This window comes from Uloborus diversus, chromosome 10, assembly GCF_026930045.1.
Source record: "Uloborus diversus isolate 005 chromosome 10, Udiv.v.3.1, whole genome shotgun sequence".
NCBI classification, from domain to species: domain Eukaryota; kingdom Metazoa; phylum Arthropoda; class Arachnida; order Araneae; family Uloboridae; genus Uloborus; species Uloborus diversus.
The window spans coordinates 70,810,729-70,882,817 of NC_072740.1; the positions used below are offsets into that span (position 1 = coordinate 70,810,729).

At 33.5% G+C, this 72,089-nt stretch overlaps 1 protein-coding gene across 1 annotated transcript; it reads right to left on the bottom strand.

Moving 5' to 3' along the window:
• Window positions 1-12,389: 12,389 nt before the first annotated feature.
• LOC129231044 (cadherin-related tumor suppressor-like) lies at window positions 12,390-54,859 on the bottom strand (the record flags this gene model as incomplete). The annotated part of the gene is made up of 16 exons (XM_054865291.1): window positions 12,390-15,248; window positions 17,218-17,491; window positions 18,604-18,800; window positions 20,213-20,526; window positions 20,611-20,714; window positions 21,029-21,363; window positions 28,459-29,113; window positions 29,246-31,119; window positions 32,733-32,972; window positions 33,735-35,423; window positions 36,910-37,166; window positions 37,474-37,654; window positions 46,981-48,078; window positions 48,195-48,396; window positions 48,996-49,229; window positions 54,545-54,859. Coding segments are annotated over 16 exons (9,624 nt in total), but the record flags the coding sequence as incomplete, so codon positions are not given.
• Window positions 54,860-72,089: the final 17,230 nt, after the last annotated feature.

Genomic DNA, 72,089 nt, shown 5'->3' on the forward strand with positions numbered 1-72,089 from the left:
AAACTGATTACGGCAATGATATTACAAATGCAAAATTAAAAATCACCTTTTATTGCAATAATTATTCAAATATATGTCATTATTTGTTATAAATTCTGAATTTTATTTCAAAGAAGTTTTGCTATAAATCGTTTTCCAATAAAATGTATTAGGAAATTAACTGTTCTTAGACAATTATTGTATGTTTATCAGTGCACAGTTGTTGTTCCATTTCAAATTTCAGTTTAGTTCTATATTATGTTCAGATTTTGTTGTTTGTATAACTTTAATAGTAGTGTTTTTGATATTTTTTATTTATTGACATCATTATTTGGAAAGCTGGTATCTTTAGTTCCTGGAAGAGGCGACATCTAGTGCTGGAATAAGTAGCTAGAAGCAATAGAATGAACAACCGACATCACTTTTTTCGGTTCTTTTATTTTATCAAATGGTATTTCAGTTTTTACTGAGTATTTTTCCTATTTAAAAATATGTAAGACAGTGCCTAAGAGGGGATTTCTTGGCTTCATTGAATTTTTTAGGAAGGGGGTAATATTGAAGGTGTTTTGATGTCATATTAGGGGCGTCACACTCATGGGGCTCCCCGAACTAATATTTTTGGGTGGGGGAGGGATTCTCCATTTACCGCATGAAATTCAAACTTTACCGAATGATAAATACGAACATGAACACATATCATACACATTTGACACTTAAGGAGGAGAAACATCAGGCATTAATAAAAAAAATAATTTTAAATTTTTTTTAAAGGAAAAAGAAAACCAATGTGTTGAAACACTATTCCAAATTTGCCGAATAAGGAAATTTTTGAGAGATCACAGTGACCTCTCATCGGAACGCCCCTGATCACGTTTTTGGGGAGTGCTCCACAGCATTTGAGGGGAATCTCCAGGTCTATTATTTCGAAATTTTTCGGGGAGGGGGTTAAGGGGTGTAAAATATAATCAGTGCAATTTTAATCGGGAAAAAAATAAAAACCATGACCACTTATATATCAAAATATTAAATTTTCAAACAGGAGGGGGGGGGGCAGTTTACCCCCCTTGCCACCTAAATGACGGGACTGGAAAAGGCATCATCTTTCTTGGAGGGCACCATTGGGTGAGAAGTATGATCTTTTTAGCAGACAATAAAACTATTTTCAGGGTAAACTTAAAAACTCTACAGTTCGTCTAAATGCAGATGAAAAATTTAAAAAATTATATTAAAATTTTCTTTAAATTAGAAAATCGAAAACCAAAATATTCGTTTCTTAAATTATCTTGTTTTAAATTTAACAAAACTGGTAATTATGCTTGAAATCGTTTTCCAATTTTTTACGCAAAATATTATTTTATGTTTTTTGAAGCAAGTTATTCTGTGTAAATAATGTTATTTTTGTAGGTAAATATTTTTCACAAAATTGACCCAAACATAGGGTAAGGTCACCAGTAACAGACAAAGGTCCTGTAACAGATAGTCATAAGTTTGGATTTAAATAATAAGCCTTTTAGACGGGTAAAACTGGGTCAACTGGTGGTGGTGGTGTTTCATGTTAATTTTGAATTTAATAAGGCTTTAGTTTTAAAAATAAAGAAATTTTGCACATTTTGAAGAGAAAAAGGGAATTTTGTCTATTGCTCATCCTTCCCTCATTATGTATCCTGTCAGTTAATGGGTATCATCAGATCTGTCGGTGTCCGTTACTCTGTTACTGGGGGGGGGGGGGACTTTTTTTTTTTTGAAATTGAGCAAATGAATATAGAATTAACTAATTCATAGGATCCAGAAGCAGCCAAACCTCAAATGAGATGTAGTTGCATTAGAGAAAAATAGTTTAAAAATTCTACATACATTAAAAGGCTCAGAAGTTTACCTGAGAGCGATGTCTTAGGAATGTCTGTGACTGGTGCCGTTATCCTATGTTTAAAAAAATGTATCGTATGTTTTGATAAAGAAAATTTTGACAAGTTTACTTAGCCCGAAAAACATCGTACTTAAGCAAAGAAAATGTTATTTTCGCTTCTAAAGCACTTTAATCTGTTGAGAATTTAACTGCCAAATTGCCAAGTGAAATTGGATTTCTGAGCTGTATTGTACAGATCTAAAGTTTGTTTAGCTATAGCAGTTTTGACTTCAATATTTAGTATCTAAATATATAAAGGCGACTGTGTTTCTTTGTTTCTTTCTTTGTACCCGATGGCTAGAAGACCCCGTAGCACCTGCAGCCCTGAAATTTGGCGCAACCTTCGAACGTACCCCGCGGATCTGCCTGGTAGCCAAAATACTAAATTCGAATTAGTTTTTTCATAATGAACTAATCAAGCTAAATTTCGCCTAATTAGAGGGTAAAAATACCCCCCCCCCCGCTAACAATTATATATCGTTGGAAAGGGCTTTCCTTTCCAAACAAGATGATGTTTGTTCGATTTTTTTTTCAATTAATTAGAACAAGAGATATAAGCGATTCTAATTGAGCCAATTTTCAAGGCTTTTTTTTTTTTTTTTTTTGAGAAAAAGCTACAACACTAGGTCCATTTTCCAGACAATTTTGAGCATAACACTTGACCCATTTTACAGACAATTTTCAATTACTTTTTTTTAAACATTTTGAGGAAAGTTGTCACTATTTCTTATGAATATTTTACTGTTATTACTTTATTTTAAATTGCATATATTAGTGGACCCTATTCCCCTGACGTCACTGCGGGTATAAAATGTCACTGCAGTGCATCGTGTGAACTGCAGCAAACGAAAAACGGTACTACAGCGTATTATAACACTTGCTTAAAATCTTCTTTCTACTTAAAAAAGAGAGCTTTTGGAAGTTTTTGACTAAGAAATGATGTAAAGTAATGATGAACAATTCATTTAATACGAAATACTCTCTTTATATCCGTATTTTCATGGTTTAAAAGTCTCTTTGGTTCCTTATTAGAAACGTGGTGAAAATGCAAATTATCTTTTAACGTTTCCTTTTTCTCTGCATTTTTCATGCAGTCATAAGTCTGTGTAAGTCCTAAACACGTTCATAATGCGTATGAAGGGCAGTAACCCTTAAATGAAACGAATTTTTTAGCACTAATAACGCTGCGTAGTTGGTCAAAATACCCGGAGACCCGACAGCTGCAGTCCCCCCCCCCCCCCCCCGTGTTTGTTTTTAAAAAGTTTCTACGTGTGAGTGTGTGTTTTTGTTGTTTTTTTTATAAAATTTGAAATGTGCCCCCCCCCCCCCCCACACACACACACTAGAAGAATTTAAAATGACGGGCCTGCCCTCATCCTACCACAACTGTGCCGCTGTGTCGACTGTCGACCAGTTGGTCTAGCATTCTGTAGGTCGGTATTTTTTCAGTTTTGAAACAGTAAAACTTTAAGGAACAATTCATTTAACAATGCTTTTTAATTTCATCAAAAACCCATCTATTTAAACCAGCAAAGAACTTTTTTTAATAAATTGTTTTTTTTAGTATTTTTTGGTTCACAACATGTGAATCTTCACCTCTGTGGCATGTCACACACCTTGTGTGAATGTTTATGTTGCTCAATACGTTGTTTAATTAAAAGTTTTATACTTATTTATTTATTATTTCTTTCACAAGTGTCTCAAATACTAATTGTTTAAGTATATTTATTTTTTTAATATTGTATTTTATTTCGTTTTTGTAGGATACGGAGTCATGTCACACACATTCTCACCTCCGTTACCTAAACACAAAATGCCATTCCTCATTAACAAGTGGCAGTAAAGGCATCAAATTTTAGCTTCCATAATACATGAAGCCCCCTTGTTTATTTTCAGTCATAAATAAATTGTAAGATTTTTGTCGAAAAACAAGAAGATAGATTTTGTTTTAAAAACTAAGCGTGGTTATTGTGACTTCTCACCTCCGTGAACTTAATTTTCAGGGATGTAAATTAAAGTAAAAAAAGAAGTGAACATGTTTTCATTTGCTTAACATGTACAGATTGTAGCAACGAAGAAAAAAAATATTTCCTTGAAAAATGTAAAAAAAAAAAACTGTATTAATGGAAAATTCCTTAACTCCGTGACAGTCCTTATCAATGTCATTATTTATGAGGTAAAAATAAATGATGGAGGGGAAATACATCAATCTCAGGCATTCTACTAATATTATAAATTGCCAGTATATTCTCAGATTTACTAAATGCTATTTTTAACACACATTTAAACCAAAAGGACAATTACTAGTTAAGCCGCATTTTAATTAAGAGAGCTTAGTATTAGATTCCCATTAATCATTAAAATGCCTCATTGTTTGCGCAGTTGACAAAATTACTACTTTGACATTAAAGTGGCCTCGATTTTTAAACATTAAAAGTTTTTTTCTTTTTTTTTATTTCTGACAACAAGGCTTTTTTAATTCTTTCATTTATGAGTAAAATAATTGGAACTTAGCTGGGCCATTGTTTATGGTTACTTCTAGTAGGTAACACTTTCATGTAAGAATTTAAAAAAAAAAAGAAAAAAAAAGGTTTCGGAAGTGAAAAACAATTGCATTCAAAAGTTACATTTTCTGGAGAATGACTTATATACAAACATAAAAAAAATTATTATTGTTTAAAAAAGGGGGGAAGGGCGAGCTTCAGTTAAATTTTAAAAGTAGATAACGCAATCCATCCTTTACTACACTCTACTGTCAGAAAACTAAATAACTTGAAGCAAATTTATCGAATTGACTTGATTAAAATAGTAACGTTTGCAAGTAATTTCTTTAATTCCATATCATTGGTTTCAGAAAATGACGGTCATGAAGGGGGCGGTCGCCCCCACCGCCCCCCCTAGTAAATCCGCCACTGAGTTGAAGGGACCGTTGCCAAACTGTGAATAGGATCCAATGATTTTCTTTCTAATTTGAAAGTCGCTTGGCGAATTTGGCAATGAAAAATGGAGTTGAGGAACTATTTTACATTTAAAAGCTACTGTAAATGCAATTTTGATGTATTTTTTATTTATTTCGCAGAATATTTTGAATTGCTAAGGATTGTATTTAGGATTTCAAAGGGTGTTTACGCATTTCATTTAAAGAACATGATTATTGATTATTTGACATCAGAATGGGCGTGGGGGGGGGGGGATTTTTTTTTACATTCTAGAGGGGTTTTTTCTCTTTTTTCAAACGATAGCATTTCTACAGATAAATTATTTTTCATACGGGTACTGGATTTCCTTTTTGTTTTTGATATACCGTGTTTTTAATTGCGTCGCTTTTCTGCTGGAGAATTTTCATTTAAACGTTTTCGTTAGAAAGATTGGATCGCTTATTGGCCGGAGTTCGCTTTGCTTGCTAATTGGGTGGGTTACTGTAGTGCAGTCGCTTGGCGATAAACAATAGTGTTGCGGGGTTATTTACGTTTGATAGCTCCTGTTAATGTGATTTTATACTTTTTTTGTTTGTTTGGCGAAACATTTACTAGTGCTAAAGACAAAACATCCGCTTCACTCGCAAAAATCCTGGGTTCCGGTAGCAAGGACGTAGCCAAGGGGGGGGTCATGGGGTCCGGACCCCCCCCCCCTTCCCAAAAGACTACTGTCTGCTTTTTGTCAGTTGTTGCACCTCACGTCAACAAAAATTTTTCAAAAGAGAAAAATCTTATGAAACCCGGTATTTTCTCCTTAAATATTCCCATTTATCGGAAATTTTCCGCTTCCGAGTCGATTCAGAACACGAGAACCTCGTGAAACTGCAATTCCCTCCTGCCGCCTGTCTTTTGCTGTGTCGCGTACTCCGTCCGAAAATGACCAATTTCCGTTTTTTCTTTCAACTCAGCTGGGTTGTGACCTTGAAATTCGGCCCCTTTCCCTTGATCCACCTGATTGCCATTTTCGCCGTACCCCAGTCTCATTGGCGTGGTTTTCTTTTTTTTTTTTTTTTCCCCGTTTGGTCTTGATTTCCTAGACACTTGCTGCACGAAGGACAGCTAGAGTTGGGTGCATCCCTGGTGAATCAGTAATTGAAATTCCTATTATTTTCTGTTTTAACACACAATATTTTTCTACCACACACTTACACACTTATAGGAAACATATCGAGAACAAATTTGTAATCTGAAGAAAAATTAAGTTTATATAAACTAGGTAAGTTGTAGTTCCTTTTTAAAGTTTTCTTAACAATACAAGCAATTTTATATGTTAATGTGTTTTCCCATTTAAAAATTAAGTTCAGACAGCAACGATAAAGAAATTCTGCACATTTCGTGTGTTTGAGGATGAGAAAAAATGAACATTAATTATTAATTAATTTATTTTTGCTCTTTATAATTTTGGGATGATTTATTTTAGATTCATTTTATATTTTAATTAATAATCTTATTTAAACTTTTAGTTTGCTTTTAACAGTAATAGATTACTTATGTCCCCAGAAGCTTACAACTTTTAAACTGTAATACTGAAAAAAAGTTCGTTTTTTTTTTTTTTTTTTTTTTTTTTTTTTTTTTTTTTTTGAACATTTGTGTCTTATTTTTAGCTCAAGATAACATTGAGAAACTTCTCTCTCCTTTCTGAGAAACAAACTAGATTTTTTTTACGGATGTTTTTCCACCCAATATTTAAACATGACCATGAAACATATTAAATGCCCAAAAAGAATTTGTGTTTGAAGGTAAAATAAGTGAATAAATAAAATTTGAAGTTGATGCAACGAAATTACTTTTCGCTGTATCAAAATTTTATAAAGCGAAGAATTAAAATTGAAAATTAATCGAATATTTTACTGTGATCAGTTTATGAAATTGCAAGTTCGGCCATATTAACACATGTAATTTAAAAGTAATTATTTGAAGTTCGTACTTTTAAATCTTACTGAATTGTGAGTGTATGGTCTCAAGAGAAGAGCTGTTAGTCAATTTTAACTGAAGAAATAAATCTTTCTTCGATGTTGTTCCATTTTTCTAGTAAAGCATATTTGTATTTGCATCATTGGAATAAATTTTCTGATTGTTATTTACCACCTTTCATCTGAGGAATTAATAAGCATCTATGCATCTATCATTAGTAAATTGCAAAGGTAGCATTAAACGTATCAAAAACGGACATGTGCATTTAACTATAAATTACCAGGTGAAAATTTCTGCTATTTACTGCGAACGTTACAAGCAAATAATTTAAAAAAAGGTGAATGCGAGGTAAATTTTCTTCTGTTTTTCACTTCTATATTAGTTTTTTTTTTTTTTTTTAACTCTTAATTTCTTTAAGTTAAAATTATTTGCTATTTCTTGCACTAGGATATATTTTACTAACATCACATAAGAGAACGAGAAAAAAAGTCAATACCTACGCTAAAAAATATGATGTGCTTTCGAGAATACAGGATGATTACAAAATTGCTCCTAGAATGGAAGTTATACCAATTTGAAAATGAAAGAATCAGAAGCGTTATTATTGTTATATTAATTTTGGAAGATTGATTCAAATCATCACTGGATTTTTAACCACAATTATTCTTAGAGTTTTTATAGAAGATTGTCTTTAGACTTTGGAACATCGGTTGAATGAGGAGCAAAAAATTTGCAAACTGAGGCTATAAGAAACCTATAAGTTTTGTTTCCAAAAATTGGCTAGCTTTATGCATACTTATTGTTGAAAATGTATCTAATTTGATGCTGCTGTATTATTGCCAACGGGACGAAGACTACCTTAATTTCAAAATTTGACGTTTGACTCCAAATTTTGAAATTTTCGAGTCTGACACTTGCTTACTGCTAATAAAGACAGTAAAGGAACCAGGTTATAATCAAATATCGTCACCATAATTCGTAACAGAGCATATTGCCATTTTCCCTGTAGTTGTTTACAATTATTTTTTTAATTTGAAACAGTTGTTTTGTATCAGCAGAATAAACAGAACTCGTGTTTGGTGGTGAGATAGGTGGGTGCAATGCCTCCTCTTGATCTTTTAAATGAAGCATCAAATGAAAACATCAGAGGAAAATAGCCAATGATGTTCAAATCATTCATGACCTTATAAAAAAACATTTATAAAAAGCAATCATTTACATTTTTTCCAAATGTTGTTAAAATAAAAATACAGGGTGAATATAATTAAAGTTTAACTTTCGAAACGCTGTAAAAATAAAACCACTGGTCAGAATGACCTCAAATTTCAACGGAATATTATCGAAGAAGGGGGAAAACGTATGACAAAAGAAAAATAAATAGTTAAAATTTTTAGCAATAGATGGCGCTGCAAGTGTCAGAATATGTAAATCAAAACACCTGTCATGCTCCCGACTCATTGAAGTTGTTATAAAAACGCCAAATACACGTTTTTTTAATCATTCCGCATCTGAGACGTTCACCATCTCAATGAAAGACCTGGCCGTCCCGATCACCTGATCTTAACCCGTGTGACTTCTGGATATGGGGCTATCTGAAAGCTGTTGTGCTCAGTGCTCCGATTGCAAACTTTGCTGAGCTGAAGGCATGCATTGCGCAACACATTCTAAACGTGACCACGGAAAAACTTCAATCAGTTGTAGAACATGCTGTTTCTCGATTTCAAATTGTTACAGAAAACGGGGTACATTATATTGAATATCTTTTGCACCAGTCTCACGAAAATTAAAGACCGATTTCATTTTAACTGATGCTTTTTATGTGGTTTTTGGCCTCAGGACAATTAAAAACCGATTTTTCCCATCCGATGTGATTTGACCTGTCCGTGTTGGATGGGCTTACTTAACTAACAGTATCACACCAATAGCCTTTTGCACGCTGAGTAGTACGGTGTTTTCAGGGCCTGATTACTGAATAGGCCAACTAGGCCTTGGCCTAGGGCCCCCCGCTCTTTAGGGGCCCCCAAATGGCTGCTTTATCTAACGAAAAAAATGGTAATGTTTGATTACAAGGGCCCCTGAAAAAAGGGTTTTGCCTAGGGCCCCTCGACGTCTTAATCGGGCCCTGGGTGTTTTAACGTATAGTTTACACATTAGGTAATATTTTATGATTTATTTGTCATTTGTGTAGTCAACCACTATTAAATTATGATGCTTACAGCGCCATCTATTGCTAAAAATTCCAACTATTTATTTTTCTTCTGTCATCAAGTTTCCCCCTTCTTCGATAACATTCCGTTGAAGTTTGACGTCATTCTGACCAGTGGTTTTATTTTTACAGCGTTTTGAAAGTGGAACTTTAATTATAATCACCCTGTACATAGATGCTTAGTTTCATTCATTATACTTTCCATTACTCGCCAGGTGAAAGATTTCTCAGGTATTTATTTGGCTTGACAAAATTAAACCCCTCGTGCAGTTTCGCATCGCAGAGAGCTCAAGTGTCTCCATCTGGTGAAAACTTGGCGTCCAAGTTTCCTGTGTCATTCACATCCGCGGCTTAATGGTAGCATATGAAAGACGAGATGCCATATCAGTGGTTCGCACTAGGTCCGAAAAGGCTAAAGCCTCTAACGAAGCCCCATCAGAAAGAAAAAAATACCATAGGAAAAAAAAATACCATAACGGATCCTAAGATAGCTTATTTTACCAATTCGTTGCAAAAAAAAAAAATAAATAAATAAAAATAAAAATGAAAAATAAAAAAAATAAATAAATAAATAAAAAATAAACGGTTATACGCCTTAAAAAAAAAATGATTGCAGCAAAGGAAGTCTCCGTCTCTCAAAGAGTTAGTTTGTTCAAGCTTTTAAATGATGGTTAGAAGTGATAATTAGAAAACGGATAAAATTAGAAATTTCATTCAATTTCGTATTATCAAGAGAATGTTATAAATGTAAATAAATAAAGAACAAGTTCAAGTATTTTAAATGAAACCTTGCTAATATTTTCGTCGAGAGGGTGGTTAAATTTTGCCAGAAATCTTGTTCAAATTGAACAGGGTGGCAGAATTACGTTATATAGCATTCATACAGTTATACATTCGACTCGATAGATATAGATTTCTTTACTTTTTCAAATAAAATGACTTGTACATATTTTGTTGAAATATATTACAAAGCTTTAATATTTTATTAAATTATCACCTGCATTTTCCAAGTAAATCCTAGAACAGTTTTCGTTTTACGATTTTATTGTGAACTTTTTATTAATAGGAATTTTATCACTCATTTTCAAAGAATCGGAACAGAGGAAGCTTATGTGATGGAATTTTTCTATCCATGTTTGGAAACTTAGTATGGGATAACTTTTAGTTTAATGTTAATTTTATAAACTGACAATAATTTCTTTGCCACTCAATATAAAATTTTTGTTAACTAATTCTAATTGCTCTATCAATTTCAATTATTTAATTAATTTCAGTTAATTATATTTTCATAATTAGTTTTAATTGGATTTATTTTTTAACGTAAATATGAGCTACTAATTCTGCTTTAGCATGCCTCCTCTTTTGAAGTTCGTGCAACCTTGGACGTCCCCCTTAACAAAGTTCTAGCTGCGTGCCTGCTGGTAGCGTGGTCGCTTGAGGCGTTAGGCGCTAAGCTAATTTTCAGTCTAGGATTATTTAAAGCAACTGTAAATGTAGTCCAATGTTTTGGCGAATTGTTTTGAAATTCAAGGAAGTTTTGATTTGTTTTTAACCGAATGAAATATACAACCTTTTCTTCTTTTTTTTTCTGACGATGATTTTCGAATGTCACATGGGATTTATTTTTTTTTTCGTTAGACGGATGGGATAGCTAATTAATCGGAGTTTGCTTCGCGTGCTAACAACTGGGTTACGATAGCCTGGTTGCTGGCGGAGTTTGGCAATAAACAATAGAGTTGCGGAATTATTATACATTTGAAAGATGCTATTTGATGCCTTTTTTATTTGGCGAAACATTTTAAATTGCAGAAAAAAATCGCTTCACTCGCTAAAGAGTTTTAAAACAACTGTAAATCTAATTTAATGTTTCGGCGAATAGTTTTAAATTCCAAAGAAACTTTAACAGTTTTTTTTTTAAAGGTGTGTACGCATTTTAGTTCAAAAAAAAATTATCATTTCACATCGGGGGGGGGGGGGGGGGGGGCATCATTTTTTTTTTTAATCAACGGACTTCCTTTAAATATTTAGCACGGGCATCGCTGCGCGGGTACTGCTAGTCAAGTGGATTAGAAGTTCATTTCCTGGTCGCAGAAAACAGATAATCCTTCTCTTGGAGTTTAATTGTAAATTTCTATAAAATGTAGTGAAAAAGCAACTTTGAAAATTTGATCCCTAAATTCGGAAACCAGAGTAAAAGATATCTTATACTCGAAAGGAAAAGAGTTAAACCTTCATACCGAAAGTAACGACTTTAATTTGTAAATAATTGAGTACTTTGCTTTCTTATGTAGTTTATTTGTTTCATTATATCGTTGATTCAGAGCAACCGTAGGGCATCTAATCCCAGAAACAACAGTAAGATAACCTACTGTTGTTTTGATGTGACGGTATTTTATGCATAAAATATTTCTTAATGTAAACATTGTTGTGGTTTTGAATATTTTTTTTTTCATTTATTCAGTTGTACTTATTTCTTTGCAAGACTTACAACCACTACTCTTTTTGAAAAGACTAATAAGAGCGTTAAAAGCAACTTGCTGACAAATGAAAAGACGGCTAAATTTTACTACCAGTCTTTTTCTACATGCAGCCTTCAAAAATTGAGACAGAAACTGAAAACTCAGATTGTCGGTGGTATTTCATATATGGTTAAAAAAAAAAAAATTTTAATTGCTTTTTTGAAGGGTACAAAAAAAAAAGGAAAGAAAGAGAACAGTGAAACAAATTGTTCTTTCTTTGTGGGTGTACTTTTCGTGACTGGAAACATGAGAAAATCCATGAAAAAATTAGCTGGCTTCCCGGCGTTATTAAGTTAGACAATTCGAAAATTCAGTCTGACTCAAAAAAAAAAAACGTTCTTTCGAATGATATGTAATATTAATAAATAAAAGTTTTTTTAAAATCTTTATTGAAAGATAACAAAAATATATTCTTCTAAAAAAAGTCTTATAATTTTCCCAATAAATAAATTTGTAAGAATTTAGCTTTCAATCATTCCAAAATGATTTTCTCCCAACGAATTGGGAGCATGTAACACACATAAATTTAAACTAAATTATTTTTTCATTCAATAAAAAAATATGAGAATATTAAATTTTACTTAAATTAATATTTTGTTGAAGAATTACAGTGGTGCCCCCCCCTTCCCGAAAGGGCAAGAGTGCATCCCCCCTAAACATCGCAAAACATCCCCAAAAGCAAGAGCCCCCCTCCACAAAAAAAGAGAAACTCCCCTCAACCCCCCCCCCAAATTTTAATGGCCCAGCCTGCGCCACGACCCCCCCCCCCCCAAGTGGGCACCCTGAGAATTATATGTAATAAAATGTGGTGCTTGGAATTTGTGTAAACAAGCAGCTTAAAAACAGTCATGAGAAATATTGTAACATTTTATTCATACAAATTTACAGCAAAAAATGCTGGGAATGTAAACACAGATGGCACATTTAACATTGTAAAACAATGTACAGACAAATGTTGTTTCTGAATGTGGCATCATTAATAAGTGATAAAAATTCATGCATTACAGGCCTGCATTTTGAATCACAATATTGTGGTTTATGAGGGGAAAAAAGTTGCGAACACACACATGCGATGACTTAGAGTTTTCAGGAACAACAGATTTACCACTGACGTAAATTATATAAGACTATGTGATAGTAGATCACTATACCATTATATCACACCTGAAAATACGAGTTAAGTAAAAAAAAGAGGGAAACTGCAATCTGGCAGAAACTTGAGAGAGTTAAATAAATAGTAATATATGACTGTGTGATTTCTTTTTTTAGAAAGCAGTCAGCAAAAGACAGCTTAAATAAGGGAAACTAGTTCCAGCTCACTTGCATTAGCTATTACCAAAGAAGTATAAAATAAATATTAAAACAAAGGCTACTTTCCAAATTTTTCTTGAGAAATGCCAAGCAGTTTTCCTCTTTTTACAATCAAGGGGAAAGGCTAAGTGAAATGGCACCTTTGAAATAGTTTTGTTTGCAGATTTAAGTTTCACAAATGCTGTACAGTTTGTTTATACAATTTAGTACAACAGATAACAATGATGTAAAGCAGAACTGACACGTACTGACTAGCTTGTAAACATGAGGTATCAAAACTACTTTAGAAAACAAACAGAAATGTACATAGAAAAATGCAAAAGCATTTCAAAACTTAATTTTTATCTCAAAATAGAGAAATTTAGCGTTTCGAAATTGTTTGATTGTTTATTTTTCGTCTTCGTTAGTTCAGAAAGAAGTTACACAACAACTCGAAACATGTGCACAGCTTCATACTATTTTGTTAAATTTTAGAGTGTAGATGGAAAATTGAAAATATGAGAATGGAGATACAGTTTTATGGAAAAAAGTTGAATATAAATACAAAAACATTTTATACAATTATATACAAGTGATAAAACTTTACAAGGAAAATGTACAAATTTAGTGATTTTTTAAGTAAATTATAGAGTTTTAAAAATTTGGCGAACATCATTACTTTTAAAACACTATTGCTTCTCCTTTAAAATAATTTCTATTGAACAGCTCTGAGTACAGACTTGGAAAGAGCGAAAGAAATTTTCTTCTGAACAAAATGACTTAAGATTAAACAATTTTAATTTAAACATAATCTTCATCGGTTTGGGAATGTCCTGGACCAGATGAGTTAACATTATCAGGAAGCTGTTCAATATCTTTAAACACTCCTACTAAATTTTCAAAATTTGGTCCCCAATTTAATAGACAGTCCCAACCTAACATAGAGTTATTTGTTGGCTTATATGGCGGTGGATTTGATGATTCGTCGTCAGATGCAACGAGTGTGCTAAATGAACCCCGAAAAGAGTCAAAGCCATCGTAGTTTTTGGCATAGTCTTCATCGTTTTCATTATCTTCTTCAGCAAGCTTAGAAAATATCATATTTCTTGGACCAAACTCTCTGTGTACTTTATCGTAGTTGTCATATTCAAATTCAGAGCATGTGAATGAATCATTCCCACTCTCATCAGTTGAGGAATCTTGAGCCTCTAAGAGTTCAGTGTTAGATTCTAATAATTCTGCTAGTTTGTGCTTCTCAGCATTATCTTCGCTTGATGATGAAACCGCATCTAAAGTACTTACAAGGCTCAGATTTCTAGGTCTGGAATTTAGCCTCTTGATTTCTTCTGTTGTGAGACCTAATGTGATGCTATTGTCTCTAGATTTAAGCTTGCTCACATTTTGTGGTCCTGACTGCATGCTGCTAGTACTATGGCTGAGATTACTGACAGGACTATTTAAACTGCGATCAGAATTAGTCATAGGATCTTGAAACTGTTTTGCTCCAACTCCTTTGGCACCAAGCAACGCTTTTTGAAGTGGTTTTCCACTGATGTCATGCAACGTTAAAATTCTTGGTGCTTGATTTGAAAGCTCACTAGATGGAGGTGTCAGCCGTGCTAAAGGTGTGTTCTTCATTTGAATAGAAGAAGGGCCATTTTCACGAGAAAGAGGTTCATGCAAAATGTTTCTCGGACTTTCTCTATTTGATTCAAAGTTATGAGGACTATGTCTGTGATTATGGTGCTTATGATAACTAGGAACATTTGTATTTTGAGTTTTATATGGTTTATTATAATTCTTGTAATTACCATCACGAAATTCCTTGTAATGCATAATTACGTCAATGTCAGACGGGGCAATACTACTAGCGTTTTCAAAGTCGTAAAGTTCTGGTGGGTCAGGTTTGTCCCCTCCAATCATGTAGTTGTCACACTTATCTTCATTATGCGGCACATGTGGTGGTGGATCTTCCATTTTGTCGATTTTGTGTATTTCACGTTCGATTATATCAGGGCGAGATGGGCACTCAGTGAGTTCACGGTCTTTCTTCTTGGCTGGCAAAACTCCAAGGTCTTCTGGTAGTGTTCTTACAACATCGTTACCTGCTGTCTCGGCATATACAGAGCAATCATGTGTTCTGTGTGGGTCAGTTGAATTTGTGAGAAAAACATTTCCATTTTCCTTCACCGAGTGTGATGTGCATTTATCTCGTTTTAATTTTCGCCTTCTGAAGAGTAAAAAACTGATCAATATAACAACCAATAAAATAACGAAGAAGACGATGACCAAAATGACACCAATACTCAGAGGATCTGTTGCAGCATTATCTATTCCAATTGCTTCACTTTGACATGTATGAGCATTTCCATGTTGATACAATTTAAAATAACTGCTAGAATTTTCTTGCTGAATTTCATTATTGATGGCAATGCGCTTTACACAACCAGCAATATCTGCAATGAAAAAAAAATAATGTAGCTACAACAAAACACAAGCAAAACAACACTGATTTGATACAAACGAAAAATATTAACCACGGCTGAAAAATAGTTATCATGTAATTAAGTGTAGGAAAATGTTTATTGTTTACACACATGTAAGGCTATACAAATTGTACACAATCTCATAAATAATATGTATCTTAGTTCACGTTTCCATTAGCAGGACAAGTTGCCTAATACCTAGGGCTTACTCATTTTTTCATAGTTTTCCTTTCAGTTAACAGTTTATGCAATAATATTACAATGCAGTCAATTAAATGTTCAAATAGTAGAGCAATATGGGACAAAGTGAAATAGTTAAGATTACCTCGTACCTCCAAATAAAGGTGAAAAATTATCCCTAATCTTTTACTATTTAAACATTTTTTTAATTAGTAAAAATTTTTTCTTCAAATGAATAAACAAATGAAACAAATTATTTAATAAGTAAATGAATTAGAGAAGGTAAAATAAAATAAGTGAATTAAATAGTGAATGTTAAAGAAAGTAAATGAACGGCATAAATAAGTACATGTAAATGAATTAATGCATGAATATGAAAATGATTTTATAAGTGAATGAATTAATAAATGAAATAAATTATTTCACTTTATTTCATTCCCTTTGCCCCCACATGCACTAAACAAATTGAACTCAACAATTAAAATGCAAGCATGCTTAATATTAAATAAATACCACACTGAAAAACAGTAAGGCTCAATAATTGAGATGTTAATAATATAACTTTATCTTTTCATAATAAAACAAAATATTTTTGTTTACCCAAAACTATAACAATATGAGTAACAAATTTTGAAAATGACATGTATTATCATATACCTAGATCTTTAGAGGTAATTAATTTTGATTAGAATCGACTACATGTTTAGTAACATAAAAATATTGCCAGATTAGTGGCACTACAAACTGAAATATGTTACCACTTTACTTTACTTCACATTACCATACTGCTTGCTTATAAAAGCATTCAACATGGCTTATTTCAAGCCACTTATAATTTAGACTTTTTTTATATATATAAGGATTCCATCCTATTTATTTTTGATACGTTTGTCAAACTTTCGCAAAACACTTTAAAATTTACTTTGTTGTGAAAAATAATACATCAGGTATAGAACAATATTTTTACAATGAAGTTAGAGAACATTTGCTTCATTACATTTTGATTCCTAGCCGAAATTTTTACTTGAAAATTTTAACGCTATTTACACAATGCAAGATATTTAAGAGTAAAGCCTACTAAAAAGTTTTGAATAATTTTAATGAACATGCATTAGCATTAAAAAAATATTTTTGAAAAAAATTTTTTAATTATTTACGCAAGCATTGAATATATTCCTTATTTCTTATTCTATTAAATGCAACTAGAATTATAATTCTGAATAATTCTGACCAAATGCAACAAATTACGAATTAATATTGCAAATCCCTAAACATTCAAACTTCTAAATCATAGAATTTTAAAGTTAATTTATGTGATTTCAATTGGGCTCTTTCTTGTTTGACCTATTCATTATTAATGGGGATGAGTAAAAATTTATCCAAACACATGAAAATTTAGACAAATTTCATGCCTCCTTGAATGTTGAGCAGTTTTGCCCGGAAGCCAGTCACCATGCCCGCGTAGAAAATATATCAGTCTAATCATTATTCTTAAACAGTAGTTTTCAATCTTACACTGAGTTGTTTTTTGACCTGTTAATTATTAATGATGAAAAAGCCAGTTACTATGCCAGCGAAGGAAGTACATCAGCATAATCATTACTCTTAAACAGTGGTTTTCAATCTTTAAATTAAAGAAATTTATGGACTAATTAGTGAATGAAAATTGTGTTATGCCTTTCAGATGGAGAACTACACATTATAATAGAACAACAGAATACTAAAAATAATTAAGAAAAAATTTGTAGGGATAATTTACCATGCAGTTGTCCTTCTCCAGCCAGAAGCTCCCATTGTCCTCCAATCATAATTGAAGCAATATATGGATCCAAGAAATCGTGTAGTTTTTGCTTTGAATTGATTGGCTGCCATGCATTATCCAAGCTGATGTTGAGCTCTGGATATTTTCCCTGATGATACATGAGAATCACTTTATGCCATTCTCCATCGTTGATTTTTGGTAATTCCAACTCTTCCATCACTGGTTCGAAGGCTTTGACTTTGGAATAAAACACTAATTTTCCTTTGATGAGCTAAAATGAGTTTGAACACATTAAGTAAAGTAAATAAAGAAAAGGTTTTGGTTAAATAAAAACTGATTGGTATTGAAAATTGATTTTAAAAATTGCGCTAACATTGACAATATTTGTATGACATGCTGAAGAATCCTTGCACGCTTTATTAAATTGTTTTATGTTCAGTTTGACCCGTGGAGAAAAGGTGGGGCGGGGAGATGGGATGCTTACAGAATGGCTTATTGAAATTAATAAGACATTGGTTTAGAAAGTGGGAGGATGCTTGAGTAAAAATAAAATGTTGAGGGGATGCTGTACCCCTCCCCTACTCCTCTCCTTTATTACTCCACCGGTTGTTTTCAAATGAGAGAAAGTTTACGAATGGGGGGGGGACGATTTTTGTGCATTTAAAAGAATATATTTTAGAAACTAAGAAATATGATAATTTCGCATAAGATGTCTAAAGATTTATTGTCTTCAGTTGATAGACTAATGAAACATGACGAAAAGAGTAAGGCCCTTGAGCCTTAACTTGGGTAAAGTGAAGAAGTTTTTAAACCCGAAAATTTAATATTAGTCTCTATAAAAATTGAAAAATAAATTCTGTTTCAACTAGTATTCATTATTGAGTAATGAATTAAAAAAATGCAGAGATGTATGACCTCATTTTCGTTCTTTTAGTTTTTAAATGACTGTGTAATGCTACTATCCTACTTTTCATGAAGCAAAAGTAATACAAAAAATATTCATAACAAACTTGTACCTGTACAAGTAGAACAGAAAGTTTGGTTTTTAAGCAGTTTTTTACAGAGATGAAAGCAAAATGCCTAAAACCTTACAACTTTTAGATAGCTCTGAAGCCACAAACAGTCTATGCATGTCACAATCTATGTTCATCAGATTGCAAATCTATGATGGGCTCTTGTTTAATCTTTTCTCCATTTTCAATATTTATACATATATTGTGTGTGTTCAATTGACATAAAGTCTATATCAAGATTATGATAATGGCTCTAAGCTTTCACAAGTTGCTCTAAAAATTGCTGATTTTTATGAAAGAGTAAGTATGTCATAAAGAAGATGTTGCCGTTTTGTAATTTATACTAAAAGTTTTCTTGCATAACATTTACCTGTAAAATAGTCCTTTCGTCATCATTTCCCGAGTAAACAATTATTCCGTTCAGGGATGTTGTCCTCAGATAGAATGAAAGACTTTTCTTTTCAGGAGCACTTTCTTTCACATCAAGCAGCAGTTGAATTCTTCTATGTTTCTCTTCTGGAATCAATTCAATATATGTCCCGATTCCAATGCTATATGGTCTCTCAGCTATGAGAGAAAATAAAATTTATACTGAAACAAATATTTTTTTTTTTTCAAAATTCAACAAGGTAAAAGAAATGACATGGCAAATCATTATCAACGATGTTCTATTTTAATTTGATTCCTCCAATTTTCACAATGTAATTTTATTTTAATTAAAAACATCTATGCCTCTTATCATAGCAATTAATACAAACTCAATTAATACAAAGCAATTAATACAACGTAAAAATAACCCACTACTTGCCGTTTGGTGTTATCATTTTAAAAACAATAGTGAGAATTGATAGAGGAAGTAAACAATGAGGGTTGCTGATTGGCGCCAACATATGTCACTATTATGAATTACTCATTGGATTGGCAATTCTTCTCATTTTTTCATTAACAACATTCATTTTTCTTTCTCAGCATTTCGCTTATGGCTTTGACGCTGTTTCGCCCTCCCATCGCGGATCAGACAATGATATAGATAAGTGTCACGTTGCTTTGTTTACTTTCACTATCAGTTCTTGCAGAATTCACTACAGTTTTTCATTAAGATTTTCTTATTAATAAAGGGAATCAGGGTTCGCGCTAGGGTGCGGGATCGCGCGTTTCCTGCGCCACTCAATAAAAATCACTTTGTGGGCTGTACCCGCTGATCATAGTGGACACATGTTAAAAAGATAGCAAAATTTCTCAACTTGGACATTTCTATTTTTCACATTTCTTTTAAGAAGGTAGCCAATATAAATGGAATGGCTTACGAAACTTTTCAACTGCCATCTTATTATCAATGAACAAGAATCTAGGAATTTAGCCACAATGAAACAGGAATAAAATATTGAGAATAGTTTCATTCTTTGGGTTTACTGAAAGCTCAAACACCTCTTGGAATTTTGTTTATTTGCTGCTAAGAGTGGCATCAAACAAAAATGTGTTTTTTAAACCATTTTTGAGTTGAAGTTGCACCAAAATGCTTGCGTCAAGTGCCATTTTCAGGGTTTTTTTTTTTCTCTCTCTCTCTCCTTTGAAGGCATTAATACTTTTTTTTATATAATAAATAAATAGAGCATTTAATTAGCACACCATTTAGTAAATGATTGAAATATCATCAAGATTCTTTTCTAAATCAATGTTAATGTATTTTTAAAATAATTAGTCTATATCTCTAAAATAATAAGATGCACATTTGCTTTAGCAAACAAATTTGGCATTAACTTTGGATGTTATGCTCATTATGTAAGTTTTTTGCTGCATGATATGCAAATACTTTGTTCTAATAAATATTTATCTAAAATGTTCAAGCAATAAAAAAAAACTACTCCCACTTCAATTTTCAAAATCCCATGTAAAATTTCGGTCAGAGTGGGAAATCCCACCTTACTGTTTTTTTTTAGAGTGAACCCTGAAGAAAGTTACAATTTTTTTTAACTCACCTTCAGCGCAGGATGTAGCTGCCACTCCAAAGTCACACTGACAGGATATAGTAAACCAGTTGTCGATACAAGATGCTCTTTCTCCACACGTAGATGTTGCACAAGCACCTTCTTTCCGATTGCAAGTGGGACTAATGTGAGCCGACTTAATTGGTGTGGCCATATCAATATGTCTACCATTTACAGACAGACCTCTTAGACATCCAACAAAATCATGAGAGGAATGAGATGACACTTGACCAGGTCTTTCCAGTAAAGGATCTATTGTTGCTAATCCACCAATGTACAGAAAATTCCCGTTGAAATTGAGAGTCCTAAAGATAAAAGCTTAGTTAGTGATAATTCTGTTTATTATTCGTTTTTCTTACATATTCATGAAATTTTTAATGTTTCCTTACCCAGTGTGACCAGTAGCAGACATTGAACAACTTGAGTTTCCTAACAGACAATCTTCGCACATGTCTCCATTCTCATTGCATATTACAACAGATATTGACGCAACCTGGAAAAACAATCGGTATTGAATTAACTTCTTGTAAAACGCTAATGCAATCAACACAATTTTGAGTTTTTCATTTTTAAAGATAGTACATACTTGAGGCGTATTTATGCATACTGAAAAAAAAAATGTAGAAAGCATTGCAAATAATTTAAATAATGCAAGTACTGCAACAGTACACTTGCATTTGTAATGCTTGAAATGTCCAGAAACAACATTACATATGTTTTGAAAAAAATCAAACATAAATAGTGATTTCAAATAATTGAAAAAATATTTATATTTATTTTACAACCATTAGCAGAAAAAAAAATCACCTTTCCATTACGTATAACAGTTATCTTGTGCCATCTTCCATCTGATACGATAATTTTTGGAGAAATTCTGGTAATCGCTGTCCTGGATCCTCCAAAAGATAATGTAGGTGTAGAATTCACTATTTCAAGGGCCAAGAAATCTGATCGCCCACCAGTGTGAAATCCAAAGTTGTAAACCAAAAGGGCATTAGGGTTATTCGTTGAGAAAACAATTGATATGTCATTAGTTGTTGGTTGAAGAGGGGGGAAAGCCATGTATGAATGCGGTAAAAATCCATAAGAAGACTTCTCACAGTGCCGTCCAAAGTATGAAGAAGTGCATAAACAATGATATCCTGTAAAAAAGTTAAGACAATATATATTTTCAATTTTAAAACACATATGGTAAGATTTTATAAAAGATTAATTTTTAAAACTGAGGACTCGATTTGAAAAAACTGATAAAAAATTTTCTTTCTTTTCCTGTGAAACCGTTGCTACAAAGTTCAAAAACAGTCCCCCTTTCTATCTCTAATTCCCCTATTGTGAGGGAAAAAAGCAAGAGAGTCAGTTCTTGGGCAATGCAAAATAGTCCTAAGCTAAAGAACACACCAGACGCAAATTGCAAAAGAAAACTTAATTTAGGAGTAACTGCAATGTTTGGAAATGTATTCTGCACTCATTTACATAGACTGCAAAATAACTTTACACTACAACAATACTTTTCTTTAAATGTTCCACTAAGCTAATTTTTTTTCGTATGAACGAATCTAGGTAAAAAAACAGATTAAATACCAATGGAAAGTATTTGGTATTTGATTCTTGTTAGATATATAAGCAAGAGATATTTCAAGAGCTCAATGATACACTCAAAGATATTCTCAAAAGATGGAGAGGTAAGATGTACTGAAGGTCTGAACTTGGAATAATATCTACTCCCTGTGACATAACATGTATGAAAAATCATACTGCCTAATGCTCATGAATCAGATAGCCTCGTTTTTCAAATTTTTATGGGGGGGGGGGGGGGCACAAAGAGAGCATACTCAAATCAAATTTTATCAAAAAACTACACCCACGTATATGTAAAAACATTAATATCCAAAAGCAAATGGGCACCCTCCTGACCCCCTAAGTGAGACCTAGAGCAATATAAATTTGACTTCATCAGAAGCAGACTCATATGGATTCACCGATAGAGGGCGTAGGAGTGTTGCTGGGGAGAGTTTTTGCTGCTCCTGAGATAAGTGATTTTTTACTATAATTGTTTATTTTACTGCTTTAATTTCAGTATTTTTATTGTATTTTATCATATAATTAAGTATATTTGTGCTCTTAAGTCTTATTTTTGATTTACTTGCTTTCTTTAAGTGTTTTTATATTCTTTGTAGCTAAGCCTAAAATGTGCTGATTTCTTGTTAAGCCTGAGTGCTCTGTTAAGTGTGTAACTTGTCTATTTTAATTTACTGCTTGTCTTAGGATTTAGTAATTTTTGTACCTTTTACTTCCAATGCTTTCTAATTCTAATAATTTGCATTAATTCTTCAATTTTGCATTTTGTATTGACTTTTTAAGTGTATCATTTTGAGCTAGAATGGGGGTTATATGCATAATGAAGGAGGTTAAAAGTGGTAAAGGGGACAAGTGGATTTCTTGTGATTTATGTCAGATGTTCTGCTTGTTTAAGGGGAAGGATGAGTTTGAGAAGGATTTCTTTTGCACTAAGTGTGTTGAACTCTCAGAAATCAGAATTAGGATGCTTACTTTGGAGGGTGAGTTAGCATTAGGCTGTAGGATTGCAGATGGGGTAAACACTCCAGAGGAAAAAGGGGGGAGTTAGTAAAAAGGAGGTGGGCATTAGCTGTATGTTAGATAATGGGAATATTCCAGAGGTAAAGGGGAAAGTTATTGCTGAGGCAACAGACTGGGAAACAAAGGGTTTAATTTTGGGAGATTCAATGGTGCGTGAGGTGGGAAACTCAATAGGCAGAGTTAGACGTAAGGTGGCTAGATTTGTTTGTCAGGGGCTTGGGTGAGAGATGTAAATAGGGTTGCTGAAAAGAAGGGGGTATTTAATAAAGAGGATGTAGTTACTTTGTGGGTGGGAACTAACGATGTAGGCCATAGTAACAACGATTAATTTACAAAGGAATGGGATTCCCTGTTGGACAAAGCAACCAACTGTTCCGCAAATGTCCAAGTGGTTGGTTTGCTTCCCAGATATGGAGTGCATAGGAGTTGGTTAAACCAACAGGCTAGGTGTATGAACCTGATATTCAATGAAATTTGCGTAAAGCGTAGTATCAGGTTTATTGATGCGTGGAGTAAATGTAAACATGATTGGATTGCTGGGGATGGCCTGCATCTGAGCTCTACAGGGGTCAAAATGGTTAGTGGTTTGGTTTTAGAGGATTCAGAATCAAAAAACTAAGTTGCAATGGGGGGCATGGTTTAAGGAGCAGAATTGGAAAGGGTACTAACTATTGGGATTTTAGTAGAAATGGAAATAGGGTGGCTAATAAGAGAAAAGATTTTAACAGTTGGGATTCAAATAATCGCGCAGCATCAAATGAGAGAGAGAGAAAGTAAGATGGACTTAAGGTTTTTTATACAAATGCTCGTAGTATTAGGAACAAGATGGAAGAATTGAAAAGCATAATAATAGACGAGAGGTTGGATATTATTGGAGTTACCGAGACATGGGCTACCGAAAATGATGATGATTTATTATCTATTGCTGGGTATAATTTGTTTAGGCAAGATAGAGCAGGTAAAAGAGGTGGTGGAATTTTATATTACGTCAGAGACACTTTAACTTGCAATGAATTGGTAATTAATGATAAGCCTAATGAGATTGATATGATTTGGCTGGAGTTGATGAGCAATAAGGGCAAAAAACTACATTTAGGGAACATTTATAGGCCATCCAACTTAAGCCAGGGTCAAGATGAACAGATGTTTAGTATTATCAGTGACATTTCAAGGGGTCAGTCATCATAATGGGAGATTTTAATTTTCCAGGAATTGATTGGAATAATTTTTGCCATAGTAATAGCAGAGAAGAGGAATTTTTGAAAGTAATTGGTGATTGCTTCTTAGATCAAATTGATTCGGGGTACTCGACAGGACATGATTTTGGATCTAGTTTTCTGCAACATGGAAGGTTCTGTTCAGGGGTTATGTGTAGGGGAATACATTGGAGATAGTGACCACAACAGTATTAGGATTGGGATTAAATTTGATATGCACAAAGTAGAGAATTTTAGGTTTGTGCCCAATTTCAGAAATACTGACTTTGTGGCACTTCGGCAGAGTTTGAAAGCAGTTTTTCTTCCGGATTGGACAATAGTGATGTGAATCTTCAGTGGGCAGAGTTTAAGGAAAATCTAGCAAAAATGGTTGGGGACCATGTTTTCTTTAGGAGAAAGGGTGTCAACACTAAAATTTGGCCGATGTGGTTCTCCAGAGAAACTAAAGAAGCCCTAAATTACAAGCAAGCCGCTTTTCATAGGTTTAATGAAACTGGTCACACAGATAGGCTCCAATATTGTAAGGCAAGGCGTAAATTTAAGTATTTGGTACGGATTCAGAAAAGAGAGTTGGAGCAAAGACTGGCAGATAACATAAACAGGAAACCCAAGAGGTTTTTTGCATACGCTGATTCGGGGAAAGTTGGAAATAGTCATATTGGGCCACTGGTTGATGAGCACCAAATTTTAATTTAAGACGATAGTGATATTGCTAATGTTCCTAATAACTCTTTTTCGAGTGTTTTTAACGATAACTGTATCTCAACAGTTGACATCAACAAGACACAAGCTATAGTATAGTTTGAGGACTTTGTATTTTCCAGGGATGACGTTTTACTTCATTTGAAAAAAATTGGAGACTAACGCTTCGGGACCAGATAATATTTATCCAAAAATTTTAGTTTAATGTGCAGAGGAATTAGCAGATGTAATTGTAAATATTTTCAATGCGTCTTATAACACAGGGACAGTGCCAGAGGACTGGAAGCTGGCTAACATTACACCGCTCTTCAAGAAAGGGTCTAAAGGGAGTGTGGGAAATTATAGACCTGTGAGTCTAACTTCGGTGGTTTGCAAAATTTTTGAAACATAGATAAAAATTAAGATAGTAAATTTTTTAGAGACTAATAATCTATTGACTAGTTTTCAGTACCGTTTCAGGAAAGGTAAATCTTGTGCAACTAGTTTATTACATTTCTATGACAAAGTTACAATGGCTTTGGACAATAAGAAGCCTGTAGATGTTGTTTACATTGATTTTCAAAAAGCTTTCGATAAGGTACCGCATGTTGCTCTACTTAGCAAATTAGCTGATATAGGAATAGGAGGGAAAACTTTCATTTGGGTAAAAAACTGGCTGACCGGAAGGAAACAAAGGGTAGTTGTAAGGGGAAATTATTCTAATTGGAGTGAGGTTTTGAGCGGAGTTCCTCAAGGATCAGTGTTAGGGTCTGCTTTGTTCATTGTTTTTATGAACGATATTTATAAAAATATTTCTGGGAACATGAATTGTTTTGCTCATGATGTCAAAGTTATGGGGAGTGTAGAAAATGATGAACAAGCAAATCAGCTGCAAGAGGATCCAGATCATATTACGGAGTGGGCTGATAAATGGGGTATGGCTGTTAATGTTGGGAAATGTCAAGTGTTACATTTAGGGCATGGAAATAAGTGTACAAGTTATTATTTGCAAGGTTCAGTCATTAGTCAGGCAGAAAAAGTTACTGATCTGGGCGTCTTAATAAATCAGGATTTAAAGTTCAGCCAACAGTGTAGCATAGCTAGTAACAAAGTCAATAAGATGCTTGGGTTTATCAATAGATCTATTTCAAACAAATCTAAAGAAGTTCTTCTGCCCGTGTATAGAAGTTTGGTAAGACCTCATTTGGAGTATGCTGTTCAGTTTTGGTCTCCTTATCTTAAGAAAGATATTAATGTATTGGAAAGGGTTCAAAGGCGGGCTACGAGGCTAATAAATGGACTTTCCCATTTAGACTATGATTCCAGGCTTAGAAGACTAAAAATGTACAGTCTTGAGCAAAGAAGAGACCGAGGGGACATGATTCAGTTGTTTAAATTTATTAAAATGAAAGATTTTATGGGGCTGAAGTTTAGCACTGAAAAGAGGACAAGGTGTCATTGTTTTAAGCTATTTAAATCTCAGGCTAACATGAATATTAGGAAAAATTATTATTATAGCAGGGTAGTGGAACCTTGGAACAGCTTACCGAAAGAGGTAGTAATGAGCACAGGAGTAGATAGTTTTAAGAGGGCCATTGATCATCACTGGGGATTGTAAATTGACTAGGACCAATCTAGATGGGCCCAGAGCCTGTTGCTGGTCGTCACTTTTGTATTTGTATATTTCACTCATCATCGTATAAATATATTTATAACAATTACGTTAAGCAGAGATATATAAACACGTGGGATAATCGAACTTGTTTCTCCTTATTAATGGCGCTACAAAATATTTTACAGAGCCGTTTTTTGAATGCTTGAAAAATAGTTAAAATTTTTATCGAAATTTTTGTTTTTACACAGTGTGTAATCCATTTCAATTTAGCAATATAGTGCATTTTACCTTTCAGTATTCATCTCACAATTATTCTTTCTTTGTTCATTTCGGATCGTTTACTGTTCTGTTTTTAACTAAACGTTTTCTCAAGTAAAATCAAGTCACGCTAGGCAAAGCAAGTACCATAAATACCCTTTTACATTCCACATTCACAATTTTTTTAATTTTATTTTAAGTTATATTCAGACATGTTGTTAAAGCCCCTACAAGCGTATTTCACACAATGAAAATCAAAAATACGGTTCAAAAATTAAATCAAGAATATTTCTGCGCTTTGTATCTTAAATGTAAATTCAACATTGGCAAAAAAAATTTTAATCATTAAATTTGAAAGTTTTTAGTGTTTCAAATTCAAAATGTCAAACATTCTAACGTTTTAAAAAATCAAAATATGGGCACACATTTTCTTTCAATAGTTAAGTTTTTTCTATGGAAAAGATCATCATTATAGTCTTAACTAATTTCATATATTTCACTCCTCTAAAAAATGTCAAGATGAATGTACTTGCTACCAGAAAAACTAGCAATCTCTCTTATGTTTACAGATTGGTATCATTATACATATTGTTTTGGGGCTATTCTTGGGAAAAACAGACATATGTCCCACACGTGACAGCTTTTATATTTCGTTAAAAATAATAATTTAAAAGAGTAATGTGAACAAAATTTTACTGCTTCAGGAATCAAACGTTTGTGTGATTTCGTATGCAAAATACTTTGCATGTTTCCTTTCGAAAGTATTACGATTTTTAATAAAATATTTGAACTATTACTGCGGCACAAAATGGAGGTTTATTCGTGGAATGGTCTTCTTATGAAAATCAGTAAATTTACATTGAAGGTTATTCCGTATAAATTAATATGCTGCATACCATATTTTAAGAGGTGTATAAGCTACTTTTCTAGTGAGTTGTAATCACTTTTCAAATTCTTTTAAAGAAAAGTATCGTCAAAAGAAAACTTTGTTAATAACAAATAAATCAGAGAGAAACAAAGGGATGTAAGAGAAAATAAAAAATTTGGAAATAACCAGTACAAATGGTAGGAGATCCTCTTTGTTTTAGGGCATGAGGTAGTACTAGTAGCTCTGGTGGGTACTGCTCTAGTCATACTAAAACTTTACCTTTCGAAGGAGTTTTTTTCTTCGCCACCATTAATAGATGTTTAGTATGATCCCCTTATTTTTTTCCCACATCAAATCATCGCCCCCAAAAGTATGACGCCCGGGGCGACCCCCTTCCCCTCGGCCCCACTCTAGCTATGCCATGGCTGTTGTAGCACAATTTAGAAAAAAAATTCAATGAAAGTCTACCTAGGATCTGAACTTTAAACACATTTTACTCGAAACTTTAAAAAGTTCACTTGCATCCCTTTGCTTCTCACTGTCTCAAATGTGCATTTCAGATCATTTTTTAACAATCAGAAATATGTTGGCAGTTCTTAACACTTTTATTGCTGGGAAAAAAGAAAGGAAAAAAAGTTTGTGATTTATACTTTAAATTGAAAAGGAGAATTTTGAATTAATGAGTACTTGGGACTTTGTTAAATAACTCTCCTGTGGAGGTTTCTTGATGACAAGGTTTGCTGGTAACAATTTTTAGTAGGAACAAGGTCAGAAGTTTTGAAAAATTTGAAGCTTTTTAACAAAGGAAAAAACAACATAAGAAAACAGATATGAAATTTCTTATTATCATTTGGGCTTTTTTAATGTTAATTGATTCATCGAATTTCATTGAATGATTTTTGCAGGTAACATGTCAATATAAACTAAAGAATGAATAAATATAATTTAGTTCCTGTCTCGCTTTTTTTTTTTTGCTGAAAATTATACTTGTTTTACATACCTAAATTTTCACTCAAGCAAGTACCACCGTTCAAGCAACGATTTGGCCGACAAGCATCAGCAGTTTGCTCACAAACTAAGCCTTTAAATCCTGGACGACATAAGCAGAAAAATCCTCCATTGGGAGCTTCTTGGCAAGTACCTCCGTTTTTGCAGGGAGAGCTAGAGCAAGATTCTTTACGTACGGTCTCACATTTTTCTCCTTGATACGGAGAGGCACAGGTGCAATGGAAGCCGACTCCATCTTGATGACAAGTACCACCAGATAAACAAGGATTTGGCAAGCAAGGATCCTGCTGATATTGGCATATTGAACCAGAGAATCCTCGTGGACATTGGCACAAAAACTGGCGAGCCACGAATGGAGATGTGAAAATGAGTGAGGGAGAATCCACAATGGACAATGTATCCTTCATTTCTAAAAAACTGCTGCATGAGCCTTTGTTTAGGCAGGGTGAAACTTTACAAGGGTTAAAACCAATAACAATATCCTTGTCTTCGATAGATTCTCGTATAAACGGCAGTTTTTCTTTTAGAACAGAAATTACTTCATTAGGTGAAATATGAGAAAATTTTTTTCCCGACATTTTCACAGCCAAAGTAATCTCTAAATGTTCCTCGATGTTGACCAAACTGTAGATAACTGGATGACTAGGCTAAAAGAAATAACAAAAGAAAAACAGAATTAGGATAGAAGAAATTATTGAAGGAGGTATCTTTAATGTTTATATTGCAATACATGTATGATTCGTATTAAGAAAAAGTTGAATTTTAAAAATCAAGCTTACCTTAAATAGGTCATCAAGGTTGCGCTTGAAGCTATCGAAGTATATGGAGAGAAAGTTATCAGCTGAAAAATTTGATATTCTGAGGGATACACTGTTATGGAGAGTTGCATTATCAAAAGCCAAAAAATTCACTTTAACTGTAGATGAGACATTCTGATGCTTTCCGTCATTGCCACTGATAGTGAGAGTATAGTTTGCAGAATGTTGTATTTTTGTAGTATGTAAATCACATCTTGAAGGTAATCGGAATATTGCGGTGTTCCCTTCAATTATTTGACATTGATAATGTCCTACTGAGTCCAAATCTTGAGGATGGACATCGGCTATTTTTCCTCCAAGAAAGTTTTTATTGTGCACCCATACTAAAACAGTCAAAGGTCTTGATGTAGATGGACTGTCATTTTTATCCAAAATTATTACAGTAACTGTATTTTGCGACCTCATCGGGGGTTTGCCACTATCTTCAATTTCTACTATAAGCTCTAAATCAGGAATAGCTTCTCTATCTAAACTTTTTGTTGTCTTAATAAATCCTGTATGTGCCTCTACTTCAAAAGAATCCTTATGTTCCCCGCCAACTAGGTAAAACTTGAAAGGAGCCCCATTTGGAGGTAAATCTTTGTCAATAACACTGAGAGTCATAACACTTGTATGTGGAGGCTCATTTTCCAGCACATAGCCAACAACCTTTTCTGTTTCAAATGTTGGTCCATTATCATTAACGTCATCAAGATATATCTTCACTAAAGTTGATCCAGATTGAGGTGGATTTCCACTATCGGTAGCAGTTACTGTCAAGTTGTAAACAGCTTGTGTTTCTCTGTCTAACGTACCAGAGGTATAAATTGCACCTGATTGAGGGTCAATACTAAAAGCTTTATTTAAGTTTCCAGTAAGAATGGAAAAAGAAAACTGGTTGTTATTTGGATGTACATCTTTGTCTACAGCAGACACTGCCACGACTAATGTTCCAAGTGCTGCTGCCTCGCTGACACGAGCTTCATATATTTCTTTAGAAAACACAGGAGGATCATTTCCATCTTGAATACTAATTACAATTTGTGCTTCATCGGTATCATTGCCTCTAATACTTCCAGCATTTTTTGCAAGCACTGTGAGTACAACTCGAGATTGAGATTCTCGGTCAAGAATTCGAGAGACTTTGATGCTTCCTGTTTTTGTATCAATTTGAAAGCCTTTATTGTTGCTACAACCTACTAACAAGAAATATACTTCACCATCAGCACCACTATCATCATCCAGAACTTGTAACTGACCTACAGCTGTACCCACACCAGCGGACTCGCTGACTGTAAATTGGAACACAGGTTGAATAAAACGCGGGTAGTATTCATTTTTACCTAAGATATGGATATTTATAGAAGTCGATGAGAAAAGTAATGTGCCTGTATTGCTGGCAATCATTTTAATAGTATATTTAATCTTTTGCTCATAATCAAATGAAATTTTTGATGTTAAAACTCCAGTTTTCGAATTGACTCCAAAAAAGCTATGATCGTCACCATCCATAATAGAATATTCTATAATGCTATTTCTGATTGAATCCGCATCAAATGCTACAAGTTGTGTAATGAAAGTTCCAGGTGGCTCATTTTCTGCAATAAATACGTCAAAAGAAGTAGAGTTGAAAACAGGTGGATTGTCGTTGACATCGGTTACCAATACAGTCAATGATGTGGAAGAATTTTTACTTCTAAAACCTCTGTCAGCGGCAAAAATATTCAGATGATACGTTGTAACTTTTTCGAAATCCAAATGCTTTGCAATAGTGATAGCTCCTGTGCGTTCTGATATTCGAAATTGCCCATCTTGATTGCCAGACAAAATTGAGTAGATAACTTCTCCATTGAACCCTGAAAGAGAAGAAAATGTTGCAGTAAACCAAAATTACCATACTTCAAGTAGAATGTCAAATATTTTGGATTTTCTGTAAAATTCTTTAAAATTAAGAGCTAGTTTTGATATAAAATACCTTGTTTAAAGCAACACTATTAATGTCCATTGTGTCTTCTAATTTTAGATTTTGTGACATCATTTCATTTGTAAAATTTAACTTCCTTTAGCTAGTGCAAAATTGAATGCGAATACTTTCTATTTTATGAATGTTACATAGGTGAAACTAAGACACCACGTTTCTCGGGCATTCACTCATTGGTTAGAACAAAATAACTCAATCAAAAGTAATTTTAATTCCTAATTTTGTGGTTAAGTGTTGTTCGACACTAAAGAGACTATTTGATCGTACCTGTGTGAGATTTTTTATTTTTGCAATAGTACTTTGACATGAATAACTTTTTAAACAAAATTGATAGTTTTAAAGCAGCAAAATAACATTGAAGAACCTCTCTTATTCGTCGCAGATCTGATTTGATTAAATCATTTTAATATTGAAGCATTATCTGAAGTCTGTTATTTGATCAGGTGAATGCCACGTAGCAACGTGAAAAGATACCCAATATGAATCATCATTTCTTAATCCAAATCGTTGACTAACTAAATTTTCTGGTTAAATAAAATCACATTATGGAAATGGTTTGTGTAAAAGTCAAATAAACACTGAGCTCGGTTTCAGGAAACAAGAATGTTCCTTAGCATGTGGGGTCTTATTATCGCATGGTAGAGGCAGCTACTTAAAAGTGGGACTTAAAAGTGGGGGGGGGGGGGAGGGCAAAAAAAAAAAAACTAAAAGCCACAGGACTTTTAGTGGCAGCAAAAGATGAAAAAAAGAGAGAGAGAGAGAGAAAAGTACAAAATGTATCTAGGGCTGGATTTGAGAGCAGATGAGTGGTAATTGATGTAAATCTAGCAACTTAACTCTCGTTTTTATTAAGATTTTGATGAATTTTGTATTCAATAACTTTCCTGGAAGAAACACTTTGATATGAATTAGGCTTAAATTATTTACCTCTAAGTATTTTGAGATGTCACAAACATGTATGGTTCATTGAAGATGTATGGCTTGTTTTTAAGTGAAACAATTGATTTACTAATATCTAAACAATGAATATCTAAACTAAAAGTTACTACTTGCACTAAATAATGTTTCATAAACAGATATACAAAGTAAAACAAATAATTATTTTCTGAAAATTTAGACCTTTCCGATTCTTTTTTCCTTTTTTTTCAAAAAAATAATTTCTAGTTTTGGTTTCTAACTTGAAAAAATAAAATAAATAAATGAACCATACAAAGTCCCCCACCACCACCCGAATCGCCGCCACTGTCGCATGGATCAAATTGCCTTTGGTTCCCAAAATTTAAAAGAGGACCTCAAAATTTTTTACAACCAATAGTTTGACTTTTTTTTTCAAACCTTCCATCATGTGCAAAGCGTAAATGATTAACAAAAATGTAACACTCTTTGTTAAGTTTCGAATAATAATATAATAAGTAATTTGAACAGAGTGCAAAAAAAAAACTTCATTTATTTTCAATACATAATTAAGATGAGTAATTAAATAGTTACCTTTGTCCTCATCAGTAGCTGTCACAATCACTATCTCTGACTGAAGGGGCTCATTTTCAGGAATAACAACTTGGTAACTGAGCGCTGTAAATGCTGGTGCATGATAATTCTCTTCGGTTACTGCAAACAGTACTGTGACATCAGAGGAGCGTGAAGGCACACCTTTATCAGTAGCTTGAATATTGATCATAAACCATTTGTGCTTCAAACCAACTAAGGGATTCGATACAGTAACCCATCCTAAAACATAATGGAAAACAATAGTAAATATAATGTGATAAGAAGTAACTAAATGTATCTAAACTATGTATGTCAAGATTTTACAAGCACTTTTATGACAGATACTGGAAGGCTGGAAAAAGGCTACAGGGACTCACAAACTGACTGACCTTATTAACATATTACTTGTTTATACACATTTTATCATTTTACATTTTTACAATTTTTCAGTTTTACATTATGCATTTTATATTTTACTTTGTTCATATTTAGATTTTACTTTCTCTTTATGTGTTAGTGCTGAGTTCACTACCTATGTGCACTCGAGTCAATGAATTCTATGCTCAAGTGCTACTGCTAAAAAAAAATGTTCAATGATGGATCATTTAGTTATCACAGTTCATTTATTGCCACTACTTTTTGAGTGTCATAAATTGCATAACAAACTAAAGAAATTACATGAAATTTCAATGGTGTTTTTAGCTGCTCACAATTTTTTTAAAAGTTTTCTTTGAAGTTTCCGAACATAATTCGTAGTTATTGATGTATGTGCAGAATTTTATTATTTTTTTTGAACTTGATTAAACTAAGAAATGGGTAATTTATTCTGGTTCAAAATTTCATTTTATTAAGTGTGTTTAGAGCCTTTTTTTCGCCTCAACTATTGCAAAATTGATTGTTTATTTTTCATAATTCGATGTTTTAGATTTTTTTTATCAGCTCATTTTTATCATAGAAAAACGCTGTTTTAACTATAAACAAAGTTAGGAAATATGCACTTACCCGTCTTCTTATGCACAGCAAAGTACTCTGATCCATTTCCACTGGTTCTGAAATATTCTATTTCAGCATTTATTCCAACATCTTCTTTGTCTTCTGCAATGACTTGTAGAACCGAAAGTCCAATTTCTGCACTTTCGGGAACTGGAGAGAAGTATGAATGCTCTTGAAAGGTGGGTGAATTATTGTTGGAGTCAATTACATTAATTAGAACTGTAACTTCACTACTTAGTGGTGGATTTCCGTGATCTGTGGCAACCACTTGTATAATGTGCTTGTTTTCTGGGGAAGATCCTTTTAACGTTCTTTTGTAGTATAAAACTTGTTTACTAAGGATATTTCCGCTATTTGGATCGATTCTAAACAAGTCTGATGGTCTTTTCAATGAATAACTGACGAAAGAATCTGGGCCCTTTTTATCACGATCTGTCGCTGAAACTTCTCCGATGAAAGAAACACCTTGCATCAACTCTGGAATATTGAATGTGTACTCGGGAAGTGAAAACTCTGGAACGTTATCGTTTAGGTCTTGTACGAGAACCGTTAAAGGAGTCTCGGCTTGCCATGAACCATCAACAGCAGCAACTTTTAGTAAATACTCATCCTTGAGTTCCCGGTCAAGCCATCCGGCTACTGTAACATTACCAGATACTGGATCAATGTGAAATTTTCCTCCCGGATTTTCTGTAAAACTGTAGTTTGCATTCGCATTTGTATTAATGTCTTTATCTGATGATGTTACCTGAATTATAAAAGTACCAATGGGAGCGTTTTCAGTTATATTAGCACTAAATAATCGAGTAAACCTTGGGGGATTATCATTTTTATCCAAAACTTTTACATACACAGTAGCAGAACTTGTTTTCTGTGGCGTACCATGGTCAATAGCTTTTACAATTATTCGGTATTGATCTTTCGTTTCTCTATCAAGTATTTCTGTAGTATACATCTTTCCAGTTTTAGAATCCAAAGAAAATGGTAGATTCAAATCTTGGTCCATTTCTAAGAAATATTCAACATTTCCATTAACACCATAATCTGCATCGAATGCCTGTACATGAATGATAAATAAAGGGGGCTCCAATTCCTCTTTAACTGTTGCATTATATACAGATTTCTCAAAAACTGGTGCGTTATCATTAACATCTGTCACTAGAATTTCGAGCTTTACTGCACTGGCAAGTGAAGGATTTGTTTTATCAGCGTCACGAGCTTCAACCCATAGTTTGTATGAAGATATAGTTTCTCTATCCAAACCACCTATAAGCCTAACTTCTCCCGAGTCCGAGTTAACAGCAAAAGCATTGCCAGAATTGCCACCTGCTATGTAATATTTGACAATTTCTTTCACTTTTGCGGAAGTCGCAGACACTTTGGTTACCAAAATATTTTCAGATGATTCTGAAAATTTGAAGCTTCTCAGACCAGGATGGAATCTTGGAAAAAGCTCGTACCTCTGAGTGTACACAGTCACCAAAGTTGTAGACGATAGAGGAGTCTTGCCACTATCTGTTGCGTGAATTTCAAGCTGAAAACCTTCCGATTTGTTGACAAGCTTCTGTACTAATTTCACAACTCCCGTATCTTGATTGATTTGAAATTTATCCGCATCTGTTCCTGACAGGTGATAAACCAATCTGCTGTTCAAACCTGCATCACGATCCACAGCTATTGCTCCAAATACGAAATGGCCTGAAATGCAAATTACAGAAACATGAGAACTATATGCTTTTTTAAATAATTTTTTTTATGTCTGAATTAATTTCCATCACATTCTATTATTTTATGAGTACCATTAAACTTACATTTGTTTTAAGTACAGAAAACTACTCCAGATTTTGCATAAGTTTTTATCTAATACCACTAAGCGAAGGTTAAATCACTTCAGCAAAAAATGAACTCTGTTACGTAACAATTGTTAAAAGCAAAAGTTTAAGGTCAGCAATTAAAAAGAAAAAGTAACACTCGATACTTGAATGATAACTTGTATCTATATTTCAAAACGCATGCAATGAAAACAATGAAATAAATGTAATTATTTGAAACAATGTATCTAGGGTTCATTCGTATTTGCTCTTAATTATATAATTGTCTCAATCAATCACAATTCAATCTCATTCATGGCAAAATATCCACCTTCATTTGTCTTACTTTTTTTTATTTATTTTTTTGCTAACGATATTCTATTTTTTATTACTTCATGAATCAAGTGATATAGGGATTCAACTCTTCACTTCATTTGATAAATATGATCTCTAATTCATGTATTATGCAATTTAATGAGGTAATTTGCTTTTGAAAAAATGTGCTTCTTATATCAAAGTATATGGATCTACAAGTTCGATACTGCCTTCTAATCGTTAGAATAAAATGTGGCGATATCGAAGTATGATTACACTAAGCAAAAAAAACCCTTTTTGTCTGCATCCTGGTTTTAAATAGTCGATTCTTACTAAATTGAGTCGAAAAAAACGAATATGCGAATGATTTTTTTAGTTCTTGTTTTCAAGATACACAAAAGCCCTCGGGAGAAATATGCACAACAACCACCCATTGATTTGGCGGCAAATGTATGCTGTACTTTCGAAAGTCATGTTAAATCTCTGAAAAATATTTGAAATCTGCAGAAAAATGTGAGAGTAAAAATAAAGAGCTTTTATTCCGGAATTATTTTACCTATTGCACTTTAAAATCCAATCTTAAATTATCCCACCAATTTTCATAAATAACATGTCTTATATAAAATAAAAAATCTCAATAAAAATCTGAGAAAAATATTAGCATAGCTCATTTTAACATTCCAAGGGTCGAGTTGTAACCAACTTGAAGTTTTTAATCATTAAAATGGGGCCCGACTTTTTCTTTCAAAAATTCAGTTTTCAAGGATTTATTAAATAAGAACTGACAACTTTTTGCTTTCTGAGTTCAGAAAATTGAAGCTTTTGGAATTACAAGATTAATGATAATAATAATGAAAAGGATTGAAATTTCTCTTATTTTAGAAGCTTCTCGGAGTACATGCTTAACGATTCCCCATTCGTTAATACATTTGCTTATTTTCTCAGACTATAAGAAAATATACTTTAGCTGTTTTATTTATTATATCTTTAGTACATTACGCATCTGATACTTGAAATCTTTAAAAAGAAAAAAAAAAGTTTTCTGCAATTGAACTTACCCCCAATAGCATTATCAGGAACATGAACAATATAACTTGTCTCGGCAAATTCTGGTTTATTATCGTTTTCATCCTCCACATGAATTGTGACATTAGTTATAGCTTTATGTTGAGCCCCGATGAATCCAGAATCTTCGGCAACTAAGAGCATATTATAAGAATCCCTTTCTTCCCGATCTAAGATGGTACTCGTACTGATGGTTCCAGTATCTGGATCAACTTCAAACCGTCCTCCATGGTCGCCAATCAACGAGTAGCTAAAATGAAAATGATCTAATTAATTTAAACTTGTTGTTAAAACTCTATGAAATACAAATTGCAAGATGCAGAGTCGCACAAAATTTCTGGGCATTCGTTACTAAAAGTTAGCAACTCACAAGAAAAATTCTATGGAAGTTAGCACTCTAAAATCTTTGTTGATAACATTTTCCAATCGAACTTCAACTCACTAATTTGAAACATAAACAATACAAAGAATTAAATCAGAAATTATTTCAAAAAGGTTTCGCCCGACTTGGTAAAATGTACTAAATCTTGATTAACTGTACACTTTGGCGTACTTACCGAATTTGGGCATTTTTTCCATCATCTTTATCTGATGCAGTTATTGTTAGAACGGGTGAAAGAGGAGGTAAGTTTTCTATGACTGATGTTGAATACTCTTTGAAAGCAAATTCAGGCTCATTGTCATTGACATCATCGACAAATATATTGATGCTTCCAGTTCCTGTAAGTCTTGGAGAACCTGAAAAGTTAAACAAATTTAAAATGCCTGGAACCAATAATTGTCAATGCAGAACCTTGGATGATTAAATTAACATCAATAATTTTCGAAGGTAATTGAACAGTCGTCCATATGTGTGAGTGAAGTTCTGTTTTCAAATTAAATAATTCGATAATGAACTAGTGGGAATTATGTTAAGCCATTTTAGAGGGATGAAAACTACTGGAGTCTACTTCTGGCTTCGTCAAAAAGACATAGATAGCCCTATTTGCTGTTTGTGACATCATACACTGATGGTTCAAGCACACCATTATAAAAACTCTAAAATGACGTCACTGCTTACATAGATGTTTTGTTGAGGAAATCAGAAACAAGACTTCTGTCCCTCAATCTAAAATCAATGTATAAGTTATGCATTATTTTGAACACTCGCTCTCTAAATTACTACATGAGCTCTAGGATATCGAGATTAAACACTCGCCCTCCCCTTCTATTTTAAGTATATTCAACACCCTTATCTTATAGGTTTCATATGCTGAACAGTAGACTATAACTTACCATTCTTGTTTACAGAAAATAATTCAATGGCTGTAAAATTATAGATACTATAAAACATATTAAAAACAACCACCTATCTTACTTTGATTATGAAATCGATCTGTTCACAAAAACTATTTTCCAAATCTTCAATGCTCACTTTGACTCAAAGAAAGGTCTTTTGACACTTATAATGTTACTTACCGAACAAGTATTTGTTTTCATTCCTCCTGTCTTTAGCAAGCTACTTAACAGTACATTATTTGTGGCTTCAAGACTGATGAAGAGTCATAATACCAACAGGGGTGCCCCCCCCCCAAGAGCAGCCCCCCTCTTTAGGTGGGCATTCCCGACACCAATCAAAAGGAAAGTTATATTAATTATTGACAAATCTTTTTATCTAAGCAATTTTTTTAAATACCATTTCACAATGGTTCCTTAAAATAAAATCCATAATAAGAAGATACTGTGTCTTCATAATTTCAGAAATCGTTTTGATGAATCTTTTCTGCTTAAATATACTGTTTAGGTAAACCTAATTATGGTAAAGGGGTCATTCATGAATTACGTAAGGATGGATTTTGGCAATTTTTGACCCCGGTCCCCCCATGTAAGGGTACGTAAGATTTTTCACCTTCCCCCCATTCCTAAGTTAGATTCCATTTCGGTTTTCAAAAATAACGAATCATTGGAATCGTTGTTAAAATTCACAATTATTAAATTAAACCCTTTTTGTGTAAAGAAATATTTCCTAGAATCTGGACTGACTTTTTTTTTGACATTTCTTTGTTATGTGATGCGATACTTATCTATACCAATATTATAAAGACAGAGGACAAATTTTTGTATGTTTATATGTTCGAGGTAAGCTCCGGAATTTTTGCAACTATTTGAAAAGTTCTTTCACTGTATGAAAGGTGCCTTCTTACTGAGTGACATAGGCAATAATTCAGAAAAATATCCGATAAATAGTTCTTTTTTTTATTCCAATTAAGGGCCCAAATTTCATGTAAATTGCCTATTATTGGCTATTAAAGGGGTGAAGAATTACTTGCACATATTAATATCATTGAAAAGGGTAGAATTTTTTGCGTTCTAAGCAACTTGTTTCAATGCTCCAACTTCATTACGACGGGAGTAATTTGCGTTTTTAGCTCGAACTTTTTTTAGGCTTAACAGAAATTTAGGCATTACTTTCTTCATTAAATTTATCAATAAAAAGTGAAGGATTTGTCCCAAAGTTTTCTTTTTGACACCATTGGAAAAAGCAACACTTTTTACCTCCAGAAATATCTCAAACTATGGTCGGAAAAAGTAATCTTCTATCTCCAAAGGAAAAAAAATTACAAGCTGTTAAAAATCAAGTTCAAATAAATCTAATCTCCATTAAATTACTGATGTTTTGTTTCGTATTGCCATGGTTACGTCTTTTAGCTTTGCTTCATTTTAATTTCTTAAAGGTCCACAAACTTGGCGCCACTGAATTATAAGCAATGGGGGAAATGTTTTCGCCAATTCTGAATATTTTACGATCTACGTTATGATTAATTCCCCCGGTCAATGTAGAAATTGCGGGAAAAGTTAAAAACTAGGAATCTTAGCAATTTTCCCAATAGTTGGCAAATTAGTGGATGCCAAAGATCAAGAGCTAATGTACTTCGGCCATGGACTTGCTGATAGTGACAAAAAGCAAACAATTATAGCCCATAATTAACGATAGCGCCAAACCCCCAGTTAACGAAATATCTTCGAAATTATTAATGAAAAGAAACCAGTGCATCATAAAAGCAGGGGGGATGGAAGTTGCATTTGAATGCGCTTTTACATTTAATTCTGAAGAAGAACATTACTATGATTTAGCTTTCTAAACTTAATGATATCAAACAAAATATCAATGTCAAAAGTAGCCTAGTTCGATCGAAAGGTGGTTCTGGGTAGACGGTGTCACCGACAAGATTCAGATCTCAACGGATAACAAGTTTCCATAGCAGTTCCTTATGGAAATTGGACTGCCACGCGTTCTTCAATGCATTTTGAAAACAATTTTTTACTTTCTTTTATCCCGGATTTAAACTTGGCAAGTTACTGTATAAATTGGAGTAGTCAAATGTTTTGGAAATTGTTTATTGACGACTAAAACTTGCCGCAAGTTTAAAATCTGGAATCAAAGAAAATAAAAAAAAATAAGTTTTCTGAATGAATTGAAAAACATGGGACAATCCAACTTCTATGAGGAACAGCTATGGAACTTAGTACCCGGTTTACACCTGAACTATTTTATCAGTGACTATTTTATCGTTTTTAAAAAGGTTTAAGCGATTACAGTGAAAGTATTTTCATTTCAGCTGACTTTTTTTTTCTCTGCACTTCATTGTTAAAATATGAAAAAACAAGACAGAGAAAAAAAAAATCTATTCCTTTTCCTCAATGTTTGTGCTATTTTCTGCTCCGTGATGAAATGTAACTTTTCAGAACCAAGTTTTTGGACTTCTTAGAACAAAACGATATTTTTTGGAAATTGTGTATTAATTCAATCTTTTAACTGACGAATACTTTCGTGATAGAGAAGTAACAATAAGAAACTGTTAATTTAAATTATTTTATAGCACGAGCAGAGCCGTGCGGGTACTGCTAGTTAAAAATAAAACATGATTTAGATAGTGCGATTATTTTATTATATTTTACACTAATTTATTCTTTGTAAAACAAATAAAAAAACAGCTCATCCCAATATGTTTTTTACCTTCCAGACGCAAATTAAATATGATCACTGCCAAACCAAATGACCGCGCGATTTTCAAATATAAAATATCGACTTGGAAAATATCGCGTAAGAATGAGTTTGACACCCCCCCCCCCCACGAAAGTAAGGGTATGTAGAGATTTTTTCAACCCCCCCCCCCCCCCCCCCGGGACCCTTACCTAATTAATGAATGGCCCCTAAACGTATGGGATATAAAAGTTTCAGAACTAAAATATTAATATAAACAGGGTTCATACTCTATTTGGATGAAAAAATTCCATGACTTTTCCAAGACTTTTTCATGACTTCAATGAAAATTTTCATGACCTCGTTACACGAAGATAATAGCACTATTTAATCTCAACTTGGTAATATTTGGAAATGAGCATTAGCAAAACGTCTATATGAATGCCACAGCCTCATTGAAGCACTTACTCATAATGAAAAAAATATAAGTGCACACTTAAAAAACTAAACTATTCTTATTTGTCTTCATCATATAAATTTAAGTAAAGTAAAAATGCAGTGAAGCGAATATGATGATGCTTAAATGTCTTATATATTTTTTTAAACAGGCAGAATGATATTGAATGGACAAAGGTTGAATGAGTCATCACTAAGTTTCAATAAATTTGCTTCAAAAGTTTCCTTTTAGTGTCAACAGTGCCTTTAATCATCTACGTAGCTTGACAGTATTTTGGTTCTTTAAAGTAAAGTCACATAGTTTAGTTCTTTATGTTTCTAAACCAGATCTTTTTTGAAAAAAACCATTCAGTAATGAATCAATCTTCTGATTCAAAAGTATATTTGTTTTGTTTACAAATTTGCATATTTTCAAATGCATATAAATTAATAGGTTCAGAAATTTCAGAACACGTTTAGTTCCCGTCATTGAAAGTAGCAATGGGTCCCATGGATTAGTTTTGTGTGTGTGCCGTACACTGTTATAACCAGGGGCTCTAGACGAGTGAATATATTACCCCTAAGGTGAAAGCATGGTGCCCAAGGCGGGTGCCATGCTGGCCAGGAAATACAGCAGGGGTGCGAAAACAGCAGACAATTTAGACACGGGTGCCAAAACAACAAGCAATCGCTAAATGACTCGCTGGCGCATGTGCTTCCGGCATACATTCACCATTCAACCACTTCAATATGGCGGACGAATGATAGGTTGCATCTATGCGTGGCCCTCTATGTCTTTCACATTGAATGAAGTACACTATTGGATTAAATCTCAACTTTTTTAGGATAATTCTTTAAAATAACAAGTAAGTACAGCTTTTGATCACTTTGTAGCTTTTAGGGCTTTCAAACATAGTTAAAAGTACGTTCACCTGCTTTTTCAGTTACCGTTAGTCCGTTACGGTACCGTAGTACCGTTAGTTGTTTAGTTCAGTTTACCGTTACTATCGTGAAATTTCAATCGTTCAAAACGCTACTAAATATATCTATCATTATTTCTTGATTACTCAATAAGCAATATTTAATCACAAAATAATAACCGCAATAAGATTATCAATAACCAACAAGTGAGTACCTAAATAAAAATGATTCTTGTGCTTCGTAGATTACTACAAAACAGCAAGAGCAAAATATAAAAAAGAAATCTCTCTCCGTCTAGCTTTTTTCTTTTTCTTGCTTTTTCATTCAAGTGTTTGAATCATTTCCTGTTAGCGGTTAATACTTCGATAGCGTTAGGAATTTCTTATTTCTTTTGGTTTTTAAACTGTCGAAAAATTTCATATGCATTTTATTTTATTGTTACTCTTGATTGAAATTTTGAACGTTCGAGAAACGATTTTTTTTTTCGGTAACTTTAATATCCCAGAATATTTTTGGCTCTTCATGTAAATAATCCATAAGTACCCTCTACACTTTACTTTCGGTGCGGTTATTTCTCACAAATGATTATTAACTGTATGATTATTGAAATAAATATTCGTCTTTAACTTTAAATATATTTGTGACAACTCTTTGATATCAAGTGAAGGGGAGTAGATATTTATTGTTTTTATTGATTTTTAATATTATTTTGTAAAAAAAAAAAAAAAAAAAAACTCATCAGTACGCAGAATTTTTTTATAAGTTTTTAACGGCCTGAGAGTTATAATTATTTTTATTTATTTTTTAGAAAAGGATAAAATTTTCATTGGTCCGCAATCTTTTTTCATTTGCTTTTACCGACCCGTGGGTCAAAAGAGGTTGAGAAACACTGAGTTAGAGCACGATCAGATGAATTAAAGCAATGAGCACTTCTTAACTATGTTGAAAACTCTGAAATATGATCAAATGCTGTAATTACAAGTTTTAATCATTTCCAGTACTGAATTCATGCAATGTGAAACGTGTGCAAAACGTAGACTATCATGAATCAAAACAACACTATTAAAAAAAATACACAACTGTATTCAAAAACGCACACAATACGGGGAGGGGGATCTACAGTAAGGGTGCCATTTCTCTCCTCCGAAGGTTCATTCTTTTCACCCCGGCTGCCTACTTTTTAAAAGGTACCTGTTTTTCACCCTAGTTAGAAGTGCCATTTCGGCTCCGTATTGGGTGACGCTGGTGAACAATTAAGATAAACTATGATAAATTTTATAACAAAGTCCTTACTAGTGATGGAATCGAACTTGCATGCAATTGAATTGCTTTTTGCTTTTTTTTGAGTGGGCGTGGCAAAACTAAGAACGTGAAATTTTGCTACTACAGAATATGAAACATAAGAAGTGTTGAAAATAACAGAAAGTTCAAAATAAGTGATGTCCAGGCAGTAAAATCACATCTCAAAAAATGGCAAGCGGCTGCTACAGAAGTGGATGGAATGAGATTTCAAAATTCAGATTTGATTTTTGGATCGTTCAATTTTCCACTTTTAATAGCTTTTATGTGCTATACTGTAAAATCACTGAAGATTTCTAATGCTCCTTTAGCTACTGTTCCTTTTTCTTTGTCCAGGACATTTTTCCATGACTTGAAATAAATTTCCATGACTTTCAATGAAAATTTCAATTTTCCATGACTTTTCCAGGTCTGAAATTCTGTTATTTTTTTTCCATGACTTTCCAGGATTTCCATGACCCGTACGAACCCTGTATAAATTTTTGAAATGTTAACCGAGTTATGTTTGAATATTTTGTTATAGATCAAGCACAAAATCGTTTGGTTGCTCAGTGATGAATAACATATACAATATTTTTTTTGAGGGTGTTTTAAATTTAAATAATTACAAACCTCAGCATGAGTTAAATACAGTTTAATTAACCTATTTATTCAGAAGCACTTTGAGTTTGTCCAAAGAATCAATTATTGAAGCAACAGTGAGATGCTATTCATTGAAAAGTATCCTGTACACTGTAACAAATTTCGGAAACGTTTCTAGATATATCGGAAACGTCTCCGAAATAGTAAGAATCCTTCATCCAATAGCCAACTCCTCATTATTCAGAAAGCTTTTTGTTATTTCAAGAAATCTACAAGCGGAAGTGAGGCGCAATGCTTCGAAACGTATTTTATTCTTCCAACGCTGGCGCCAGTGAGTCGAAAATAACGAGAGCTTATTTTTTCCTTATCTATGGTTGCTGCAGTCAGCAACTGTTTAGCATTGGATTGCTTGTTATTTCATGTCTAGCGAGTACTAAATTGTGTCGAAACTAATTTTACGCCTTTGCATTTTGAGCTGCCCTTGATTTTTTAGACGATGTATGCAGCTATTAAGTTAGTTAATAACAATTTGCTTCTTTACAATTTCTGGTGCGACCATGATTACATATATATTGTGTGTTCAAGCGTTTTATACTTAATGAAACGAAACCCTTTGGATTACTTATCCAGTTGTAATGGAGGTACTTAGATTTTCTTCCGCTCATGTTCACTTGTAAGTATTAATGAATATTTTAAAACATGTTGTTATATACATTTATATTTTTATTGATTTGCATTTGATGAGGCTCCAATTGTAACTGTTTTTGGGTTTATTGAATTGATTTAAAGTTATCCTACATACCTATGTGCGCAGTGTACTATTTGTTGTAACCAATTGAAACTGATTAATTACGCAAAAGAAATAAGATTTATATTTGAAAAGCAATCACAGAAAAGTTATTTCGAAATACTTGGATATACATACATTGGTTCAAAAAAAAAAAAAAAAAAATCAATTGTTTAATTCATTAAAAATATGGTAATGCAAATGTTTTCTAGTATTGTAATATGCTTCACAAAAAATGTGCCAGTACTATTTATCTTTCTTTATTATAATTTATTCATTTATTTAAAAATATTTATACCATTAGAAAATGGCCCAGTTATCTATTAGTAAGCAACATAGTTATGCAATTAATTCATGTGCTTATTCATTTTGTTAAATGTGGTTGACAATAAAAAATTCCTTGACATTAGTTGTTCGGTAAATAACATTTCCTTCGTGGATATACTAGTTTAATATAGGACAGTCAGGAGGAATGAGTCAGAGGCAAAAATGGAACAGCTGCATTTACAAGCCGAAATAAAAAGAAGTATTATTTCATGTCATTGTTTTAAAAGTGAAACTTTTTTAAATACTATGTTATTAATATACAATGTACATATGGGGAGAAGACGAGGGGCGTTAACCACGCAGAGTGCCATTGACATTTTCAGGGATTGCATTTTTTTAAGGGGGGGGGCGCTTTATAGCATTTTATGGGTTCACAATCACTCTTATGGTGTGTGGGGGGGGGGGGAATCTCATATATACGAAATGGAGTAATCATGCAATAGAATTCAATGTTTTAATAAATAAAATATGTAATGCATTTTGCGCACATTGTAAAAATTAAATCAGTAACCTATTTTGATTAAGTATTTATATTTGTGATGAACTGGAAAAGGGCAAGAACAGAAGAATCACTCCAAATGGTTCCAACAGGAGGACTTGGTGTCATATTTAAATTCACCAATTTCTCTGTTGGCACTTTTCGGTACACTATGTTCGTCAGAGAAATAGACGACGCGAAGGGAAGGTAAGTTCTGTCAAATTTTATCCGAAAATAAAAGCTATCAAGTTTGATACAAGATATGTTTTTAATTTCTGCATCAAAAATACAATATGTTGATAATTTTGTCTTGAAAATATTGAGAGAAAAACTGAAGTTTAAGATTGTTTAACAAACAATCCCACTTTTGAGAAAGTACCCCCCCTCCCCCTCCCCTGACGATTTTGTGAATAGGAATGAAACTACTATATTATTTCATAAATTTTCAAAAATTTATAACTGTGCACATGTTATGCTGTTGACCATGCTATTTGTCATTAGAAATTCAGAAAAAAAAAAAAATCCACGAATGATTCTAAAATTGTTTGTTTCATTGCTGTTAGATATGAAAGAACTGAAACTGATATGGTATGCAATACTACAGTAAAGAATTATATTTTAGAAAAAATCACGGAAAAAGGATTCTGAAATTCGCGGAAACGTTTTTGAAAATTGTTTAGAGAGTTCCGAAATACTTGGAAACGTTTTCGAAACTTTCATGAACCACAGCTGCACAGAATACTCAGAAACATTTCTGGAAATTACGGAAAGAGGATTCCGAAATACTCAGAAACGTGTCTGAAAATTACAGAAAGAGTATTCCAAAATACTCAGAAACATTGAAAGAGGATTCCGAAATACTCAGACACATTTCTGGACATTACAGAAAGAGAATTCCGAAATACTCAGAAACGTTTTTGAAAATTTCATGAACCGCAGCTGCACGATATACTCAGAAACGTTTCCGGATTTTTTTTACAGTGTAGTTGTAATAATTACATTTAAATTTAAAAACACATTTATTTAATTACTCCTCTTATTTGATTATATTTTGTTGTAGGTCTTGAGAACTTTGAGAACACTTCTACAGCTGAGAAAAGTAGTAGAAAATGTTACAAGTGTTTGTAAAATATTTTGTTGATAAGCCCCCCCCCCCCCCCCGCCCATAAGAAAGTTTTCTCCTCAAGTAACAGAAAATAATTGCGTTGGTTAGTCAACTTGATCACCCCATTGTTATTGCTAAGTAAGAGCAGATGTTAAAACATACTTACCGGAATCGATGCAAATGATAGTCAGCGAATACTTTGACTGCTGTTCTCTGTCAAGTGTTTTTTCAACGCTAAGCTCACCAGTGTTGGCATTGATCGAAAATACACTTCTGTTTCCGTCCTTTATCAGATACTGTAGTTCCCTATTGGCAATCTCGTCACGGTCGAATGCTTCAACAAGCATTAATGAAACTGGCAATGATTGGGCATTCTCCATCACATGAACAATGTAAGGTGAGTCGTGAAATGCGGGAGCATTATCGTTAACATCCATGACAGAAATGGTAACAGAAGCCGTATCCAAACGGACATCAATACCAGAATCTTCAGCTTGAATCGTCAAGGAGTAATGACTTTTACGCTCATAATCTAACTTTTTGCTCACTCGGATGATACCAGTGTCTTGATCCATCACATAATCATGATTCATATCCCCCGCAATGATTGAATACCTCACTTGACCATTAAGACCTTCATCAACATCTGTAGCCTCCACCTCGAGGACACTTAAGCCGACACTTGTATTTTCTGAAACTGTGGCACTGTACTGTTGCTGAAGAAATGTGGGGCTATTATCATTTTCATCGAGTATTTCGATCGTTATTTCAGTGACAGATGACTGAGTTGGGTGGCCACGATCTTTTGCCATAACTGTAACTTTGTATTCAGATTTAAGCTCACGGTCTAGTGGACCGATTGCTCTTAATAAACCGTCTATAGGGCCTAGCGAAAATTTGTTATTCTGTTGAGATACCAAGCTATACTCTATGTAGCTATTACGACCCTCATCTTTGTCAATCGCTTTAATGGCCATGACTACAGTATTCATGGCAACATTTTCGGATACAGACGTTCGATTTGGAGTAACGAACTCAGGTGCCATATCATTGACATCTTTTAAGATGACACTGACTTCAACCGTACTAGACAGCCTTTTTTCAACCTGAAGAGCTTGATCAGTTACACTGACAGTTAGACTATAAAACGATTGCTTTTCTCTGTCCAATGCTTTTGCTGTAAATATATTTCCATTTGTATCAATTGCAAATTTGTTGTCAGTATTGCCATCAACTATGTTGTAAATAATGCATCCATTGTCCCCTAGGAAAAAATTAAAACGAAAAATGAAACACAAGAAATAACGCCAAAATAAAAATGGCAAGTAAACACTTAGGTTGCTTTCAATATTAATTTTGCACTTGTTTTTAGACATTTACCTGAATCCATATCTGTTGCGCTGACTTTTAAGATACTAGTACCAATTGTTATGTTTTCAAAGACTTCATCACTATAGCTCAGGGGGTCGAACAACGGAGCATTATCATTCAGGTCTAAAACATTGAAGTAAACTGTAACCGTGCTTGACAAGCTTGGAGTTCCTGAATCTTGTGCTTGAATGACAAATATGTAATGTTGCATCTTAATTAAAAAAAATGAATGCATTAGAATCGTATTAAGTATTACACGCAATTTAAACTTGCATTTGATAAATTCAAGTTCAACATATAAGAGTTTTGCACTCAACCTCATATTTACAGCATATAAAATATAGCACTTTTTTTTTTAACTTTTTAATTAAACCCTTGTCATACTCCAATAAATATTATTTGTAATTTATGCATTTATAAGATTCCAATAAACGCGTTTATCGCTACGTTAACTATAGCTTTAACTGAAGGAAGGAAATACAGTTATGAATCAAATTGCTGAAATTAGTGAGTATGCTTGGAAGTTTGATCTCATGTGATAAGTATCCTTCCAAATCTTTAAAATCTAATTCATTTCCTTTGACTTAACTCTTACTTTTTCAACAAAATCCAAAACCTCCTAACTTTTTCAGGAAATTTTAAAAATTCTTACTTTTTCAACGGAATTTTAAGAAATAAATTTTGATACAACATAGAATGCAATAACCTCAATACACCACAATTTTACATTCCTTATATATATTGTGACTGTACAGAAGAATGATTCATAATAAATGAAAAGAATTGATTTGTAAATTACATCTGATTTACCTGCTCATAATCCAGATGCGACGTCAGAGTAAACACTCCACTTTCAGGATTCAGTGAGAAAACATCATTTCCATAGTCACTGATTACTGTGTAACTGATTTCTTGGTTCACCCCCACATCAAAATCCGTTGCAGACACGAAACCAACTTCAGCTCCTCTTTTAGTGCCTTCCGGGATGTCAAAAGAGTACACAGAAAGTTCGAATACCGGTGAATTATCATTTGAATCAGTCACCTAGTAAACATAAAAGCTCACATTAATAAACTAAATTTAATTTTCTAACAATGTAACAATGGTGATACTTATTATAAAACCTGAACTGAAAAACGATCTGAAAGCACGAGATACATCAAAGGTCAAAATTATACCTTAAAATGGTTGTTTGTTCCCGCATCCAAAGATTTATTAGTTGTGACCACATCGACAATAGTGGGGGAGGGGATACGAGAGAACCCATATGAGGCAGTGAGAAGCAAAGGGACGTAAGTGGACATTTTCAAGTTTTGAGCAAAATGCTTTTAAAGATGTAGACTTTCATTGAAAAGTTTTTCTAAATCATGCTGCATAACAGCACCAACCAGGGCTATTAGTACTATTGTCTCTTGCCCTAGACCGAGGAGAGATTTATGTACCATTTGCGCTGATTATCTCCCAAATTTTTAATTTTGTCACTTTCATCCCTTTGCTTTTCACTGCCTCATATGTCATCCCCGTAAAAATTGCGTAAAAACGCTTCCAGAATTTTTATTGCTCATTTAATGAAATAAGTTATATCATTTTCCAAACTGAAATCGTAAAATATTTCTTAAAATGAACAATTTATAACTTTCGATTTGGCTTTAAATTTTAAGAAATATTTATTTTTAAATATAAGAAAAACTGTTTACTAATACAAAGAATATTAAACAATCTTGTTAATCACCACTGCAGTTTTCAGAAATGATAGTTTGTATAAGTATGTAGAATGTAAATAAAAAGTTCTGTGATGGACAAAACATGTTCTGTTTTCGTAAAACAACTATTCCAAGTACAAAACCAAAGTAAACTAAACAGCACTCAATAACTTAAAACATACATTTATAGTATTTCTTAGATATTTCAGGTGCAAAAATCAGCACGAATTGATGCTAGCTATTATGCACACGATAGACTACAGTTGAAAAGTTCATTACGATTAACGGGATTACTTACCTTTCCACAATCTCCATTTTGATATAGCATGCAAAAGAAGTGAAAAAGAAATTTATTAGGCAAAAGATTGCTTTGGTTTTATTTTTTGGTTTTGGTTTTTTGGGAATATTTTTGGTTTTTGGAGTACAGTGAAACCCCGATTGTACGTTTTTCAAGGACTGGGATAAAAAACGTAAAATACTGGGAAAACATAAAATACGGAAAATACATAGCAGCAAAACTGCTGATGGGAACCCGATGAAAAAAGCGTTAAAATAGGGGAGAAACATAGATTCTGGAGACCTAAAATCGGGGTTTCACTATATCTTAATCAATTCTTTCAAAAGTTCTTTAAGACTATAACTACTGCTTCAAAAAATGAAAATTGTGTTACGGGAGATAGTTACATAATTTTTCTCTATATTTGAATGATGTATAAAGCTGCTCACGTGGAAAAATCAATCGCACTCTAAAGGAGACATTGATGGACTCTAAATCAATGAATGAATGAATGATGAAGAGACATCAGCACTCAGCAGCTTTCAAACTCGCAGTGTGTCGGTTATATAAAGATAACTAGAAATATGATCGGACTACAAAGAAAGTCATACCAGTTAACCAGTGAGTTCATGAAGACAATAATGGAAAATATTCTCCTTCCAAGCAATTTCTCTCCAGCTTTAATCAAGCTAGAAGCAAGAATGGATAAAGCTAAACTTGAACAGAATTCTGTAAGCCATTGTTCTATATTCTTAACAAACATGAAACTGGCTATTTTATTTTGTGCAGTACCCGCACAGCAATGCCTGTGCTAAAAATTTAATGGAAGTTTGTTGAATTAAAAAAAATCGACACACCTCCCCTCTGATGCGAAGTGATCATTTTTCTCTGTATAAAATGGGTACACACCTTTTCAAAAAAAAAAAAAAAAAAACACCTATTAAAATTATGAAGTTATTTTGAGTAAAACTAGTGACTAGTTTTACTCAAAATAACTTCAATTTCCTGAATATTAACATACAAATTGATTCAAATTGTTACACTACAATCTATGATAAAAGGAGTGAATTTCATTTCAAAGTTAACAGCTTACAAGATTTTTCCTCCTGCTTAAGTAAAAAGGTTTTTATTGGCATCATTGTTTGGCAAGCTATCAGAATAAAAGGAATTTGCAATAACATTTCCGCATTTAATCAAGAAATTTCTGCACTCAAAAATATACTTTTTAATAATAACTTCCCTAAAAATCCGGTTGAAAACATTTGCTTAAGTATAGCCTTCGATGAACATTTCGCTTCTCTTGAAACCGTTCAACTGTGTAAATGTATGATACAACCGTGACAAACCATTTTTTTTGGATCACTGGAGTGGGAGGTTTTTACACGTGGGAAATGGAAGACTGGCATGTTTTTGAATTAATCTCTTTGGATATGAACTTATTTTTTAACTTTTACGTTGATAACTGGATGAATTCTGTCAAGTTGAATATCAGATTGGTTTTATTATAAATGGATCTCAGGGTAAGATAATTTTAGTTATTGGCAGGTACTGTCCCGTGGATGGCTAATTATGCAGAACTTGTTTCCTAATTAGTCGAGGCGAAACCCTCTGCTTTTAATTTTCGGTTTGAGCTCTTGTTTATTGTTTATTATAGTTTAACATGTGGTGCATTTGCCCAATGTTACTCTATAATGCACGTACCCTGGAGCTTAAACACTCTCTTTTAGTTCATAGTTAAAATTTTTTGGTCTTTTGACCATATTTATTGAATCCTCCACGGCTGATGAGCTCTGGATGCATACTTTGTCTTTTCCTATTAAAAAAGCTGCTTGCAATTTTCCGTTTTCTCATCATTATTTATTATATAAACTGTCTAATATTTGGTATTTGGCTTGCATATTTTATATATATATATATACACACACACTAGGAAAGGAAATATCGTATTAATCTTTTTTGTGTTCTCCGTTTATGACGTAGCCTAATTTCCAACATTTATTTCAGCTTTCTAATGCATCATATTTACAAAAAATATTATTAAATAAAAACAAAAAACCCGACTGCGTAAAAGCCAAGAAAACTAAAAAGAAAAATGTATAAGGCCAGTAGTTTAGAATGCTATTAAGTACTACTGAATAACTGTGCCATTGAAAAAGTTTTATATTCGTACACAGATAAGACATATCATAAATTCAAAAACAGAATAGAAGTATCAACAGTCGGGGCCCATTCCTTTCTGAATCAAGGAACCCCGTAAAATTTGAATGAGCCCTGACTGTTGATCCTTCTATTCTGTTTTTGAATTTATGATATGTCTTATCTGTGTACGAATATAAAACTATTTAAATGGTGGAAGAATTCAGTAGTACTTAATAGCATTCTAAACTACTGGGCTTATACATTTTTCTTTTTAGTTTTCTTGGTTTTTACGCAGTCGGGTTTTTTGTTTTTATTTAATAATTTTTTATTCTACACTTCTTAGTTAATTTTCATAGCCTTAGTTATTACGATTATAAGACGGTACATTTCGCAACCTTGTCATTTCATTGAGAGAGTTTGTTTGTATTGTGAGGTTTATTAAGTAACTTGCGGTGGTCTAAACTACTGATAATAATTAGTACCTCTAGGGACCTAAGTCAGCTTAAAGCTACATGTGCTTGACCTTCGGCAAAAATGCGCAAATTTAAGTCAACCACAACACAGCTATATAAACAGCCTGTATACTCATGATGACGCAAAATCGGAAATGTCCCGTCAGTCATATCTTTCTCGCAAAACTAAACGAGATAATGTGTACATCACATGACTTCCTTTTACTCCAATCTAATGTCGTTTTCTCATTATTGGCAGTTTTAATATGATTCAATAGTTTTTTACTCTCTAAATATCACCAAAATTAAAACCAGATTTAAAAAAAATTTAAAAAAATCGCCAACTTTGTCGCCAAGTTGGCAACAAACTTGGCGACCAAAAGACTGCCGATACATCGCCAAGTGTCCGCCAAATTATAACACCACTTGAGTTTACATCATTATTAACAAGGATTTCTCCTCAAAAAGGGGCAAAAGACTCCCTTTGGAGCATACGAATGCAACCAAAAAGGAAGGTGCACAACTAGACCCCACTTGGAGTCTACCTATCAAATTTCAACTTTCTAGGACATTCCGTTGTTCTTGAGTTATGCGACATACACCTATGCACACATACGCGCATACATACGTACATACAGACGTCACGAGAAAACTCGTTGTAATTAACTGGGAAATCGTTAAAATGGATATTTCGGGTGTCTGTACGTTCCTAGGCACATATCCACGTGTGGTCGGGTTGAAAAAAAACCTCAACATTCATTTGGGGTGAGCAAAATGGAAATTAAGGCCGATTTTTGGGCGAAAATTTTTTCGCGAATACAATACTTCCTTTTTTGTAAAAGGAAATAAGAAGCCTCTCAAGAAAATACACGTCGCGAAACTCAGTCCCTCTAATCAAGGCAAAAACAAATGCAACATGTTGGAGATGAAAATCGAATTAGTAGACTTTCTTTCTTTTTATGCTTTTTACACAGGTTTATTTTGATGAGGACTACAATATGAGTGTCTTGCCTTCGTTCTGCATAATATATTTTTTTGTACAGAATACGTATAAAGAACACATGAAAGAATTTACATCAAAAAGAGGGGAAGTACATCCGGAGCAAAGGTGTCTTGACCCACCGCCTCTAGTGGGCGAAGCAGTCGCTTAGACCACTCGGCAACTGAGACCCCAATTAGTGGACTTAAGATAACAAAAAAATTCAGGCAGCGAAAACTACCTGCATTTGTCGCACGCAGATAGCGTGCGACACAATGTGCAACACCCAACGTGCACCGATCCCGAACTGACTGAAAATATGGCAACTAGTTGTTAATATGGTGAATTTTGATTACTGCTAAGGCAAACCTACCAGCATTTTTCGTTAAATAACGAGTGAGAAACGTCCAGCATAGCAGTTAGAAAACAAATTTTGTAGTTTTAGGCGCAGGGGTATGCGCTTGAGTTATTCTCAAAATATCCACTGAGCTCCTCTACTAAACCATGAAGAGTCTTTTTACCCGACTCCGCGTGCGCAACGCAAAGGAGGGTAATGTGTTTATCAGTCTATGTATGTATGTCCGTTTCTATGTGGCGTTCCACAGGTTAAACGCCTTGGCCAATTTTGGTAATTCTTACGTCAAGCAATTTATCTTAACCTTGGGAGTGTCACTAAACACATGAAAGTTTTTCAACCCTGAAAATACCCCCCAAAAAAAACAGGCATTTCTATGCAGTTGATAAATTTACAAGATGTTTTTTGTGTGCCCTTTATGACACAATTAAGAGGATTGATGAAAAATTCTTACTTCTATAATAAGCACAGTTTCTGAAAACTGGACTCCATCATCGGCTCTAATATGTATAAAATGATTCTGCTGAGTCTCCCTGTCCAAGGGTTGATTCAAGTAAATTGATCCAGTCTGTGCATCCAATCGGAAATTGTCCTGCTTCTCGTCCACAAGCATATACGTGAGGCTACCTTCGCTGTCTGGATCAGAAGCTGAAACTGTGATGACCATGTATCCAGCGATTGCATTTTCTGATACAGAAACACGATAAGGATTGCTGTCAAATACTGGTGGCGAGTCGTTGGAATCGGTTACCGTTATAGTTACCTGACAGTATAGAAAATATGAATTATATTAAAACCTGATAAAACACTAATTTTTAAGGAACAGGAAAGAAACAGGGAAATGTACATTTATAGCTTCTTGTACTTTTACGCACGACTTCAATGCTATTGAAAGCTTTTACTCAAAAACAAATAGCCCCAATAACAACTTTTCCCCCACAGTGCGTATAAAACCCAATGCAATTGTCAACCTCCAAATGAATACGGTTGGCTAGTAATTCTTACTTTTGTGAAGGATATATGACACAACAAAATGACCAGACATTTTACATATACCTAAATCTCACTTCTTATTTTGGAGTCTTGTGCAATGTGCAACTGTTGTGCTTGCTCATTGAGGGCTGGTTGTGAAAGCGTGAGTAAGTCATATGACAAAAAGTTTGTTATGTTGACGTCTATCGAAGTTGTTATATCAGAATTCTACAAAAATTCAAACAAACCGAATTTGATTGCTTAATCATTTACCAACATATCTTCTAACTAGGTGTTGCGGAACTTTGGTATTCTTCGAGTCAAAATATAAATTTGAAGAAAAATTTGAAAACACTCACACTAATTGACTAGTGTTTATTAACTAAGAAAATATTAAGAGGAATGTATTTAGTCCAACTGCAGCTAAGCTTCGACAGTTGGTAGATAAATGCAAACACTAGCTCACCACAATTACCAAATACATAATGTAAATATGACACATAGAGCATGAATAAGAAAATTACACATTTTCTAAATTTTCTTTCAAAGTACCAGTCACAATAATAAATACATAATTATCACTTTTCATCATTCTTCTCAGCATTTTAATTGTAGTTAAAAAAATTTCAATCAAAAAATATCGGACCGAAACTAAGTGATTTTCAATATTTTCCCCCAAATTCAACCCTATTGTGGCAGCATAATTTTGTAATCAAATTTTTTTTAATTAATTTTTCCTTTATTTCCATGCCATATAACGACTTTTCTGCATAAATAGATTTAGACTGACGAAACTTCTTTTTTTTTTTTCCATCATATAAAAGAGATCCACCCTAATAGATACTCATACCTTGTTTTTTGAATGCTCTTATATTAATTGTTGGCCAAAATTATCAACTTCGATAGCTCTAAGACAAAAAGCACTTAACACCTTTTGCATAAAATACCTTTATTAGCGACACTCTGGCCCTTCAAAAGCTAACACATAATACACTAATGTGACCAGATTTTTTAAGCTAAAAATCAGGACACATGCCGGGGGGGGGGGGGGGGGGGGTAGAGTAGATTTTTTTTATATTAAAGAAACATTAATTTGAAAAATTTGATTGCAAAATTTATACTGCCACAAGGGATTGAATTTCGGAAACAAAATCGAAAATCGCCTAATTTCGGTTAGATATTTTTAGATTAAAAACAGTTAATTTTCTACAATCAAAATGCTCAAAAGTGATAATTATTGATTATGCAAAATGTATGATTTTCCTTGAAATTTTACCATATATCCAACTGACCCAGTGAATCTCCATCTATGTAGATATGCTACGCATTGAACCAATGCATAGTAAAAAACAGAATAAATATTTTTTTTATTTGCAATAAAACGACTAAAATATGAATTGCCTCTTTTGTTTTTCACCGAAAGCTTACTGAAAGCTGAATAAAATCTTTGAAATAATGCCTTACAGATGAAGTTTGATATTATTACATCTAAAAAACAAATTAACGTGCTAAAAAAATGGCTAAAATATAAATTTAAAAAAATTGTTTTGCATTTTTTCTGTCACATAACCATTGTCATTTTCACCATCGCAATGCACAGCATAGAATATCGTTTAGTAAGAGCGCAATAAGGTTAATCGTAAATAATAAAAATAATCATAATATAATAAAGGAAGATGTTTTCGCGCCAATACCAAAAAATAATTGATACCAAAAAATAATAAGGTCATTACCAGAAAAAAATATACAAATACTAAGTCAGGGGTGTTATTTTACTTTAATAGTCTCAAAGTTTACTTTATAATTGATAATCCATTTAGTTAGTTATTTTACTTGATCACGTTTTTTATAAATTGTAAAGCGAACATTCTTCATATGTTTTTCCCACATTCATGACATGAAACTATAAAAATTGAAAGTTATTTTTGAAAACCAATTTAGCAAGGAAATTCAATACTTAAAACGAAAACAATTGAAACTTTTATGAAACAATTACCGCAATTGCTAATATAACTTTTATCTACGTGGAGATCATAATATGTTTTGAAGTCTTCTCCTAACACGTTCTATGCAAAAAAAAAAAAAGAAGAAGCTGAAAATGTAGTTAGTTTAGTCTATTTCTATTGCACGTGCCAACAACACCAAAATGGCTGTTTGAAGAAGAGAATAAGCCTCAAACAAAATATAAACAACGTCGAGTAATGTTTATTCATTGTTAATAAGGGCAATTTTTTTAACCCTGTAACAAGTTCTTCGTTACCAGGAATTCCTTTGAATTTCTCGAAAGCTGATTCAAGCGCAACAATAGATTTCTTGTTTTTATAATAGTAATAGTGTAAATAATACCGCTAAAGTGCAGAATCGGTTATTCTACAGCTTTTCGAAGCAAGTGCAAATTAACCAGATGCGCAACACGTTACCTTCTAGGCTCTAGTTGAAGACGAATTTTTTGCTGGAACCGCAGCAACAATTCCGTAAGCTTAACGTATTAAAATTGGGTTTATTTATTCTTGGAAAAGAATGAAGTTAATGCAATCATAAAATCAAAAAACTTGTTGATTGAAACAATTATTAATCAATTCAATAATTCCATTATTTATCAATAATCTGAGGAATTAGCCGGTTTCAAGTATTTTTACAATTAAGGAAATAAACATAAAGGCCTTTCACAATTGATGTCATGATTTCTTGGAAAGATGGAAGTGGGGTGAGGGGTAATGGTGAGTTTGTGACAAGAGGAAAGGAGGGGGGTAACAAGAAGTGTGACACCCCACTTTTTATGATAATATGTTTATGGAAAAATAGCGTGACGTGTGACAAGGGGAAGAGCAAGGTGAAATGTGACAAATGGGGGAGGGATCATAATATGTTGAAAAAAAAATGTGCTATGGAAAAGAGCCTAATTTATGGAAGGCTCTGATGTTACTCAGTTTTCGATATTTTAAAGAATCAAGCAGATGCAAAGGGGAGAAGGAAAAGGAAATGAGAGCAACTTTTGAGGTTTGAACGATACGGACGTCGTTAATATACACATTGTACCTAGGCAAAATGCGGGTTCGCACTTTAACGGAGCAATACAATTAATCTGCAGATTGGCTAGGAAATGTGCCTCATTAACAGAGCAAATCAATTAACCTGCAGATTAGCTGGAAGTGTGCTCATTAACGGAGCAAATCAATTAACCTGCAGATTAACTAGTAAACATACTCATTATTGGAGCGAATCAATTAATTAGCAGATTAGCTAGGAAATGGGCTCAATAACGTAACAAATCAATTAATCTACAGATTAGCTAGGAATTGTGCTCATTAACGGCATTCGAGTTGTAGCGATAAAAAAACCCTCAAATTTTCAAAATTAGTTGTAAATAATATTAGCAAAATGCAGATCTCGTTTATTACATGCTCTTCTATAAATGGTTCATTTGAAAGAACGAGTGGATGTGTGCATCACATGACTTCCTTTTACGCTAATTTCAAGTTATTTCTCCATTATTGGCAATTTTAATGTGATTCAATAGTTAACTCTTTAAATATCACCAACAATGGTCAAATTGAAACTAGATTTAAAAAATTAAAAAAAAAAAAAAACGCCACATTTGTCCGTTGGCGACAAAACCAAGGGAGACCAAAAGCTTGGCGATATATTGCCAAGTAATTGCATAAATTATAACACCACTTGAGTTTGCATTGAAATTAACATTGATTTCCTTCCAAAAAGGTGTAAAAGACCCCCTTTGGAACAACCGAATGCAACCAAAAAGGAGGTGCACAACAAGACGCCACTAGGAGTCTACGTACCAAATTTCAACTTTCTAGGACATACCGTTCTTGCGTTTATGCGACATACATACGCACATAAGCACGTCACTAGAAAAGTCGTTGTAATTAACTCGGGGAATGTCAAAACGGATACTTCGGGTGTCTATACGTTCTTAGGTACTTATCCGCGTGCGGTCCGGTTGAAAAAAAAAAAAAAACTCAACATTAATTCGGGGGTGAGCAAAATGGAAATTAAGGCCGAATTTTGAATGAAATTTTGAATGAAATCGCGAATACAATATTTCCTTTTTTGTAAAAGGAAGTAAAAATGACTACAACATGTATAGCGATCGATCTATTTGCACGGATGTGACGTTTTTACGCATATATTAGAGCTTAATATATTATAATTAATAACTTATTATAGCATATATTCCCAGAATCTTAAATTTTGTCTTTTAATTGTGATATAAGGAATCAAGAAGTATCCTAACAATGAAGGAACTATCGACTTTCTAAAAGTGTTCATGTCTTTAAAGTATAATGATTTGTACAAGTTACGGATGCGACCGTACGTACGATCAGTGTCTTCAAATTTGTTCGGGCAGTCGATGTCGGAAATTTTACAGGCGTCGTGTCCAGAAATTATGACCGTTTAATATTGATTTAAATTTGAAATGTAATGTAAATATCCATATGTAAACAGCCCTGATTTGTTTCAAGGATAGAGAAATAAAATGTATCGTAGAAAACTTTTATTGGGGAAAAAATTCTTTAAATTAAGCTAATAGTTTAAATTTTAAAGGCATCAAACTAATTATATTACAAAACGGTAATTCAAAATATTACATCAAAACATTGTATTTGCTTTTTGATTCGGTTTGATATTGAAGTTGTTTCAAATTAAATTGTACAATAATGTATTCATTTTTTAAAAGATTAATATCACTGAGATGCATTTCTCTTCTTTTAATTACAGTAGGTGTAGGTTCTTATTAAAACTAAAGAAAAGGCGAGAAAAAAATACTGCTTCTTTAAATTTTAATGTCATAAAACAAATAAATAATGAAGATAAAATTATTTTACATATCGTTTCAAGTCCGCAAGTTTCAGAAGAGTTGAGGGAATTCTAAGCATCCGCGCAATGTGCCAGAACATGAATACATTTTTCGAAAACGTAAATTTGTAAAATTAAATGATAACATGTACAAAATATTGATGGAAAAGTATAGAACTAGTTCTCCAAAATCGCAATAAAGTAATGAACCGTAATTAAACTTTTTACAAAGATAAGTTTCGCGAGTTTTTGTTAAATTATGTGTGTGTGTTATCCTCAATTTCTTATTTCAAATACATACAACTCGCCTAGCATCAATCCTTACTCAAAATTACTTGTTCATTTCTTAATTGAAGGTTGCTGACCTAGACCTTGTAACAAATTCTCACTCTTCGGTCTTTTTTTTTTAAATCAGTCTCAGTAAGTAAGCACGCGTACGTGCTGCCATCTATGTATGAAATGAAGTACAAGAATATAATTATACGTCATGGTACTTGCAAATATTTCACCCAAAAAAAGAGCTAAGGTGAAAAAAAAAAATGATGATAAATTGCTTCCTTTTTTATAGCTCCAGATTTTTTTCCTCTGTTCAAATCAAAAGCCTAACATACGAATTCAGGGGTGCCCCGAACATTAATTTTTGGGAGGACGGAAACTCAATTTGCCGAATGGAACTCCAATTTTTGCTAAATAATGATAATTTTGTCGAATAAAACTCCAATATTCGCCGAATGATGATAATTTTGCCCACTAACTAGTTTTGCCGAAAAGGACATTTTTAGGAGGTCACAGTGACATCCCGTGACCTCCCATCGGAGCACCCCTGATACGAATACACACAATCCATGCGAACAAACTGTAATTTGAGTGTTTAAAATATTTTTGTTACCTTTTGATGAAGAAACTTGTGAATGCAAAAATTAATTTTATACATATTTTTCGCCCTTTGAAATTGATGGTAAATTTCGAAACGATTATGTCAGCAATTTCTATGCATTTTAAAAAGTTTTTGCGTGTTTTCTTCAGGAAGGACGTAATGTTTTCGTTGACAGATCAACATTTCAATAAAATCTATAAAAGCTTTACTTGTGCAGCCAGGCTTAATTTCCACCAAAAGAAGTGTATGAGGTCAAAACTCCCCATTTAACAGTATTTGCCAGTACAAATACGGAATTTTATGTACAATAAATTACTCCTATGACCCCCCCCCCCCCCACCAACAGATGCAATTTATACATTAGTTTTAGGGTAATGAAACACGTGTATGCAAATACTTGTATTTCAGGGTACATTAAACAAAATTTTGAACTTCATTTTTCTAAGCAATAGCAAAAACGTTTGTATACACGCATGTGATGATGCGAATATATTTCGCAATTTTTGAGGTACTGTCACTCACTAGTTTGCTCTTTCACATCAAATGTTAATGTTTGAAAATTTCATATTTTGATTCTTACTTATTCGTAATTTGACTACTGATAATTATGATAGACTAACATAATTGTTCTGATAATTATAAAAACTTTAAACTAACAGTTATAATAATTTAAAACGAGCTGATGTGTGCATCACATGACTTCCTTTTACTAAAATTTAATGTCATTTTCTCATTATTGGCAGTTTTAATGTGATTCAATAGTTTACTTTCTAACTATCACCAACAGTGGCCAAATTGAAACCAGATTTAAAAATAATAACAATAAAATAAAAAAAAATCGCCAAATTTGTCGCCAAGTTGGCGACAAAAATTGGCGACCAAAAGACTGGCGATATATCGCCAAGTGTCCGCCAAATTATAACACCACTTGAGTTTACATCGAAATTAACCATGATTTCCCCCCAAAAAGGGGCAAAAGACCCCTTTTAGAACACCCGAATGCAACTAAAAGGGGAGGTGCACAACTAGACCCAACTAGGAGTCTACGTACCAAATTTCAACTTTCTAGGACATACCGTTCTTGAGTTATGCGACGCATGTACGTAAATACAGACGTCACGAGAAAAGTCGTTGTAACTACTAGGGAATCGTTAAAATGGATATTTCGGGTGTCTGTACGTAGGCATATATCCACGTATGGTTGGGTTGAAAAATAAACTGAACATTCATTCGGGGGTGAGCAAATGGAAATTAAGGCCGATTTTTGAGTGAAATTTTTTTCGCGAATACAATACTTCCTTTTTTGTAAAAGGAAGTAAGAAAGTTATCCAAAGAAAAAGTGCAGAAAGAGTGGTGAGAATTCAATGTGTCTTGTAAATACTAGTACAGTATAACCCCCGATTCAACGATTGTCAAGGACTGGAAAAAAGTTATCGTTAAATCAAGGATATCGTTGAATCGAGGAGCATGGACATTCAGTGCAGTAAAATCCGGACCAGTGAAATGTATCATTAGATTGAAGAAAGCGTTAAATCGAAGTTATACTGTATATATTGATATAGTCAGAGCAAATCACAGGATTCTTTTCAGGGAGGAGGGAAGTTGTTCATAAAAACCCGTACATTTATATCTGGAATCAAATTGGGAAATAAGAGTAAGGAGGGGACGGCCCAAAAAACTCACTTGGTAACGCCCAGGTTGCAAATTTTTTTAGTTAAAAATTATCTCTCCCGATAAATTTGGCCTCAGATTTTTAATTTCAAAGTGATAGATTATCGCTTTTGTTTCAAAAGTTGCAACAAAAATAACTGGTTTTAAACTGCTGGAACTTGAGTTGTAAGAATGTTAACAAAACCTTTCAGATATGCATTAGTTTGCTTCTGTAATTTAGTTCCAAATGATAGCAGTGAAGGATATGGCAATTATAATAATAAGAGAGATTAGTACCAAAGAAATGAGAAATAAAGTGACAAACATTTGATGACAATTGTAAGAGACAATTTTGAAGTTAGCGAAAGTTTCTACTCAAGCTAACAAACAAAAATGTCTCGATTTGAAGTAGATTTAAGATTACGAAATTTACGAAAGCTTAATTTTTAAACAGCATCCCGAAGCCATACAATGTCGCATTGTACAAGATTGTAACGAGGTTCCCTATTAACAGGTAGTGCAAGTGAATGAACACTATATGGACAATTTTAAGTTCAGAAATTTATATTATTAAAAAGTCTGGTATTTGGTACATGACTTCAAAAATATTTTTATTGACATGTGTAACTATAAACAAAAAAAAGGGCATATTTATCATTCTGCTTCAGTTTTAGGGAGTGTAAATGAAAAAGGGCACCAGCCCAATGAATGAACATGTCCAACTAGTCGAAAAAAAGCAACATTTTCTTTTTATCTTCATCTCCTTTTTGGAATTACAGTGAAACCCGATTTTACGTTCTTTTAATCTACGTTTTACCCGCATTTAACATTTTTTCATTGGGTCTCATTATCAGTTTTGCTGCAATGTATTTCCCGCATTTTACGTCTTTCCCCCGTATTTTGAGTTTTTTTAAACCCACTCCCTTGAGAAACGTAAAATCGGGGTTTCACTGTACGTAAGAGGAACAGAGGCGTCCCGAACTTAGAAGGGGAAAATCCTCAATTTACCGAATGAATCTCAGAATTTCACCGAATGGTACAGTACGAGCCTGCACATACATATCTACTTCTAATGAAAAGAGGGGGGGGGGGGGGGACACATACGAGACCTCCAAATTTTCCGAGTGGTCAGACAAATTTTTTCGAATAAAGAATTTTTCAGTAGTCACAGTGACTTTCCATGACCCTCCCATCAGCGCGCTTTTGGAAACAAAGTTAGTTGCCAATTCATTAAGGAAAAAACTTTAAAAAACCTTATCTTTTTATATTAAACTAGAAGGCTCTGCCTCCTGTTCGTTTCGCTCGCCAACCCCCGTTCGATATGTACGGCGGGCGACAATTGATGATTTTAAGCCTTTTTTCCCTGGATGACCCGTAGACTTTTTATCAATTCATAATTCCGGCCCCTTAAGGTTTAGAGAGGTGAGACATGGCAGAATGACTTTCTCTAGACGTTCTGAATCCAACGGTACCATTATTGACCGGGTACACATTGACAATTTGGAGGAGATAGGGTTGCAGACAGACAGAGGCAGATGCGCACAGGTTTTAATAGCATAGACTAGCTACGTCGCCCGGCGTTGCATGGTCTTCCTCGAAAATAAAAGATGTGTCAAGCGACGCATGTTTAATTAAACAAAGAAAAAAATATATATAGTGTAAAATTTCCCCGCCAACAAGTAGAAAAGAGCAATTTTATGAATCAAAACTTAAATTTTGACCTCTTCGGATTAATGTTTAAACCCAAAAATTCGGTTATTGTTACCAATAGGCGTAAACATTTTGTATCACGGATTTTCTGGAGGAAACCTCCTAAAGAGAAAACACCCCCCCCCCCTCCCCATGTGAATTCCTGAGCATCAAAGGACCTCTGTGCCAAAATTGGCAAAAATCCGATGTTAACTGTATTTGCATACGGAAAAACCCCCTGCGTAAATCCTTGAGCATCAAAGGACATGTAGTGTATATGCCAAATTTGGAAACAACTCCGACGTGAACTGTGGATGCGTATAAGGAAGGAACACATACACACACAGACATCAATTTTTATGGAGTATATAGATAGATTACGAACTTCATTCACTGGTCGGTCTACATACCAACAAATAAATCAGAGGTTCAATTAAAAATAACGTCACTAAAGAAAAAAATCTGGAAAAGCAACAATGACGAAAAGCTGAACTACTTGTACTCAAATGTTCAAAACCTCTGAAATAGATATTTTTTAACCAGCATTTCTTTTTTAATATAGACGGCAAGCAAATATGATTTGTCAAAATTTATACTTTAACCACAATCGCGACAAGTACAGCAAAAGGAAAGCAAGTAAAAATAAGATATACATCTCTTATTTTCATTGATTTATAGTATGAGGGTGAAGATTTTGGAAGATTATTTATTATTTATTATTTCTCAAGTTTTAATTAATAAGCGTGTGTGTGTACTCGAGTTTTATTCTCTACGTCTTCAATCAATACGCTTTTCCGTTACTTACTATGCTAACCTATTCCGCTAGCTGTTTTTTTAATGAAGAGTGACACGATGTTATTAATTCATTATCGTTTGGCACGATCGCATGAATATGTTTAACACCTGCAAATAAATTACTAGTCAGAAATACATGCAATATATCGGCAGCCAGGTATGACATCAACAGACTGCAGTTTCGTCCTTGTTATGAACTCATCAGTATGGAATAGTCAATAACCGAGCTGGAGGCAGATGTCCTCTTATTGCAGCTGAGATTACCATAAAACTGGTGGCTAAAATTAACTAAGCACATCGGCAAGAGTTCGCGAACAATGGGTACCGTACAGCTCGTAAAATGAAGGTAAATGCTTAGGTAAAAAGTAGTACGTTACAGCCGTTAAGGTATATTGCATGTAGTTCTGCCGTAGCATTGGCTAAGCGACTGTATATTATTGCTTATTATTAATAAATGAGTTAGGCAATATTCATGCATTATGAGGTTTTTTTTTTCTTAATACCAACTAAGCGACTTTTAAAAAAAGATTCAGTGTCTTTAAAACGTTCAAAATACTACGTTTCAAGACTTTAGAGTAGATATTATACTGAATTTTTTTTTAAAAAAAGAAGTCTTCTTATTCAAGGATTCAGTAATACTGATCGTTTACAAAAAAAAAAAAAAACTGGTTGCTTTAGATTTTTTGCTAGTACATTTAACTAGCAAAACGATACATTTCACATAAAGTAACTATGTTCTTTCCGAGCAATAGGGATACACGTAATTAATAACAAATGTCTTGCAATTTAATTTCGTTTTACGGCCCTGAAAAGAGCGTTGCCCCATCAATTTTCACACTTTTCCCTGTAATCACATCAGTTATCTCTGTGTATAAAAATGTATCATTACAAGTTTAATAGCCTCGGCCAAAATCACTTCATTTGCTCTTCATTTGGACGAGAAAGTTTTATCGCAGCATCAATGCAGGAGAAACGTGGTTTTATTTACATTGAAGGCGAGAACAGAGTTGCCGTCAGGTTAATTCACATCTTTTAGAAAGTTCACTGCGCTCTAAACGTCGACCACAGCAATTCAGATGATATCTACATTCCTGGTTGTTTACTTTGAGCTCCAAGGCGAAGCTCCATAAAACACAAAAGCCACTGTCGCTGCGATAAGCTTCATTTAGAACCCAGTGCAAAGGGAAGGCCTATCACCTGCCCCAAGATATATAGAGTGGCTAGATCGCTCTATAAATCACAAGGAGGATTTAAAGCTAATCTGGTCTTTTTTTTTTCTTTCTATCCAGATCCAGAGGACAGGGGCCATGATGTTCCGGAATGGTGAAATGACAGGCGGTTCTTCTAGATATCCATTATGTATGTCGAAGTTACGGCCGTTTTCTCATAAGTACTGGGCATAGATAAAACTAGAGAGGGGAAAATGAATTTCCTTACCAAAATTCTCTCTGAAAACGAAACGATATTCACAGTGTGATTAGTCTCTTGTCGGAGCCTGCTTAACGCTAGGGCAAACAGGGCAATAGCCCAGAGCTCTTTCCGGGGGGCTATCTAACTCTATTGTACAATGTTATACAGTGAATCACCGTTTATACGTTCTTGAAGGGACTGTATGAAAAAAGCGTATAAATGAAAAAATCGAACAATAGGTATACGTTAATATGTATTAAACTCTGCAGGGACCAAATTAAAAAACGTATAATTGATAAAAACGTATAAAAGAGAAATGTATAAACGGTGCTTCACTGTAGTTGCTATAGAGCAGGGGTCTCTAGCCTAAGGACCGCTTGGTGAATCCAACCCTCGAACAGATTTTGACCGGACCGAGGAAAGCTTAAAAACTAAAAAAAAATCCCTTTTTTAAAAAAATTGATACATTTCTTTTTAAGCATTTTTCAGCAAAACTAAGCCCAGAAAATCTCAAACACCTGCACGAAGCAAAAAAATCTTGGACGTAGGAGGCAGTGCTACAATGACCATCTGAGCTGAAATATTGTTGGTCCGCCTCCCCATGAAAATTGTACTAGGTGGCCCTCGAGTTAAAAAGGTTGAAGACCCCTGCTATAGAGTAAAGGAATATGATGAAACTGAATTTTACTTTTCTGCTCTAGCGGGCACTTGAGATACAAACGAAATGTTAGCTTATATCGTCGCCTCAGAGTAACAGTAGGATATCTCGGTGTTATTCCTGGGATTAGATGTCTTAGTGTTGCTCTGAGGCAATGATATATTAATGATTTTATATAATAGTTAATGTACGGATTTCGCCTAGATCATTTGAAGAACTTACGACTAGAAGCAAAGGGGTTAAGAGCAAAAATAAAAAATTTGAAGATAACTAGTACAAATGGTGGAAAAAGCTCTCATTTGTTTTGGGACAATAGATGGTACTAGTAGCTATGGTAGGTGCTGCTGTACATCAAGATTAAGAAAAACTTTTCAATAAAAGCCTATCTAGAGTTTGAATTTCGCATGCATTTTACTAAGAACTTTAAAAAGTTCACTTCCATCGCATTACTTCTCACCGACTCATACCACAAAGAAAAACCTATAGCATCAGTGTTGCTCTGTCATATTAATTAGGAAATGGCCTTTGAGAGTCCTTATGTGGTAGCACAGTTGCCAAAAGGAAATATTAACTGGCACAAATTGTACAAATGCCGTGACAAAAGGATAAGGATGTAAAAGAACCGTACCTCGAAGAATAAGTTGAGTACGGAGCTCTAAAACTCAAGGAGTCGAAGTCGATCGTTTCCCCTCCGACTCCGCATTCCTGCTATTAACATTTTATTTAGTAAAACGAAGAAATTAACTATAAGCGGTTTAAGAGAAATGAATTTAGTGTAAGCGTAACGTACCAATTTCATAGGTTGTTAAAAAAACCTGACAGAATCTGTTCAGCTAAAATCTCTGAATCATAATTTGGTAGATGTAGCTGTTATGCAATAAAACAAGTATTAACGACCATCCGGTGAATTAATGTTTATTAGCATAAATATATTTTTAAACATGTTGTGTTGAAACAATTCCTAATTCGCATGCTGTTGAACAAACGTAATCAGAAAAAATACAAAAAATGCTTTTGCAAAAAATTGTTTCTTATAGCAAACCAAGTAAACTTCCTGCATTACTTAGGTCTAAATGCGAAGGTAGAAGCGTTAAAGTTATAAACTCTAGGTAAACAATACCCTGGGCCAAATTTTACTAGATGAAAATGTGCTGATAGTTAAAGTAGAGCTAATATATTCATCTTTGAAAAATCATACCTTTCGGGAACAAGATTTAATACAGCCCTAAAACAACTGAAAGTTATGTTTAAGATCTCAGAATCTCTGAAGTATTTCTGCTATTTAGCACAGAAAACTTCCGTTCTAATCACGAAGAAGGAAAAATGCAATGGCAATAACTCAATGTCCTCTTTTAAGACTTGCAGCATTTATAATTCATCATCGCCTCATAATTAAGGGCTCTTGTAATTAATATGTGCTAGTTTACATTTCTCTGCACACATGGCGCTATCAGAATATATTTCCTGAAATTTCAAAAGGAAATGGATTAAAATCGGTTAAAAAAAGTATTTCTTAAGCAGGTATGACAAAGACAGATTACATCAAGTGTAATGGGAGACGTTAAATCGGGCCCCCGTTAAAAAAAAAAAAAAAAAAAAAAAAAACTGTGTTCTGCAATTTTTTTTAATGAAGGCGTTTGTTTTTAGGGGGTGTTCGACCTTGGTGCAGTCCAGTACCCCGCTCTTTTTATTCTTTTTCATTTCAACTCAAGCTTCCCCTTACTTTTAATTTCAAGGTCTTTTATTTTCAATAAATCTTTTATGTCCGCACCTATAACCGCCCCTTTTTTTTCAGGACTAGATCGCAGTTTAGCAGTTACCCTTGCACTGATTTATGATGATAGTACCACAAATTGGAATAAAATGTTTAAGGATCCGTTTCTGCTATGATCACAACCACTAATTGACATAGACATTGATATGATCTTTTTATTTTTTCCCCCCAAATAGCAAGAGACAATAACCTGTACCAACATGTATGACGTCATTACCGACAGCACTACAACTACGATTTTCGACAGGTTATAGAGGAAACCAGAAACAGGCTTTGAAACATAAAGCACCTATAGTACGCTCGAAACCGACACCTCATAGGCTTCTCCATGGGGCGAGGGGGAGGGGTACTTCAGAGAATGCATCGTTTTTTTCTGGAAAAATATTTTTAATGACAAATTTTGAAGTATAAGACAGTTATCGATTAAATATAAATAAGAAAAATACAAAAAATGACATGGTATGCAGTCATTCAAGGTAAAATAAAATAGAGGTACACTTTCTTTATGTTTAAACTCTTTAACTCATATTTTGCTAGTTCTCTTGTATTTTTGACACAAAGTAGAAGATAAACTCCTAAAGTATTGTATAGTTATCCGCAATTAAGAAATAAGAGCTAGTGAATCCACTTGAAATGGATTTTTGAATGGGTCAAAGTTATCGTGCCATTTAGGGTTAATTTGAGCCACGTTAGAAATAAAATATTAAATAAATTATTTCAATAGTAGGGCAACTTTCAAGCAGAAAACAAGGTTTCTAAATTGTCCCAAAATCTCAAGATTTCTCTCATTTGTAATATTGGATGCTATTTTTATAATGCTGGGAAGGGCAATTTCAAGAACTTCAAAAAGTAGTTTAGAAACGGGAACTTCAGAATTATTGAGTAATGCAATCACTGTGTACAATGTTTTCTTTCTTTTTTTTTTTTTTAACATAAGGAATAGAAAACTTATCTTACAATCTTACCAGGAGAGCGCAGCAAAGCTTTTTCTAGTTTTTGTTTTATTTATTTAATTAATTCTAATATACTCTAACACAATTGAAAAGGAGCAAAATTTTGAGTCAACAGTGCTCAAATTTACCCTAATTGACTATATTATTAGCTTGCCAATCTTACTGATCTCGAAAAAGGATTTTTATTCTTCCAAGCAAGTTTTATTTCATTAAAAACATATTTCCATAAGGATTTTCTTTACATTCTTTTTTTCACTGTAACACACCTGTTTCACAATCACTTCTCACAGATATTAACCCCCAAATAAGCATGCAATATGCAGCATGTATTATCTCGGTTTAAAAATCAATTTCAAAACGAGCTTAAATGAATGCATTAATAATGCTCGTTATCACACCTTCACCAAAATCTACTGCAAAGGTCCGTGAACGTGACGAGTTTACCACACATAGCTGCATTTAAAATATATTTTAAATAACTTTTCATGTCACGTTTTCTACAAACATCAAGAGCCATCAGAAGATTAAAAACTCAGCATTTATATCTTCATTTCGCTTAGATAACATGTTATGAATAATTACGGTCTTTAGCAGAATGTTCATTTTTCAAAATCGTTATGAGATAGGGTAGTGGTTAATAGGTAATTAAAAAAAACGAGAGGCTGTGCTCAAATCACTACACCTATAAAATTGATCCGTTGACTAACTTGTTTACTGAAAGACATCCCCCTCTATCAGTTGCTATAACTTTTTTGAGGGGCAAATTTAACATCAGCAGATTATTTTAACACTATAGTTGCTGTAGTGTGGCTCTGATAAGCTGAGCTGTGACCTTAACAATGTTTACCACTTTTTGGGGCGTTCAGTGAAAAGGGGATGCATTATTGCCACTGATTTGAGTTGGAATAGTTTTGCAAAACTATTGCAAAAGTAATCCAACTCAACTCTTAATCACCTCAGTATAAATAAATATTTTATGGATAAAACTTAATTATGCGAAAGCCACAGTCTTCAAATACATTAATCGAGACGCATTAAACCAGAAATTACTCTCGTTATTTGACTCAGGTAAAGAATTGCTTCAGTTGACGCGCTTTCTTTGGAGCTTTTCTTTTTATAATTTTTTTAATTAAAATATTTCAAATATTGTTGCGGTTGCTTATTATTCATTGAATATATATATATTTTTTTTGGGGGGGGGGGGAGGTCCTATCAGCTACCTTACCTATTCACTATCTCTCTCTCTTCTTTCGGATTTAGTATAGTGATAAAATTAAGACGCAATAATAATTTTGTTGATTTGAGTAGGGTAAACCTTTGAAATCCTATTGTATCTGCTTATTGATCAAGACGTTTTTTCATGAAAACAATAAGCTCAAAGTGTAAACGGTTAAATTTTCCTGCTCAAAATATGCATATAAACTTACTCTATACCGCGGTAGTTTCCACTTATGAAGTGCGATAGGATTCGTAAACATTGTTTTAATTATTTTGAAATAAGTTACCGCCCTAAGCCTGCAGTCCTCGGATGGAATGACTGAGCTGGCGGAGTATTTTATATATTGTTTTAATTAGATTTTAGTGAAACAGATATAAACAATAAAAATGTCATTAAATAAAAACCAACAAAAAATCATGATCTTTACATGCTTTAATAAATGTAAAACATCAAAACAAAAAGCATTGCAAAAAAGTATGAAAAGGAGCTATATTTGCAATGAATACCCCCCCCCCTCCCCCTTTTTTTTGCATATTCAGAATTAAAAATAGGACACATCTCTGCTACTTCTTTTTTTTTTTTTACGTATGTTTACATATGCAAATTGTTGCCATTGGTCTGCACATTTTTTAAAACTTTTTACTTAATCAATGTCACAGAAAAAGAAAAAAATTATCTCAGAAAACACTTCCGAGTAGTTCGTCTCTAAAACTGTGCAGTGAATTATACATATTTAATTTTTAAGAGCTTGTTATGGATTGGTTTGTCCACGAGTAGGACTCATCCCCACAAATGCTTAGTTAATAAAACCAGTCTAATAAGCATTCAAAGCAAAAGATTTATTTTATCCGTCTATAACTACGGATTTTATTATGTCCCGTAACTCCATGATATAATTCGTCTAATTCATAGCAAAGAATTGAATTATAATTCACCTGATAATCAGTTACGACAAACACTTTATTGCAGCTAATAGAAATGTATAACGACAACAAAAATATATTTTTCATTAAATGCTTGTATTAAACTTCTGCCGCGAAATAGTTACCTAGATTTGAATGGTTTATTTCGCATTCATTGAATTAGTAAACTTTTATTTAAATTGTTTTCTTTACTTATCCAATGTCCTATACACACAGTAAAATTATTTTTAAAAAAACATGAAAAAGTACTATAAAAATGTT